At 37.5% G+C, this 72,089-nt stretch overlaps 1 protein-coding gene across 1 annotated transcript; it reads right to left on the bottom strand.

Annotated features, from left to right (window-relative positions):
- Positions 1-31,165: 31,165 nt before the first annotated feature.
- NAF1 (nuclear assembly factor 1 ribonucleoprotein) lies at positions 31,166-52,405 on the bottom strand. Its single transcript, XM_086463989.1, has 9 exons — positions 52,306-52,405; positions 52,071-52,218; positions 49,527-49,665; positions 46,325-46,418; positions 43,108-43,190; positions 41,906-42,066; positions 37,978-38,029; positions 34,335-34,440; positions 31,166-31,841 (listed from the first exon to the last, which is right to left on the bottom strand). Exons 1-9 carry the CDS (start codon positions 52,385-52,387, stop codon positions 31,426-31,428), a joined length of 1,281 nt encoding a protein of 426 aa, XP_086320115.1. The 5' UTR covers positions 52,388-52,405; the 3' UTR covers positions 31,166-31,425.
- Positions 52,406-72,089: the final 19,684 nt, after the last annotated feature.

Genomic DNA, 72,089 nt, shown 5'->3' with positions numbered 1-72,089 from the left:
TGAATGCATTTATCTCAGGGAAACACACAGGACATCGGCAACACACAAATACATTATCTGTTTCCTATAGTAACAAACAGCAGGAAGACATCTTTTCCCAGCAAAACCAGTGTGTGTTCCAAGCAACCAGGACATATAGTCCAATTAAATGATCTTGGAGAATGGAAGATTAGCACTGAAGGAAAAAAAGAAACCAACAAACACACAACAAACAAACAAACAATCCACAACCGAAACAATCATGCTGACCACTTTTTTACTTCCTGACTAGAAGTCAAATCCCAAACTATCTGAACTCAGGTGCTGTTGCTTGCACTTCACAGAGAAGAATCACTCCAAAATTATAGGAAGAGGAGTACAGTTTCTCCAGTGCTGCATTCTGCTCAGGCTTCAACAGGCCATATGTGTTAACAGAAGGCCATTGTGATTAACTGAAAAATGGAAGTTTGTCAAATTGTAGCTAAATCAAAGGGTTTCGGTAGAAAATTCTAGTTAAGGCTAATTTAAAAACTGCATTTACTGCTCTCAGACTAGTTTCTTTCTTGTTATAATTCAGGATTTGAGTCCTGGCTCAGATTTGCTAGCTCTGGAAGTACATGGGGTTTATATATTGCTGTTCTTCCTCTGATAATGAGTTTTCTATGTTTAATCATCTGAGCTATGCTAGAATTTATGTATGAAAACTGAAATTTACATTGATGAATTTGCCCAAATCTTCCTTCAGCTGTTGCCACCCTGCTACAAAACATTTCTGTAAATACATTGAAACATGACAGATATCCAAACAAAATTACTCCATGATCATACGAATACTGTTTGTGAAAATATGGCATTTTAATGATGTACTTACAACACTTCTGTCCATATCTAAACCCGACAGGACAGATATTGTAGTAAACTGTATATCAGCACTGGACAACTGAATTGTTTCTCCAGCTTCAAATTATTTGGGTTGAGAATTTATTTTATAGCATATTCAACAACAACAATTTGTCATACTGACTGTCACAGGTGAGCCCAGATCCAGCCAGCCTCCAGGATGCAGAAGTTGTTTGCCAGTCACTCAGCCCGAAATCCTCCCTTTTTACAGCACTTTCTGATGCAACAAGTTCTAGTCGATATCGTTTGCCTAATGAAATTCAGCAGTTTATTTTCACCTCCTTGAACTTCTTACCACTTGCTACAGGTGGAATGAAGGCTATATCCAAATCACCTTGCGGAGAGAGAAACCTAGGCTACACACCTGCTGTCTACGATGTTCCCACTGCTCAGAACTAGTTACCTGTGGAGATAACAGATGTAAAAACAATGCATATCACTTTGCCTAATCTCCTCAAGGTTTTGCATAACGTCATTACAGTAACAAGACAAAACAGAAGGATTTTTTTTTTCTCAAAAGTATCTAAAATAATATCCAGACAGCACTGCATTTACTACTAAAGTTCTGAGGAAGCACTGTATGCTTAGGAGGACACTGGAGAATATTACGGTGCTGCACGGCAAGTAGAGAGTTTTTCTGGTCCAAGGAAACCATGTTGTTCACTGTCTGTCTGGGACAGACCTTGCAGAAAACTCTTCTGTCAAGACAAGCTATCACAGATTCATGTCAAAAAGTATTTGATTCACTCCAGAAAGAATGAGGAAACACAAATGCAGTACAGACCAGGACCTTGAAATGAAAGAGAACACTAATTGTCTTGTTAGTTGAGATCAATCTCAGATCAGTCCTCCTTAAATTTATCCTGATTTGTACTCAGATGACTTGAGAAGATTGTCACTGGTGAGACTGATCTTTGCCTTTAACTTCATTAGCACCACAGGGTTGTCAAATACTCTTCTCCCGACCTTCCTCCCCACAGGTTTTTGGACTCCAAATTTTTGCAATTTAAAACATGGCTTTCTAGCAAAGTGACACATCTTAACTATCAGGTTTGTGTTGCAGTGGTACACTTCTGGGGAATTTCTACAAAACCGTTACAGGTCGTTCATACCAACACAGCCTGAACTAAGAGAAAACGAGACAAGCAGTTTTCATGTCTTCTTGTAACTATTAGCACTTACTTCCATTTTGTGAGAGCTCAAATGCAGATTTCACACAGAATTTCATCACACGGAATTTCATCACGAACATCACACATGATCTCTCATTTAAAAAAATAAGAAAAAAAAAAAAAAGGAAAGAAAGAAAAAGAGACCTACCAGCCTTGTAGACATTCTAGAAAAAGTTTAAGACATCCACATACTTTCTGACTTCAACTGCTCTTTCTCCTCATAAACAAAGCATGGCCAGAGCTACTCCTTTAGCTAAGAATAGGCTGGAGAAGTTCTGGACCACTGACATTTCTTCTTCCCATAGCAATAGCTTAATTTGTTATTTCTTTCTTGAGATTATCACTCACCTGTGTGGATTCAGATGCCCTTTCTACTACTTCTTCTAAGCCCTACACATTTGGAAAGAATTGTATGTATCTGGCTTTGCTGAGCAGCCATCTTGGCTTCTACAATTGTTGCTTGCTTTCCAAATTTCCTCTTGGGAAGTCAGGCATATTATAACAGTGACAACTGTAGGAAATTTTTCTTTTGCGGCACTTCTCTTCAAAGAAAGTCCACTAAATCCTGCCAGCAATCCCCGTCAAAATTCCATCAACAACTGCATTCTCCATTCCAGCTTCAAGCTAAGTAATCCTTTCATTTTGCCATATTCAGTAACTCAATCCATTATCCCAGCCTCTGTATTACATAATAAGCTCAATTCAGGTAGGGCAATTACTTCTTCCAGTAAAGAAACCATTGCTCCAAAAGCTGTTTGAAAACACAGAGGCTTTTGTAGCTACCTTTCTCTTCACCTATTTTAAGTCCACTGGGAAAATTTGGTGCTCTTGCACTACAGTATTATTTTAATCATGTAAAGGAAACGTTTGACCATTTCTATGTTAACCCCTTTAATCTTTCAAAGATGGTCAGATCTGAGCTTAGATTTCTAAGTGGCAGGACATTGTTATATGAAAAAGTACACTTTTTTCCCTTACATGTTAAGTCAGATGAAATCACGGTTTTCCATTTTCTAGGTGATATTTACGTGTCCATTCTATTCATCGAGGTGTGTCAAATGCTATGCTCTTCATAGCCACTGGCTGCAGCTACCAGCCTGCCCACATGGGAGCAGGAGCCCACTCCTAGACACGTTGGAGAGAGTAAGGACTAAGTAGTTGGACCTCAGTAAAACTGTAAGATCCTGGCCAACAACACGACAGAGAAATAGTAGCAAGAGCTCGCATCTATCTGAGGGACAGATGGAGTTAGAGAAAGTCTTCCTGAGATCAGAGAAGTGCAGGGACAGTCCTTGCTTCACAATTTGAAGGAAAAGGTGCAGAATTTTCTAGCATTGTCCATGAGATTTTCCTATCCTTCTTGCTTCTCCTCTCTCATACAGTCAGTCAGATGAAACCCTCACATGATGTAATTTGGATGCCTTAAAAAGTCAGATTCTCTTTCTCTTTCTTCAAAATTGGGATCTAGAATGTTTCCCTCATCTTTTTATTCAAATGCTCATCATTGTTCTGCTTCCCCCTAAAAAGATTCCTTCATTTTGAAATTAAATCTTACCATAAATTAAAATAACACTGAAAGAAACTTAACTTTTCAAAGACAACTTAAATAAATTACAGTTTCCTCTTCTTTATATGAAATAATGTGTAGCCCTGTATTTTTTATTTGTCCTCAGAGGGCAAATCTCCTCAGAGGGCAAAATTACTAACTATTAGACCTTCGAAGGTAGCTTTCCTCAGGTTTAGGTCATCTGACTTACATCTCTGAAAATTCAGAGTCTACAGTTTTGTGAAGTAAGTGGTGTTCTTTTATTCATAGAATCATAAAGTACCATGTTGGAAGTGACCTCTAGGATCATCTGGTCCAAACTTTCTTGGGAAAAGCACAGTCTAGACAAGATGGCCCAGCACCCTGCCCAGCTGAATCTTAAAAGTGTCCAGTGTTGCTGACTCCACAACTTCCCTGGGGATGTTATTCCAAGGGCTGATTGTTCTTGTGAAATATTTTCCTGTTGTATCTAATCAGAATCTCCCCAAAAGTAACTTGCACCCATTACCCCTCATCTTTTCTGTGTGACTCCTTGCAAAAAAAAGAGTGTCCATCTTTTTTGTAGCCACCCTTTAAATACTGGAACAGGGTGATAAGGTGTCCCCTAAGCCTTCTTTTGTCAGGACTGAACAAACCCAGTTCTCTCAGCCTTTCTCCATATGGCAGGCTTCCCAGCCCTTTGATCATCTTTGTGACTTTTCTCTGGACGTTCTCCAGCCTGTCCACATCTTTTTTGTATAGTGGGAACCAAAACTGAACACAGTATTCCAGGTGTGCCCTGCCAAGAGCTGAGTAGAGTGGGATAAGACTTCATTTAAGCCACTGCAAAACCTGTATATTCCACATATCTATAAACCCATTCTGTTTTATATTTAGAGGTTGAAGAAGGGGAGAAAGAGGATGGGTAAAACTGTGGTTTTTAAACAGATCTCATTAAAATCATAGAATCATAAGGTTGGAATAGACCTCTAAGATCATCAAGTCCAACTGTCGACCTAATACCACCATGCCCATAAACCATGTCTAGAAGCGTGACATCAACATATTTTTTTGAACACCTCCATGGATGGTGACTCCATCACTTCCTGGGCAGCCTGTTCAAATGTTTGACTACTCTTGCGTTAAAGAAATTTTTCCTAATGTCCAATCTAAACCTCCTCTGGTGCAACTTGAGGCCATTTCCTCTTGTCGTATCACTTGTTACTTGGAAGAAGAAACTGACTCCCATCTCAGTATAACCTCCTTTCAGGCAGTTGTAGAGGGCAACAAGGTCTCCCCTCAGCCTCCTCTTCTCCAGACTGAACAACTCCAGTTCCCTCAGCCAGTCTTCCTAAGACCTGTTCTCCAGGCCCTTCACCAGCTTCACTGCCCTTCTCTGGACACGCTCCAGCACCTCAATGTCTTTCTTGTAGTGAGGGGTCCAAAATTGCACACAGTTCAAGGTGCGGCCTCACCAGTGCTGGATACAGGGGCACGATCACTTCCCTGGTTCTGCTGGCCACAGTATTTCTGATACAGGCCAGGATGTTGTTGGCCTTTTTGGCCACCTGGGCGTGTGCCAGCTCATGTTCAGCCAGCTGTAGACCAGCACCCCCAGGTCCTTTTCTGCTGGGCAGCTTCATATAAATGTTGATATATTATTTATCCTTATTATCAAAGTTACTGAAAAATAATTCTATTGCTATAGAATGCAAAAACTGGCATTAAGAAACACTCCAATAAAATAAAAAATACATTATCTCTGAAAAAGTATAGTCCATGCAGTACTTTTGACAAACTTTTGACTGCGACATTGTTCAGTTTCATGGGCCTTGATTACATCTACAGTCACCATCACTAAAATAAGAAACTCCTTAAGCACTGCTGCTGCTATATCTGAACTACATGAACTCTCCAGTGGAAAACTTCCTGTAGGAAGGCAAGATAAAAAGACTCTGTACGTATCAGTATTCAGATAAATAGAACAGAGACTTATTAAGGAAAAGTGAAAATCTTGCAAGTTCCTGAAAGATTACTGAACTGTTAGACAATTTCACTTATTTTGTAACTGTGCTATCTAATTTATTTTTTGTTTTCTGGAAATGCTTCTCTATAACCCAATTGTCATTTTAAAAAAAATGAAATAACATTCTATATCGTTATGATTCATCTAAACCTTTGAAGTTTAAATGTTTTTTCTTACCATGGTAACAAAACTTTGTTATGCTGCTTGAGCTGTGTTGCAGAGCAGAAAATCTGTTTGTCTATAAACTTTTTAGCTAATTAAGTCACTACTCCATGCAGTACAGTAAAAAAAAAATTTAGCATGCATGATGTAATTCAGATTCTTAGGGCTAATGCACTCATTCAAATATCTGATTCATTCTCCAGGCTCTTGAAACATACATTATCTACACAATAACAAAGCTACTTCAAGGACTAATATGTAGCCCATGCCACACCCTGGATGGAGAGCACTGGACATGAGTACTTGTAATTAATAAGACTTCATGCAGTAAACTATACAAGCTGTGATGTAGATGCATATCCACAGTTGACTGCAATAATAAACACTGATTTTCAATCTTCATCCAAGACTCAAATAAACAGGCATTTATGCAACTGAAAAAGCACAGTACATACAGTATCCCAAGACTACCTCATTTCTACAGGGAATATTCTAACAAAACAGGTCATGGAGCATTTTAAAAGTAGAAGTATAGAGGTTTTATCAGACTCTGATTATCAGAGCTATCAAGTGCTGCCATTCTACAATATTTCAATTTTCCCAGCCTGATATTTTAACAGTAGCTTCAAAGGTGAAAAAAAAAAAAAAAAAAAAAAAGGAATTACTAAGATGACAGCTCAATTGTGCAGCAAAACTAAGTCATATTATATAAAGATTTCCAATGAAGAAACTATTTTTATTGCTGAGTTTTTTCCTTTGTATTCTTAACATATGGTTTTCCTTGATGCCAAGAAACAGTCAATAAAAAGAAGCTTTTGTTCTTGAACAGCGCGTTAGCCAAGCCTTAGCAACTGTTCGTCAGTTCATGGATGCAGTGAGAGCAGAATAAGGGGAAAGATTTAGTATGGAAGAACTCTTTATTGCTTACCTGTGTCCAGCTTTAGTCTCATATCTGGCACTAACTCATAGTGCTAAAACTGCCAAAGACTACCCCTAGTGACAAAACTACTAAGAATAGGAAAAAGGACCTCTTCTTTTCTACTCTTTATTTGAGACATCCCTTGAGCTGAGCACTGCCTGATGTCACCATTTCCTAGAACAGTAAAATATGTGAATTTTTTAATCGGATCTATTGTGATGAGCAAGTTCTGTTAAGTAGCTAGATTAAATATAGAACATGAAACTTCCTTGCCAGGTTTTACTGAGCACATACTTCTATTCCACTCAAGAAATTCATAATCAGACCACTGTAGTATAACAGCCACAGACACAGATGAGGAGTGGATTTGATAGTATTTCTCAGTTCTCATCTCCAGGTCTCACTGTTGCCATGACTGAACAGCAAATTGGGACAAAATATGAAAATTAAATTCTCCCTTGCGCAATAGATTTCTCATGTAGGAAGCCTGGATCAGGAGTCATAGGGTACTTCAGCAGGTCCCTAGGGCTGGGCAGTCAGAGGATGGAGAAAATCGGGGTTCCATCCACCTGGAGCTCATCCTAGTGCATCAGAGCATTTTTCGTTTTCCTCACTGTTCTTTGACATGAAAGATTCGTTTTGTGTCTCACAGAAATGTACATTATGATTATTTTTCCATCACAATTTTTTTTTAAAACACATACACCTGCTTTTGACAAAATCTGCTGACCAATAAAACCACCAAAAGTTATTTGGGTTGCAAGAAGGAAGCACATGTTTAAATTAATTTAATTTGACACTGAAACAGGTGTTGGTTGTAGCATCAAAACCAGGTAATTTTTAATGGCTGTGTCATAACTTATAGCCATTGGAAGTGTATGTGGAAATTTTTTGACAAGTTGTTCTGCTCTATGTGATACCATAAATCACAACGGAAGCTAAGAATAGGCATTTCAGGTTTAAAAGCATCTTGATTTAATCATACAACCTGAAATCTTAATTAGCTCTTTATAAAGCAGATACTCCATGATTTGCATTATTCCCCACACAAAAAACCCAACTTTGTCACTATGGATATAAATTTTTTTCTTTTTATTTCTTTTTTTTTAAGTAACTGACAGGATCCCAAATGAAGTGACCTGTGGTCACAAGAAATTACTCTGCCTCCTTCCTGTAGAGGAATTATTTCTGTGTTTCTTATTTGTTAACAGTGGAGTGATTTTATTCTATGGGTACAATTTAAGTAATAATGGACTTGTTCTACCTAAGAGGACTAGGAACATTAACTTCAGACTTATCAAGTATCAACTTAGCTTGCTATAACAAACTCCTTGATTACTAGAAATACTGAGGTTGTCTGATATCTTTTCAGTTCATTTGAAACAGCTAGTTTATACTAAAATAATGCTGGTTTAGGTTACTTAGGATCTCAGGTGATATGTTAAAGGTATCCTAATACTCTTCTACATATAACAATAAAAACTGGTATTTAAATCAGTGTTTCTTCAGTTTATGAATTTTTGTATGATTCCGGCTATGGGATGGTCAATGCCTGAAAGTTCAGACTCAGTTTTCATATTTCCAATAGAAAGAGTTATTTCAGGTTACACCAAGGAGATTAAGAAGCCAGTTCAAAGCCTCCAAAGAGAAATCTACTTACATTGATCTTAAATATCTTTAGATCAGGCCTGTGATTTAGGTATGTGCTGAGGCTCCAAAGAGTGTGTCCTTTTTAAGAAGCTTCTCATTTTAGTTCCATGAGGACCAGAGGGATATAACATGCACAACATTATGAATCACTCCAGTTTCAGTTAACCTTTTTAAATAAGTATGTTTTTTCTATCACGAAGATACAGGCTAAAGATATGACCGTGTCCATCCTAAATGGAAGTTTCAAAAAGACATTACAAGAGAATCTCCAGCTGCTGAAATTATTTCACTATGAATTTAGCTTTAGCAAATTATTTAATTTTTTTTTAATGTGAAGTTATGATTCTTCCTGAAAACACTTTATATTTGCAAGGAACTGATTTCTGTTCAGACATTGGCTCAGAAAAGTTTTATAAAGAACAAGGAGGTGTCAGCTGAGCACCATGCAGAGTCTTAAAGGGAACAGCAGGAAAGACACCTCAGTATGGACTCACTCTCTTAGCAACCTTTTATTTTACTACTAAAACATCTTTCAAGCACAGGAACACATGATAATGCTACATCATTCCGGTTACACTGCCAGTGTAGCTACCAATATGCACTGCAGTGGATTTTGAAAACACAGATGATGACAGATCTTGTCCTCCTATGGCAAACACATAGCTTGTGTACAATCATCTCACTTTTGTTCTGTTTCAAGGCTCTAGACTAAAAAAAAGAAAGAACTTGCTTAGGTTGTGTTTCATAACAACTTCAGTATGCATATAAGTCACTCAACCACATCATTGCTAACTATAAGGGCTATAAAATCAAACATTTCCCTTATATACAATGAGCCTCCTCCATCTCACCTCCCCAGCCTGTAGTCCTCCATCCCAGCACTCCAGTTGTGGGACTCATTTCACCAAGTCTCACTAATACCAACGGTGTCATAGCTCTCGGAACTGCTCAGTGCTTCCAATTCATCCTGTTTGTCTCTCATACTGCATGTGTTGGTGTACAAGAATTTCAGATGTGCTCCCGAACCTCCCATGCTCCCAGGAATGCACTCATATTGAAAGCATTCAGGTCTATTCCTTTAAATAAAGGAAAAAAAAAAAAAAAAAGACTAAGTTTTGCTGGCATTTAAGCCTCTCACAGTCATCTTCAGTCTTGCTGCTTACCTGTAGTCACCTGAGAACAAAAAATGGATCCTTAGGAAAGGCTGTGGAATAACCAATGAAAACAAAAGTTCTCACATCTTTCCTTATGGAAAGCATTTTTTCTTCTACATGATTTCTCCAATTGCTCTTAAACTGTAAATTATATAACTGTTAACTATTTTTTTAATAGTGTTGAACTGCCCTCTTCAGCTGGATCAGAGTTAAAACATGTAGGGAAGATTTTATATCATGATTCATAGCCTGTTTCTAACTGCTCCTGAAATCATGGTCATTCTTGCTGGATCTCAAACTGTCCAAAATAACCCAGTGTGACTTTTAGGAGCAGCAGGTTAGAATATTGAAACCATGTTTATAGAAAGATTGAAATCTTTTTGCAAAACTTTCAAGCATTTGGCTTTTCCATTTAAGTAATAAAAGGGAAACTGTTTGAGGACCAACAAAGGTTTGGTTTTCACCATTTCCTTTTTGATCCTGTGAGATTACAGGGTTAAGAAAGCAGTCAGAACAACCTTTAAAACACATTCACCTGCAAAAATAAGAACAGTAAAACAGAAGTCTACCTGACACCTTCCAAGAGCAAATTCTTCTCCAAGAACTGAGGATTGGAGTTTGACTTATTTATGCTGTAGATAAAAGATCAAGTGTCTCAAACCGAAGCAGGTTTTTTTCTTCTGGCTCAACATAATATAGTGTATTAGAATTATTGTTCCTACTCACTTGGATTTAGTATCATTCACAATGTCAGGTAAATTGTGATCTACTCTTCTACATGCTGTATAAATACCAAATAAATGTCAGTTCCAGTGATGAAGATTATACAATTTCCAAGACAAACAGTAAAAGTTTACACAGGATTGCGTAAAGGTGGGGTGCAATGACTAAATTGTACTAAGACAACCTCAACTGCTTTGATCAGTACTAATGACTAGTTAAGAAATCACACATTCCCTGATGAAAAAAGAGAAAAATTTAATAATGTAGACTTAAAACACTGTCATATTTGCCAGAGATTTGCCAGATGCCAATGAATGATGTATTCGGAAACCCAGAAAACACCATTTTCTGCCCATAAGAAAGTGCTTGTAAAAATCTAAGTGAACTTTTCAGAAAAATGAAACAAAACAAAACAAAAACAACCAATCAAGTCTTGAATTTATGGGTTTGAGCTATATCTTGCAAACACTAATCTCTAACTGCTGAACCAACACCTGCACAGCAACAGCAGGAGGAGAAATACTGGCACTTGAGACTCCTGTCAGCAAGTGCAGAGGAGTCGGGTAGCTTGGCAACAGTGATACAAGTAATCTTTAAAATTTCATCCATTTAATTCCTCAGGGAGAGGACTCTTAGCGAGTTGAGGTTGCTGCTAAAAGTGATAGTACAGTACCCACAGTCACTGATCAATCTAAAAATGTAATAAAGATTCAGAATGATTGAAAGTGGTACAGAACGTCCAAACAAAAGGTTGCTGCTTTTTATTTTAAGATTACTTAGATTTGCAGGTCAGCACTGAATACTTGTTACCTAGAAGACCCCAGGAGACATTAATTTCTACAGCATTGTATTGCTGAAGAATAGCCTTAGTTCAGGGCAGGCTTTAATTCCCTATTATTTCCTTGAAACATTGCAATCTCAGTAGAATGATAAAAATAATAAAGAAACCAAACCAAAACAAAACAAACACAAAACAACAACTGCAAATAAACTGTACCTATTCTATCCTTAGAGAGTTTGGGATTTTTGTTGTGGCTGTTGCAGTCCTATAAACATCATCTTCTTTCCACTTGGGAATCCAGGTGATATAAAAGAGAAATTGCCTAACAAATTAGAAGCCATGAAAGGACTCACAAATCTAAGCACTACAGAACAAGCCCTGTTGCTGTAAAACAGGATGATGGCATGTTCCAAAATGAGGTAATGCTTTCTGAATTACAAAAGAAAAGCAGAAAAGTAAACAAAAAAAACCAAAAAACAAACAAACAAAAAGTTATTGAGTCTTGCCAATAAAGCTATTTGGACTTATCTCCACCTCGAAACAAGTAATAAGTTGGTCTCTATAAAAACAAGTAAAGGCCATCCAGTGCTGACAGTTTCAGCTCCAAGCACTGAACACATCATCTTGGTGCTCATAGAATATTGGTAAATTCATACATAAGCAACCAAGCAATAGCATCTTAACAAATACAAAGGCTATTGACCAGACACGGAAGAAGGTAATTTCAGGAACATGATAAAAGTCACGGCAATAGCACCGCACAGAAAAGAGCAGACACATTTATAAAGCATTTAGCTAACTGACCCTCTGCCACTACAACTACATCTTGAGGCTATTCAAGGCTGCGGAAGAATTCAGCTCAAACAGGTATGGGACAGCGTTCTGTTCCTGTGTTATCATCCTCACAAAGCCACAGTGAGCTCCTGAAGAGAAAAGGCACACTATTGTTCCACAGATTTTCTTCACAGTCTTCTAACTGATCTTGTAGAGGATCCTTCTTTTGCCAGATCTTCCTCATGGTCTACATGGCAGTCATCATGGAATGTTTCTCATGCTAAATCTGACCTCTTCTATATGGTAAAGACACTCAGGAAGAAGAATTAAGCTATTTATTTTGGAAAATAAGCACAACATATGACATGGTAGTTACAGTCTAAAGGGGCAGAAAAGCAGCTGTATATTTGGCCTAAGTTAGATGACTAGTGATTCTCTTGGCATGGACTAAAGAGAGTATAAGGTTCTGGAATAATTCACATCTGTGGATGTTTGCATCTGGCTCTTCACAGGTACTTCATTTCCTCCCTCTTGCGTTTTCACAGCTGTGAAGTAGTCTTCCTGTGTCTTCTCCATACCTCAATGCTTGTAATTTCTTATTGACCATAGTAAGAGTGCATTCTGTTACCCAGTTTGCTGGCATAAAATTGTTTTATGGGGAAAAAAGGCAGTTTATTCCACTCACTTTTAGATGAAGCTAGTACCTATTACATACTTCTACAGCTAAAACCTAACACAGGAAAAAAAAGCAAATAATGCTTCGTATCTTCCTTAAAATTATCCATCAGAATAGAAGGACAGAGAGAGATTATTTTCAGCAACAAGGCATCAGTACAATAACTGTTGATCTTTCTACAACAGGACATCCAAATACATGGCAATGACCATCTATTTAGGCCCTTGGAGGTAGCACGGTAAAAGTGATATGCACAAAGATTCAGTTCATAACCTTATAGATGAGCTTGCATAGCAGGGGGTTATTTGCATAGCAAGCATGGTTAAAAAAAAAAAAAAAAAAAAAAAAAAAGACACAGAAGTCATGGATTAAGCAGCTGAGAGAACAAAAGCGAACATCACTGAATCAGACCTGGTAAAAAGGAGGGGGGAGGAATTACCTCAGCAGGTTTAAAAACTTTTCTTGGAAAAAATATATTATTAACTTTTTTCCAAGCCCTTTATGGTTTAAACTTCTTTGTTTCCTAAATGATCTCATCAAAGCCACCTGCTCTGGCAAAGTCCCAAGACTTGATCACTGTAATAAGAGTCATTTCACAGGCATCCTAAACCATAAAATTCTACAATATTTATGATTCGTCTTTAAAATTATTTCTCTAATAAATTCTCAATGTATCACTGTTGGCTGGAAAGTAGCCGAGATTATTATGCACAGGATTATGTTTAATTTTTAGCTGTACAGCTTCATCGAACACTTACAAGGTGTGCAGCTCCTCTTCTGCAAATACCCAGGAATGGCTTATTTAGTGTCTGCCAGCTTCTCTCTATTTTTTAAAATTATTCTAACATCTCTTTGCACCTGTGCAAGGTGCCAAATTCATTTTTCTTACCTTTTACTGTTCTTCTGTTAACTACAGCACATCACCATATTACAATAATTCTCTGCTTTTCAGAAATATCCCTGTCTTCTCAGGTAAGGCCTCTACTCACCCACACCCCCCACTCCTTTAAGATCTTTCTTCAGCAGCCATCTGCTGTGCTTTGTCCCTTTGACCTTTTGCTTGGTTTACATCTACAGATGTCTTCCACGGATAAGAGGGTTTTTCTGTGGAGGGTTTTTCCTTAACATTGGTTTAGCTTTATCTGACAAAGATCTCCGAGATCACCAATCTATGCATCTCACTGCTGTAAATTACACCATTTCCAAACCGATTAAGCAAGATATTATTCCTTTACTGTCACTTCATTTACAAAGGTGAATAAGTCTAAATATGCTCATTTTTCAAATAAATTTTACTTTGACTAAGAATAAAGCCTTGATATATTTTTCAAAACCATCAGAGTACTGACCATTCTTGACAAAAACCAAGTTGATAATTTATGTCTTGCAGTCATGCCAGAGGAGCGTTGACTGCACTCATAGTTAGCTATCATTTGCCTTCACAAAAGAGTAAGTAACAGTAGAGGAAATAAAGGAGCAGAAATGCTTTTTATAAACAGACACTTACATACAGTACATAATGCATCTTCTTAGAGCATTATCATAAGATAATAAGGTAACAAGCGAAAGTCTTCAATATTGAATGGAAACTCAAAAAGTATTTAAGCTAGCTAGAACAAGTAGCTTATTTCCTTTGCTTTCCTCTAGATATCAATATCCACTTCCCAGTCAGATGGTTAGGTTCTCCTTCAAAGATACTTGCTTTTGTATTTAATCACTGAATACAAAAGGAACATTAAATGTCAATATATAGTTTGAAAAATGTATTTTTCTTTAATCCAGTATTTCTTTTCCTCCTGTCACTTGAAGTTACGTAGTCTCTGGTCTTTTCTGTATCAAGCATTAGAGTCAACACTTTTTCTACTACGCCTAGTACATTTTCTTCTATATTAGTCCCTGTAGTTCAAGTAGAGTGCTAATATGCACACACAGTTCCTTTGTAGTAGAAAGCAAAATTACATATTGAGTCAGGCATACTACTTAGCATAATCTTATTACTAAACAAGGTAATAATAAAAATAACAACATAATATTTCTTCCACACTGAGGAATAATAATAATAACAATGCATGCAATCTTGTTTCCCAGAAGGTCATATCTACAATCCATGATGTAGCCTCTGTGTTTAGAAATCCCCAAAGCTGTCACTCCAGACCCACATATGAAGATAAAAAAACCTGGTCTGTTTTCACTACTTCTTACTTCTACACCTGACTCTCATGGCTCTTTGTGGCTTCTGTAGCTGTAACTCTACAGACATTAATGCTTTCCTGCTTTACTCCTTGCTGTATGCAAGACGAGCACAAGCATTCATACACTTATGCACGAGTCAAACTTCAGTAAAGTCAAGACATCTAGCAGAAGAAATTAGTTAGCCTGCTTAAATTGGTATTGCCCCTAAGAATCTATGGGCCAAATCTCATCCTAGAAGAGCGCCCAAGGGTTTGGAGGTTTTTCGTATGATTTTGGTTGGGCTTTTTTAACTAGATCTATGTTGCTGTTTAGACCAAAATCTTGCCTATGGGTATTTTCAAGCTTAACTATACTTGCGCAGAGCCTGATTCTGCTGTTAGTCCTTCTCCGGGTAACTTTGTTCACCAGCTTCTACCAAGCGCCAAGAGACTCCACAAAGCAGGATATACAAAGTTCAGATAAGTACACAGCAATTATTTACTTGTGAATACACACACGAGACGCCTAGGTGTAACGAGCAGTATCTAGATGTTAATATGCTCTCCACTCTTGTGGCAGTCATCACTCAGCGGAAAACAACTGATCTCTATTGCTCCTCAGAATGGGATAATCCTCAACCTTACTGACTCTTCAACTTCTAATTCCCTTACAGTTTAATACCTTTTCTTATCAATGTTCCTTCTCTTTAATTGTTTCAGGATTAAAATAACTCACATTTTAATAATTTTCAGAACAGAGCTAAGACATCACGTTACTCTTCAGCACCAAAATAGACCTTCAACCACAAACTGCTGGAGCCCCAGCCGGGAGTTGGGGTATCTGTTATTCAGATGATCTCACACCCTTACACATTCTACTTCTTCCACCTAGGATGAAATGAGTATTTGTTACAAAGTTAACTCAAGTAATTGTCATCCACTTCTGAGCATCAAACTTAATTTAATCTCAGCACAAGCAGACAGTGCATACCACCTCCAAATTAGTCGCATAGGCCTCAGTGATGCTGCAGCTGCCTCTTGCAGTATGGAAGAACTCTTGCTTTCCATGTCACCGAGTACCAGTGCAGGCAAGAAAGAGGACAGCAGCCACTCATAGGGGAAAATTTGCACAAATCCAGCACACACAAAGCATGTCAAACTGATGGGCAGAACATTTCAGAAAAATTACAAAAATTCCCTTAGCCAGAATTTTCCAACTAATCCACATTGAAAATCTTTGTATAAACTTCCAGGGGACTTCCAGTGGAGCCAGGCACCTTTGTCACATGGCTGCGTTAGGGTCTGCCACCTCCTCTGTCCCATCCTTGGCCACACAATGAACTCAGAGTGGCAAACATTGTTCCCAGAGCTTCCAAGCTCTCTTTTAGAATACTGCCCCAAGAATTTTGCTAATTGATGCTTTTTCAACAGATGTTTCTATTTTGACAGGTCAATATCTTGAGATACACAATAGTAATCTTCAATTTTAAACACCCACTTTAAATGGAAGGGGTTTGAACATTTAAAAAAAAATAAATGAAAATAAACTCAACAGATGTTTCCTTTATCTAAAACACAAACTTTGGCATCCTTGTAAATCAGAAAGATGTTTGTGCGCATGTTCATATATGCATGTGAATACGACTACGTACTATCTAACATAAATATTCTAGTCAGAAGTCAGATCTTTAAACATTCTTAAGGGACAACCAGGCAACAGTTTCCAGATATAAAGGCAAAGTATATCTCAAGTATATAAGAGATGAATGGTGAAATGGTACAAAAAAAAAAAAAAAAAAAAGCATTTGAAGCTGTAAAACTGCACACACTGAATTCTGCTGGCCGAGGATGTTGCATACACTAGGGACTTCATATTGTTCCCCTCCCTACCCAAGACCACAAATCAGATCCTTGTGCCATCTCTTTCTATTTCAGAAACTATGCATATGCAGCCTATTTTCTTCTACGATATTCTCTCCCCTACTTTATGATTCATCTGTGAGATGGTTATATCCAAGACATTATATAGTTTCTTTTTTTGAGGAGATAAGAGTATGGTTATGCAGACACTAAAGGATCCTTTCAAATTCTCATGTGATTACAGACTTACACCTGTGCATAAGTTTTCGCAGGATCTGCACTAAAGGCTAAATCTTTACTGTTGACTCATTGCACTTGAAAAATTTTGCTCCATCAGCACAGTCTGGAAAGAGTAATTTGACTCTGCTATTTCAAAGTACAACTTTGAAAACATAGCTGGGTCTACCCTAGGAGTACTTCCTGGCATCGTATTCTGATATTCCCAAACTGGCAACATACTGAAGTTTTCAGCAGTTTCTTCTTCTCTATCTGTTCCAGTATACCTATGGTTGTTATGAGTAATCTATAAATAAAAACCTAGATTTTAGGAGCAGGAAAATGAAAGGAGAAATTTGGCAAGAGGCAGCAAGAAGTCTCCTGCTCTCTTTAAAACTACTACCAGAGCTTCAACGTACTTTAACAACCATCCACAATCCAACTAACTGAGAAGACCCATTAACAACATCCTGCTTCACCTTGGTTCATACGGCCAAAAAAGCACAACATATTTAAATCCTGGCACTTTAAATGACCTATCTCAGGCAGTATTAGTATTATATCAGTGGTGGTATTATGCTCGAAGTTGAAGGGAAGAAGTAGGATATTGGAAGGGCAGGAATAAGAGGAGGCATCGATTGGCAAATTTATATGGACTTCCTACAAAGACAATTAAGGATACAAATTTTTCTAACACTACACGTCCAATTCTTTATCCATGGAAATCTGCATTGACATCAACTTTGCTACATAAGACCAAAGGTGAGATCTCCTAGGGAGCTTGTCATTTTGCCATCAAGAGATGATCTTGCCCATCCCTATGCTCCTGGCCTGTACTCCTGATCTCTTCTTGCGTTCACGGGAACACAAAGTAGTAAACCGGACTACTGACCTTATCAATCTAAACACAAATACAAACACCAGTCTACTTACCAAAACCCAGCTTAGACCTTATTTCAACTTGATAGTTTTTTTCATTACAGGAAAACCGTGGCACACATTGAGCTGCTACAATATTTAAACTGGACTGCAGTTACAAGTACTTTTTTTCAACACATTGCATTACTTTGGTGAGGCTATGTAGGCTTTTCACTTTCTGAAGGGTTATTCTGTCTGATTGTGCACTGAAAGACATGGCATCCTAATTATTCTGCCCACTAAAAAGCAAATAGTGGAGATAAGGCAAACATAAATGAGATGGTTTGCTAGCAAAACAAGCCCTGTAATATATGAAAAATGGAAGGGCACTTTTTTTAATAATAAACCATCTGACCAATTTTCCATGCATCATTTTCCAGCTCAAGTGTGTTCTGAAGCGTTTATTCATAATAATCATATAATGACAGTGGTTCTAATTTTTACCCTTGAGAGATGAAGGTGATCTGTAACCACTATATTTAAAGGCTATAAGTGATACTTGTCTGTCATTATGCTCTAACATACCACTTTGCTTTCTGTTTAGACACATACCAAAATTGCTCAGGATTAAGCCTTAAAAGCTAGGTCTTATTATATACTTGGACAACTTGTGAGTATAAATACAAACTTTAAAACCTCAGTGTTGACTAATGGTTATTGTCCTTGTGTCTGACTAACTAGCTCTTTTTTGTAATCTATTCAAAGCCCATTTCTATTTTCTTGTCTTCTGTACAAGACATAAGCTATTGCACACAAAATATTTGCACTGTAGCACTATTTATTAGCTTATACAAATAAAAATTCAGAAGGTACAACCAAATAAAGATTACTCACTGGTATGTTTTGTCATTCGATTTTTTTTCATAATATAGTCAAAGCAGTACAAGTATCTGATCTCTCTGAGACATGCTCAAATTCCTTAGGCCTTGTTCAGAAAACCTGTACACAAACTCTGTTAATTCTTTTGGATAGGATGCGAATAGAGACCTCTCTCTTCTGTTTGTACCTCATATTCTGTTATTTCAGAAAATTACTTCATAGAATCATAGAATCATTTAGTTTGGAAAAGACTTTTAAGATCATCAAGTCCAACATTAACCTAGCACTGCCAAGTCCACCACTAAACCATGTCACTCAGCACCACATGTACACATCTTTTAAATACCTCCAGGGATGGTGACTCCACCACTTGCCTGGGCAGCCTGTTCCAATGCTTGACAATCCTTTCAGTGAAGAAATTTTTTCCTAATATCCAATCTAAACCTCCTCTGGCCCAACTTGGGGCCATTTCCTCTTGTCCTATCATTTGTTACTTGGGAGAAGAGACCAAAGAATCTCAATGTCTTTCTTGTAGTGAGGGGCCCAAAACTGCACACAGTACTCGAGGTGCAGCCTCACCAGTGCCGAGTACAGGGAGACAATCACTTCCCTACTCCTGCTGGCCACACTATTTCTGATACAATACAAATTCTGATTTTCATACCAATGGAGTGAAGGAAGGACTTCTTTAAAGAAAAAAAAAAAAATCAAGTTTGATTATGTTTCTGATGCATACAAGGCAAATTCCAATATTTATTAAGGGATGCAAAATTTCATCGTAAGTAATGAACATCAAGAAAAATGTTTCTTTGTTTTGGGATAAAAGCAGTTCTCTTTCCATGTTGAAATTTTTAAGTGCACTTATTTATGTGTTATAAAGTATACATTTTACTTGCTGTCTTTGGCTTCTGCACGATGTTGTAAGTGAAAATAAGAAAATACTTGTCAAGTGGTGTTTTTAATCATCAAGATTACCTGATCAAGAGGTACTGTAATTACACCTGGAAGTTATCCAATTGCTTCTTGAGTTTAAAAAACCTACCCTCTTTTATAATCACAACTTTAATGGAATTTGAAATGCAATAATACATGCCAACAGAATTGAATATAGGAAACAAGTTGTAACAGGGAAATTAAATTAATCACTTTAAAGGTGTAGCAGTAAAGTTAAAGCTCCAGATTATTTTTTTTTTTTAATCATTGACAGTTTGGCAGTGCTAATAATCTGAAAAAAAAAATATTACTACAATGAAATTGTAGTTTCATCTTAAAGATGTATGGATGTTGAAAACTTCCAAAACAATATAGAAGACCCTCCTCTTTCATAGATTCACCGAATGGCATGGTTTGGAAGGGACCTTTAGAGGTCCATCTAGTCCAGCCCCCTGCAGTGAGCAGGGACATCTTCAACTAGATCAGGTTGCTCAGAGCCCTGTCCATCGTGACCTTGAATGTTTCTAGGGATGAGGTATCTACAGCCACTCTGGGCTGCCTGTTCCAGTGTTTCACCAACCTCATCATAAAAAATTTCTTCCTTATATTTAGGATTAACCTACCTTCTTTTAGTTTAAAACCATTACCCCTTGTCCTATTGCTACAGGCCCTGCTAAAAATTCTGTCGCCGTCTTATAGGCCCCCGTTAAGTACTGAAAGGCTGCAAATAGGTCTCCCTGGAGCCTTCTCTACTCCAGGCTGAAGAACTCCAACTCTCTCAGTCTGTTCTCACAGTGGAGGTGCTCCAGCCCCTTGATCATTTTCTTGGCCCTCCCCTGGACCCACTCCAACAGGTCCTTGTCATTCAAGACAGTACAGTAAGCTACATTATCATTCAGATCTCCTCAAGATCTCTTCTCTTAGTATTAGTTTTGCTCTTCAGATGAGTCAGAAAACTGATTTCAATGTAAGATGAGCACTGTTATTCTCAGAAGAAACAGACAGGAAAATAGCAGCGAGGACATGGCCAGCTTTTCAGTGCATTTTTACATCCACTGAACTGCTCATGAAACCACATCCTGAAAACTAAATAAATAAAATGTAAAGGCAGCCAGGTACAGCTACCATATGACAGCAAAGCCCTGATCTGATGACTTACCACATGGAGCAGAACAGTGAAGGACTGCAGAAAGCGACTTGAGAGGAGTGTGGGTCCCTCCACTCAGTCATCTGCACAGCAAAAACAGAGGGCACAACCATGGGTAAAGTGAAGAAAATTTTAACAGATTCTCCCCCAAAAAAATATGCTTTCTTTGTCTCAAGGGATAATTTAAATTAACATTTTACTTGATACAAAGCAACGGAATAAAAGAGTTAAGCTGCTCAGTTGCTTTGATTGAGCAGCCTTGCAGTAACCAGTTAAGCAGCACTAACTCAGTAATTTGTAATTTTCTGTCTACTGCCGAAACCTAGCATGAGATAGGCTAAGTTATATTAGTTCAGAATAATTAACAAATATTTCTTTGTACATATATACCCACATACATCATTACTAAGGATAATTTAATATTTTTATTTTAAGTGCATATATTCTAGATGATTATTATATTATATATACATGCACACATTTCTTTATATTGATACTAAAACTGTTTACTGGAAATAAAACATTAGATGATACTTAAGACCAACCCTATAAAAAAAAAAATTCTTCCTTGATAAAAAGTGGATTTGCTTCCCAGGATTACTTTTGAAAATTAGAATCTAAGCAAGACATAAAGCACAGCTTTAAAGATTTTCTATGTCTCCTCTTTTATTACATTATAAGCCAGTTCAGAGTCAGTCATGATTATTCTTTGTTTATTCACTTATGTTCTCTATTCTGAGACAGAAGCAGAACATCACAACTTAACTGGATTAGTGATTGACCATCTGTAGGAACTCAGTTAGTTTTGTAGGGTATTGGCTCTGAAGAAAAAAGGCTTGAGATTAAGAAATAGTGTGGATAGGCCCAGAAATTTGACAGAGAAACAAATAATGCTTTCTGGTTATGGCTGCAAAGTTAGGAAACAGTTTAAAAGAAAGGCATCTGCATCTCTATAAGTAAGCATCTAATGTTGATGTTTCCAAAACGGCCTTTTTTCCAGCATTTAAACCCCCAAGTTAGTGATGAATTATTCCACTCAAAAATCCTTAGATGCCTGTTAAAAGAGTTTGTTTAAGCTTTTTCCTCCCCAAACAGGTTAGAGCTCTTATTTTCAAGTCCCTCTGTGCCTTATTAGATGCATTTGCAACAGTTTTACCTTTAGATTTACTTGGTTTTAATCACAAATTATGAAGAAATTCACCTTTAAAGAGTATCATTATCACTGGACAGTGAAACATTCAAAATTCAGGAATGCCAAGATTAAGCATATCTTTACAGGTATACACTTTTTCACCTACAGATAGAAAAGAAATAAGCTGGGGTTTAAATAGCTTTTGGATTAAAGACTCAGAAGTCCTGCTCATAAGATCTTGAAAAGCAATACTATGCAGTGGCAATATTGGATCTATAAACAAAATACATCATGCAAGGACTTCTTATCAACAAAACACTCAGTACTTGGATCTTGATAAAAAGGCAAAACAGATTAGTCTGGAATTTTCAAAATTTTCCTACATGTTAAAGTTTCATTTGCACCAGTATTCAATGCAAGTAACATTATTTTACTCATATTATAAAAATAACTAGGAAAACATCAGATTCTTCTAGCATTTTAAATTATTTTGAGGTCAATCTTCTCTTTTAAAGAAATTTTAGATTAACATTTCCATAAAGTACTACAGGAAAAGAAAATCATGGGATTGGACACATTTCCCACCAATCTTTCAGGAAGATACAAATCTAAATCCCTTATACTTTAAACATGCTGAGCTAATTTGCTTTCTCAGGCCTGAGACACAGTGAGTGTTCAAGAAGGTATAAGCAGTAGCCCAATTTCTACCTTCTAGTCCTTTGCCTCATGCACACCTCACATTCAACAATTTTCTTAACACTACAGAGTAAGTGACAAGTAAATGTCAAGGAATGCCCAAATCAGAAATATAAATTAGCTTAGTCAAACAAAAGCAAAGTCTAAAAAAGATATTAAAGACACTTAATTTTAAAGACACCTGTGGAACTCTGAAGAGAGATTGTTTAGTTTTCATTTTGCTTATTCATAGAATCCATGAAGATGTTCTTATTTTCAGTGTCTATCACAGGTAGGCTGTAGTGTCCAACTTAAGTTACATTAGTTACATTAAATTGCTACAATACATCTTTGTCTTCCTATTTGTCTGTAGCTGCTTGAAATGACACAAAATAGATTTTCTTATTGACACTGTACAGTTCTCATTTATATGTATCCTGCTATAAATTAAATTCAAAGTAAACCTTTTTTAAGATTATACTTTACTAACCAAATTATGTGCAGAAAAAAAAAATAAATCACTGAGTAAGAGCATTTTACCCTTGTTTCTGTGCTATCCTTAAGTCACACAAATGTGTAAAGATGGGTCTTTAAAAGTTTCTGGTTTAGATTCATAAGCATAGGAAAAGAGAAACCTAGTATCCGACCCTGAGTTCTCTCTGAAATGCAAATTTAATTCCACTCAAGATCCAAACTTTAATGTTTTCCAGACATTCATACTAGCCAGATTGATTCTGCCTGAAATCGCTTTTTAAATGGAATCTCCAAATCAGTCACAGGGCACAGGAGATACTGACCTAAATTGTAACAAAGTAGAATCATCTCTTCTCTAAAAGGACACTTTCCCTATGGTTAGTTATAATAAAGTCTTCCAATGTGTTATATATTCCACCAAAATGAGTTTGAACTTAATAGGAAATATTTTGCATAAGAATCCAAAACTTGATAAATGCCACAGCTTTTTGCTGGTTTTCACCTCCTGCTTCCCCAATAGAAGAAATGGTTGACTTGCTCAGGAGATTGAGGGTTATTTTAGAATGATCTGAATGTCCTATACTGTCGCAACAGATGCCTCAGTTTACGGGGGTATGATAATCCCCTTCCTGTTAAGGTCACCAAGTCTTTCTTCTTTCACTGCATTGGAAAAGTAAAACAAATAACAAACAGAATTCTCTACTCACAGACAAAAGAGCATCATGACCTACATAACTTACCCAAGGCTGTACTCTAGAGCACAGTAATCGTTTCCATCTCAAACTCTGGTATCACCACTTCATCACTTTATGCTGGACGGTTGGAAATCTTTAATGCCTGAGAATTTCAGGGTCAGAACTGTACTGAGAGCAAAAATCAGGTATACAATAAATAGAAAGAGAACATAATGGGTATACATACTGGATACACTGCAAGGGAAAAACCAAACAGCCAGTCACCAAAAGCAGAATATCAATGCAAGTGGTATTGCACCTCTTTCTGATATAAGAGAGGAAGAGATAAATGTTGTGGAGTGTCAAGAAGTAGGAAAAAACTGTAACATATCCATGTGCTCTCTACCAAGACCAAAGATCAACTCCATCACTATGTAGCAAAGTAAAGCTGTGGAGATTGTGGACTGTAGGGCATAATAAATAAATGTAAAACTATCTGTGAAAATAATTGCATCATGTTGAAGAGTATAACCAAGAAACTAAATGCTGACTATGATTTCTGAGAAAAAGGTTCACAAAAATGTCTCCTTTTTGCACTTTTAATAAAGTTTGCTCAGATATAAGGGGGCATACTGTTATACAGGGCAACCTAGGAATGGTGGGATTAAGGGTGTGGAGATCCAAAAGAAAGATTAAACGGGTCTTTAAAGTTTAGGTATACTTTTCACTTGTAAATTGAATACAGTAGAAAGCCTACTTTTGGTCAAACATTCAGCTAAAGGATTTGACTGAAAACTCACAGAATACAGGCTCTTTGGTTATATGTTGAAGAAAATATTTCGTTTTTTCAGACCTCACATGCATGCAATCCTCACAAACTTACATATTAAAAAAAAATGAGTAAAGATTATTAAATGAATATAGGTAGTAACTTTTCTTCTCTTTAAAGACAATAGTATCTGTATCGCTTCTTCCAAAAGACAGACCTCCATGACAACTTAGTATGTGATTAGGTAGCAGTTCATTCTTGATGATTAGGAAATTCCTAGATTTTGGTTCCTACTTTCTGCAGCAGGAAACTTTTAGAGTGAAAACTTTCTAACATAATGCAAACAGTGGCCTTTAAGACTTAATATAAAGAAATGCAGGTACTTCATAACTATCGGTACTCCCATATTAGTTTCAGTACTTGGTGAAGCAAGTTATTTTATGCCCATGTACTCACAGGTAGGCACAGAAAAGCCAGAGAGAGAAAATTCTGCTTCCAAGTTCAAAGGCAGAGTATGTGCCAGTTGCTCACTGCTGTCTCTATGTATAGGTGGCTGACTTCGTGCTAATAAATGGCAGGCATTATGCATAATTTCCATCTATTTTAGACCTCAGAAGTCACGCAGAAAATCCTAATAAAGCATTTTTGCAAATCATTAGCTAAAAAATTAAGAGCATCAGATTCCCAGGAAACCCAACAACAATATCCTTCCATAATTACCACAGACTTAATTTACAGCAAATGAAGACTACCCCACTTTCAACAACACTGAGTAAACTTTCCAGTGATTGAGATAAAGAAAGAACATTATTTGTGCTTTCCAAAGTTACATATTTGCCCTGAAAGGTAAGCTGTTCTGTAAAAGCCTGGTGCTATGCCTACAATAATACTTTTATTTGCTTTGTCATCCTTGGCAGCATTTTCCATATTTTCCCCTGTCACCATAGCAAATTCTATTACCAGTTGTTCTGTGCAGATTCAGCAATCCTTTAAGTCAGACTACGTGCATCACCAAATTAACTAGACAGGAATAACTGACTATACCTTTGACTTGCAATGAAATAGAAAACAGAATCTGGAAATAGCTAAATATAACGTACAAAACCCCCGCTTATTTCTAGTTTTCATCTGTGTGGCACTAATATGCATCCTGGCATGAGTGCCCAGGGGTTTCAAAAGGTGTCCACTAAGGCAAAAATCCCTTCTTTAAAGTACATTTGCTAAAAATAATTCTCAGGGGGGTTTTGGTTTGTGATTTGTTGGGTTTTTAAAAAACTTTTTTGGGTACTGTTATTCATCACATCATTTTCAAAATAAATTGTACAATACAAAATGTTTTACCCCCTAAGGAAAAATGACAGCAAGTGAGACTTTCATTGGTATTAGTTCTCAAACAACTAATAAAGGAACAATTCTTCAAATCAGCTTACATCCAGTGAAATGAAAGCACTCATTATCTTCCACAGCAAGTCCAACTTTTAGCACAGCATGGATATTTTAGATACAAAAATCTGTAGGATAATGAAAGAGCACAATATCACAAATTAAAAGCTAGGCTTCCTGCACACCAGTAATTCATATTAGACTATTCATGTCTTTTAGCATCTAGAGACAAAAAGTCTCTGGTGAGAAGACAGAACTCCAGAAGAATGACAGCAGTGACAAGAATAGCTTCAGTTGAGGGAGCTCTCACGAGACCGTCTGGTCCACCTCTCCACTCAAAGTGAGACTAACTCGGACATTACATCACACAGGCCCTTGCCCAAAGTCAACTTCTGAATCCCCCCAAGACTGCAGATTCCACCATCTGTCAGAGCAACCTGTGGCAACGTGAGCTTCCCCCTCTCCCCACAGCACTTGTCAGAAATTTCCTTCAAGAAAGTTGTTTGCCCTTTTGCTATTCATCTCCAGGGAATGTTCTGTCCCTCCTCACAGCTGACTCATGTTCAAACTGGAGTTATAAGACAGGAAAAGTACTAATGTTGTTTATTTACAAATTTAAGAGGCATGTTGTCAAGTATGCAATTACAAGTTTCATTTTTCCATGTTACCATAGTTACAGTCATTTATACAGTACAATAGTTCACTGCATGCATACCTCTATTTATAAACCTCAACCTTTTGAGAAATTATAGCAAATTTTCCCACTAAGCCTCTGCTTTTCCTTGAGTCTCTCCCCTCCCTTGCTTTTCACTCATCCCATACCTTAAGCTTTCTCTGGAAAGCAGTCCATGAAGAAACATTAAACCCCACGAAGGAATGACTGAAAACAAAGAAATAACTAAAAAGTGACAGGACACTCTTGCAGCTTTCAAGGTTGCATCTGAAAACAGATATTATGTGAGTCATAGAGAAATATTGGCCTACCAGAAAAATACTACTTTACTGAAGACTTGCACCTGACCCATCACAGCCCCAGAGCTTAGCAATCCCTGCTACTTTTGGCACAGATGGAGGGCTGGTGGGAGTCACCTCTGAAAATTCTGTCCTGGACTCAAAACTCTTCTTGATGTTTACATTGTTTTACCCACCTTTTGAGAGGAAAGAATAACTACAAACTAAGAAATACTCTCTTCTTTGGAGGCTTTTACAGACTTCCCAACTATAACTCATTGAATGAAAGCGAACTACTGTAAAGTTGTAACCTCCCAACAATTTAGTAAAACTCAAATGCTAACAATTAGTAAAAAAAGTGAGAGACAGTTAAATACTCTATAAACGTGTCATCATAGTATTTCTACACCAAATAAATTTATTTGGAAAAGTCAGTATTTCAGACATAAGAAGTGGATTAGGTTGGTTAATTGAAGGAGCATAAACGAATTTACAGGTGAAGCTACTCCGCAGGGAAGATAAGGCATGATGGTATGTTTTCTCCAGTCCAATTCATCTTAGATCACTCTACAGTGTAATTTCAAATTTCTTGCATTCCAACAGGGTGACTACTCAGCAGAATTGTGACATGATACCTGTATATACGGAAGGTCAAATTCTGGAATTAAAGGGGGTTTGTTTCTTTTTTTTGTTTGTTGGGGTTTTTTGTTGTTGTTGTTGTTTGGTTGGGTTTTTTGGTTTTTTTTTGTTTTTTGTTTTTTTTTTTTAAACACAGGGACTAATGCAAAGTGCGTTCAGCAAGGGTTGTAGAAGCTGCAATTCACCACCTCTTCTGTCACAGCTGAGTAATTCATTGCACAAATCTGCTTCACAAATTTTTGGGTTGTTTTGGCTTTTTTTGGAGGTGGGGGGGAAGACAAGGAAGTTGGATAGTTTTGTTCGTCTTTACACATAACATATCAGATATATTCCAATGATTTTGTGCAATAAAATATTGCCTTCATCACCTTGTCTGGTACCAGTGTATTAATCTAGCAACCTGCCAACTGCTGAGATATAGGTCACAGTGGCTTAAGCAGTATCTACAAAAAATAATGTTTATTGTAGTACATGCTAAACATTAAAATTACATCTACATTAGCAAGTAGAGTGGACCTGCTAGAGCAGATCTGTAGAGAAAGTGTTGGTGCTGAGGACCTAATGTCTGCACGATTCACATTTCATGGCTTCTATTTTCTGGCTGGCTAGCTTTTTTAATTTGCAGTACCTCTAGAGAGGGTGCACCACACATCAAATTATTTGATTAAAAAGCTCAGTCTGCTCCTAAGTAGCACTGATCAAGAATTGAGCTGGTGCGCACTACTATTCAATTTCCAGCAGAGGAGAAAAAGGAAGCTGTCTTAAAGTGCATAATTTGCCAAGGATCTGTCCCCATTGTGTCTAGGACTGAACTGGTGTCCCAGACACAAGAGTACAGTTCAGCAGATGAGTTACTGTAACCTTATTACAGCATATTGCTCTAACACTTTAATGTAGTAATGTGTTTAATGTAACACAGTAACATAGATTTTTATAAAACAGCTTGACATAAAAATAGATGGGGCCAAACAAAACCAGCTATTCTTGCCACTGAAATTGTCAGGACGGTTTTCTCAAGCTTTGCAGTTAAGGCTTTAGAGACCTATGGACAAAGACAGGATGTTTTTCAGAAAGTTAAAGATACCTCTGTAGTATTTCCACAACACTTATTTTTCTGTTAAGTGTACCCAGTTTCATTTTCCTTTCCAAACAGCTGAACTTGCAAACACATCTCAGGTTCCAATTTCCCCAAACTACTGCAAATTTATACTGCTTTCTCAACAGCAAGTATCCAGCACACTACATCAGGGTCTGACAGTATCTGTGCAATACTATTAGCTATAAACAGCTATATAAGGAAATTTAATAATCAATGATTACAAACTCTGTAATCATACCTAGCTCTCTAATAATTTTATAATGAAGAGCTGGAGTCAATTCCACGCAAAGTTCTGCAAGTGTGACCTGTACTCACTAAATCTAGAACACCTGCAAAGTTCGTTTTAACATAAAAAACAGGCAAGTGCACAAAAAACCAGTATCGCATTTAACTACCAAGCATCAATAAAATAGCTTAGACCCTAATGAATTTGTCAAACTACATTCTGTAACCTAATTTTATATTTGATTTTCGTTATATGCAAAATGTTCTTATGGGAAAAGAGGATACACCTTAGCGTAAGTGAAATCTTAACAGCCTAGTCAAAGAACTATTGTTAGTCCAGATCCAGTTATTACAGAAAAGCTAACATAGCTATACATCGAAAAAGCTCTCCAACAGGTCATCGTTAATATTGTTGCACTTACACTCCTGTTAGTTCACTCCTTTCCCTGGTGTTATGCTTACCCCTCAACCGCCCCTTTGGATCCCAAGGTCACTGGCATGCGTTTGTGCCAGTGACACACGGCAAGTCATCAGCATCCCAAGTCCGAGTATGACATTGACTGTTTCTTTCTCCTTAATCTATAATCAACTTGGGATCACTTTCATGTTCAATGACACACTTGTAACATCTTGCTCTTTCTTAATCTGTCTGCATTTCACAGTGACATCCAATTTTACCGTATATGGTGCATTTTACATGTGTTAAGACACTTTCTCTGTTAGGCTCAGAGCAGGTTTTGTCTAGAGCCAGGATTTCAGCTGACCACTGGGGAGTAGGTTGCAACTCAGAGGTCTCAACTGCTAGCCCGTGCCCCATCTCTTGCCATCATAGGTACTCTGTGCTGCATCCTGTGCTGCCACTTGAGGCTTCTGTTACCATGTCAGGTCTCTATTCCTCTATGCTCTTATTGTATTAAAGCCATAAATACCCCATTCTACACAGAATAACTACTTGCCACTGTCATCTATGTAAAATCCTGTGTATACTACAGAAGAAAAAAGAACACATAAAAAATGAATCATACCCACTTGGTCATTAACAAATTGCCATTATAGCTAAACCAAGCAAAAAGCAGGCTCCAGGTGAGTCAAGGGAAGCTCAGACGAAGTCAACCTGCTAAGTCATAGGGCTGTATTGAGCCTACTGTGACCCATCACTAGCAATGGTAATAGCTGAGCTAGTTTAGGTAGCCAGAAATTCACCCCCTTCTCCTTTACCCCAAAACATAAGCATTTGCCACAGACTTGAATTCAACATACTTTTCACTACAAAAAAAAGAATCTCCAAGAACAAGAGTTAAACATTAACATCTGGAATGCTATTGTTCTGAAACAGTTTGTTGCCACTGTACAGTACCTGTTTGCCATAAAATCTGAGATCTGTGCAACCCCCTTAGTTGCACACCTATGGAACAGTTCTAGATATATTAGAGAATAGAATTAAGCATATTACAGAAAACTTCAGAAGTCTGAAATTAAACTCTAATTCACTGTAGCAGCACCTTGAGAAGACAGTCGCTCCCCCTGTGCATTAAATTTTGGCTTCATTCTTAAGTTGTTTGGAATTAGAGTAGAAGTCTAAGCAACACCTGCAGAGAATAGAAATACATACTGCACATTTTACCAGTTCTGTTCAATGGTTAAGATTGTATTGTTGAATAATAATTCAAAAATCATTACAACTAGTAATGATGCTTCAGTGGAAAAACCTTTAAGATGTTAAGATGTCTGTACCAGTTTTTTGGGTTTTTTCCCCTCTTTTTAAAGTCTTCATGCAGTGACACGGTTTCCGTCCTAGTTAGCCAGAGCCACTTCCATGGAGACTAAGGAAGTGCAATTGCAGGACTGTCCCTTTGGACAGGTGGAGGTTGTCCCAGGCTCTTTGGCTGACAATTCCACCCTCCTCCTAGAACAAGCTGGAACAGTTGAACCACCTCATGATTTCGGAAGAGACAATTTTGACTGTAGAGACAATCAAACAGCAATCTAGTACTATCTGCATTTTGGATACAAATTTAAACAATGGAGTTCTGAAGTGGCACACTTTCTCTCCCCGATAGGTCTGATGACTTCTTCCTAGAAAGGCTGACTACATACTGTATGTATATGTGGGCACTTCTGCACTAGGAGCAACGACAATCTGGAGGAGTTATGCTCGTTTTTAATTTCCCCAGACCATGCAGTTTTACATCCTAAATTAACTGCAAAACATCTAATCAATAAGTTGATCTTCTGTAGCTATTGTAGGACATTAAATCTGACAGAGCAATTCAGCTGCTGGTCCAAATTCTGATCTAGCTACTCCAGCTATGTAGACCACCCAGCTCCAGTCTTTTTGTTAATATGAAATTAATGAAATAAAAGTTGGGTAACAGGGGTTTATATATTTATATATATTCGTAGCAAACCTAGCTTAAAATTTAGGTGTCAGATTTTTAGTTTCCATGCAAGTAGATTTTAAAATTTGCAGAAACTGAGAAAAATGGTTTAGCATAGCAATATACAAGTACTCTAAAATTATTAAAGTACCATCTATGCAACATATCCTCATCACTATCAGACAGTAGTTACATAAACTCTTAAATTTATTAGAAAATAAATTTCCACCACTACATACCAGTCTCCAAAAAGTTTTTATTTATCATCCCAAACTAGTAGGCATTATAAAAATAAACCATTATTTAACATTCAGTTATTTTTATCATACAGTTTTCTTTTTTGAAATAGAAAACATTTATAAAAAAAAAGTTTTCTATGGATGTCCCACAGAGCATCAAACTCCACATTTGTTCTACTGTTGCAGAAAAATGAAGCATCTCCAAAATAAGGGAATAGAGTCTCAGCAGCATGTTCTTCCTTGCTTTAAACTGCAGTGATCTTTGTCCACATTTATGGAAACCTAGTAAGGCCTAAACTGAGAAGGATGGCTATCTGGAGGAGGTGGAGGCGGCGGTGGCGGAGGTAAAAATGGGTATGCTGAGCTGTACATGTTCGGGCCTGTCCAAATCATATTCAGATTAGAAGGCAGAAGGTTGAACTGATGCATGTCATTAACAGAACCAAAAACTGGAGGAGGAAAGGGATACTGTTGCATCATTGAATTTTCTTTTCTATGAGGTTGTGGAAACACTGGAGATTCCTGATGTATTCTGTTGTCCGAAGAGTATAGCTGTGGCGGTCTTACTTGTGGTCTCAAAAAACCTGGAGGGCCTGATGGAGAAGGAAATGGATCCCTGGAGAAACCCCTGCCACAGTATCCCCTTGAATAGCTTGAACCAGGCTGTTGCACTGACTGATGAAGTCCTTTATTCTCACCTGGAAAAAAAATAAATCAACACACATGCACAGTTTTAATATTATTTTGGAAAGATTACATTTAGTCCTCACAAATCTTTCAAGCTGAAGTCAAGGAAATTTGAAAAGCAATGTTATCAACAAATAATAAAAGTAAATAATACATAAACAACAAAATAATACTGGCAAGTCTACCGTTTAGTAACTCATCTTGATTAGGGTAATACAGAAAGGATGATCCTGAGGGTTGCAAATTCAGTCATTAAAAAAGAAATTTCACTTTCTTTCCCTCCAGGCATTTTCATTTGTATTAATGAATCACAGGAACACTCAAACTGAGTATTTTGGAAGCTTTGGTTTAAAACAAGATTTAAAAGCAATGCATTTTAAAAGTGAAGATAAATCAACACTGCATTACACTAAAGTGGTATACAGCTGTCAGACCTGAGTTGGTATCACACCACAGACACAGGACACAAGAAATTATTCAAACTCAAATTAATAAAATAACTTACTCTTATCAGAAAAAAGGCAGTCTGTACATTTAGCCTATTAACTTTCAGCATTCATCTTTCTAAAGATAGTATTTCCCTGTACAAGTGACTGTAAGCATATACTTAGGGTTCATAACAAAGGTACTGCCACGTTATATAAATATCATAAAAGTATTAATGGGATAAGAGCTATAAAATTAAGAGCATCAAAATGTTAGAAATGTTCCAAAGAGCTGCTAAGATATTCAAAAGCTGTATAATTTAAACTGAAACATGAGCTCTAAAGGATTTTAGGGCTAGAAGCAAAAAGGTATTTGGGGACATAACACTGCATAAAATCACTGAATTTTAAGAACCTATGCGGACCTAATCCTTGGCACTAGACTACACAGAAACATTTTCACCTTCGAAAAGCTAAGTCAGGAAATGTAGTTAAGATACCAAAATCCTTCCTCATTTCATGGAGGATTGGGACTTAACACTCCTTCAGTACACGCAGGCCTCAAGCACTGAGGTGAAAGCACTTGAGCAAGTATTTTTATTCTTTCTTCTCCTATAGAAGACTGTAACAATAAGTCAATTTTAGTATACTGAGTTTTATGAAGGTGCAACCAAGCAAAACTCCAGCTGAGACTGTTTCTGCCTCAATTTGCCAGATACCTTTGTTGTTGAATTCCATATCCAAAGCACACAATGTCAATTTATATGATGTTATTTACAAAAAAGCACAACCTGTACTCCCTTGACAAATTGAGACAGTTCCTCCTGTTGTCTTCTCAGTTATGGAACATAGTTCAGTAACAGCCTCAGCAAGCCCTACACAAAGGCAGGTCTGCAATAAGCTGGCAGAATAAGGATATGGTGGAAAACATGCCATATGCTAGATAAGCAGAAACCAGGAGAGAAAATAACCATCACCAACGAAGGGGAAATATGGCACGATTCACATCCTTCCCTTAAGGGAAAACTCTCAAAACCATAAGGCAAAAGCCAGTCCAAGAAAAAGCGCAGCTGTACACAGAGTAGAAGGGTTAACAGGACACTTACTGACTTCCCAGATCAAGAGAAAAGGGGTTCAGTGGGGCACAATGTCTAGCAGCTTTACAAAGGAAGAGCAGCAAACTCACGGAAGGAGTTAGTTTAAGAGAATCCAGCTAAAGCAACCTGATATGTAAGCAGCAGAGGGAAAGGAAGAGGAGAGGGGACAGGAATCAGTAGTCTTTAAAGGGAGTGGTACAAAAAAGCATGAAGAGAAGTAGACCCAGTGAGAACAGAGAAAGAGGGATGCAAACACAGATAGGAAAATTTGGTTATTGCAATTAGAGCACAGCTGCAAGCATACACCTGGAACAGATCTGTCAACAGCAGTAGAAAGGAAGGCGAAGGTGGCTACGTATGTTATGAAAAACTATACATAGCCTATTAAACTACTATAAGTTTGTTTATCTAATGACTGTGTAGGTAAACAAAGAGGTTCTCAGTGAGCTACATAAGTAACAGTTGTTTTAAAGGAGTATTTATACACAGGAAGAGCTTCCTTTTCAGATAGAGGAATAAATTCCCCATCTAAGTCTTGTGTCTTCTCCCTGACTGTCAAAAAAATGGGTTTCCAAAAATTGCACATGGCATTCCTCCATCTTCTCCCTGCACTCAAAGCTTAAGCTGCACTTGGGTCACAATAACCCCTGCAATAAGCAAGCTCTGGACTCCAAAAGGTGGCATCTGTTCTATATTCTCACTGTGTGTCAGATGACATAGTTGTAAAAGCCTTTGAATCTGACAAATGTCCTGCTCTTATACTATTTCCCTTCCAGAGTTTAATCGTAAACCCCTTCATTTTCCTTTTAAAAAAAAAAAACCACCCAAAACAACAGGAATGTAGCCAAAAATTCACAAATATAAATTTGAAAAACACAGAAATACTCATTAACTGTATGAAAGCTCAGTCATTAAGATAGATATCATTGTGTATTTCAAACTGTTTAAGAGACAAAAGCATTCTCCCATAGCATTCACTCACTTGCTGCATTTGTTTCTGATTTCAGTTTCTTCCTTCCTTCACTTTGAGGCTTCTTTTTCTTCTGTTTTGCCTCCCTTTCTTTTTCATCATCACTGAAATCCAAGGCCTGGTTTAAAAAAAAAAAAAAGAACAAAGCCATATAAAGACCGCAGAGAACTTCAGTTCTAGCAACAAAACGTTATTTAGATAGCAATCCATACAGTCTATTCTGCAGTCAGAAGATTATTAAAACTGCACTTTCTTCTTCTGCATTCAAAGAGCCATCATATGTTCAGCTGGCTTCTCAATACAATAAAAAAAAAAACCACTCCACAAATTTTTCATAAGGCAATTATACAGTATTCTATTATTCCTTCTAATTTTCCTAAACCCAGCAACATTCAAGTACTGAACGCAAAATTTTGATTGCCTAGATGTTAGTTAAGGAAAAAACTGGGAACCTCTGAGGGAGCTGGCCAAGAAAGTGCCAAGAAAAAGCTTTCAAAAGGCAAACTGCAGACTACATGAATTAAAACATGGATTTTAAAAATAAGCTAAAATTAATTAAAAAAATACTTAGCACAGTTAAACTACATTAAAAAATATCTCTAGTCTAAAACTGTCACTAAATTGGAATTTTCTGTAGTATATTTAATGACACTGTTCCTGTTAAACTTGCAAGAGCAATGTTATTCCAAAGGAATTTACAGCTTTGGAGAATTTCGTGATTTACAACAGATTCATTTTCACTGCATCATTTTGTTCAAGTTACACAGGGTTTTGCTACCTTTTGAATCCTAGCTTACATTTGAAGTGAGGAAAAGTTATTAGTGACAGGAAAGAAATGTCAGCATAATTAATTCCCTGAAAAACAGCTCACTCATTCAACTTAAAGGGGTAGGGTTTGCTCCCCTTCCCAATTCCAAAAGGAATTTTTTTTTTGCCCCTTACTGATGTATCTCTACAGTATATACAGAGCACAGATCTCAAAAACACTGCACTTAAACAGCGCTAAAAAAGCCATATAAAAGTTAATTCCGAATACAACTATTTCCTCTTCTACATAACTGGATGACCTTCTTACTCCAAAAAAAAGCCACAAGGAATACAAGACGATATATACCACAAAGTAAAATCTTTCACCAACTCCTGCTTTTCCTAAGGACTTCACTATGCCATGGTTCACTAGAGAAGAAATAACAGGTATCTTCTATCGCTAGCTAATTTCCACGTCACATCCCATAAAAATCGCCTCACAGAGAAAACGCAGTTACCTGCTCCTGCTAGCCTTGCAGCATACAGATCACACCTTGTCATCCTATGACCTCAAAGACAAGGCTGAGAGAGACTGTATTACTGAGCCTACAGTTACACTGGCCTCATTACAAGCCTGTCAGAAAAGGAAGGTTTACCATCTACCTTAAAGTAGCAAGCCTAAAAGGCCTAACATGGATTAATTTAACATACATACAAAAAAAAAAAGCTTCACAGTATCACAAAAAGAACTGACTCCAGTAATTGCACACAGTTTACCATGGAAGCTGGTCAGGAAAGTTATAGAATCAGCTGCCAGCTGAGGGGTCTAAAAGAGTCTGTCTGTAAAGAGACAATTTCAAGCATCAGTAGCACATTGCAAATTTGATCTGCACCCTTGTGAAGAGCTATTACCTTCACAGTAAAAGCCACTTTCTATCAGCTCAACAGCTGTCACAGTTTGGATATCTTAGTGTAAACTCTAACTGCTAGAACTATCCAAAGATTATTCTAACTAAGGATTACAAGGTGTTAGATGTGGTATTTTCTCCAAAACATAGCACACAGTCATACCACAAAGTCAGATCAGCCATGTAAACAGAGGTGTCATAGAAAGCAACCAAGTTTGCCCATCCTTGTCATCTCTGATTTCATTAAGCTTCCTTCCTTCCTACAGTGAAGTACAGGAAACCTAAAGTTCCCCCTGTACTTTCAGATTCTAACCTGAATGTAACAGTATCATAATTAAAATAAAGAAAAAACATTAAAAGAATCCACCAACTTTGGAAAAAACAATGAATCTATATCTGCAGAAGATTTGACTGTTTCACTGTATTTAGCCAAATGTAAATGTTAGGTTCCTACAAATTCAAACCACACATTTACAAGCTTAGCTCCTGAACAGCTTTAAAAATATGACTAAGAAACAACAAAAAAAGTGAGCACACCATTAGCCAATAAGCACATTTTGTACCATCATGTGCTTTGGGCTTGTCTGGTTTGGAGAACAGGAGGCTGAGGGGTGACCTCATTGTTCTCTACAGCTTCCTGAAGAGGGGAAGCAGAAGGAGGTGTTGATTTCCCTAGTATCCAGTGATAGGATGCATGGGAATGGTTCAAAGCTGTGCCAGGGGAGGTTCAGACTGGACATGAGGAAGCATTTCTTTACCAAGAGGATGCTCAACCACTGGAACAGGCTTCCTAGAGAGGTGGTCGATACCCAAAGCCTGTCAGTGTTTAAGAGGCATTTGGACAATGCCCTTAATAATATGATTTAGCTTATGGTTAGCCCTGAATTGGTCAGGCAGTTGCACTAGATGATCATTGTAGGTCCCTTCCAACTAAAATAGTCTAAATTTTTTGAACACTAAAAAAAAACAACCCACAAAAACACCTTTCCTATTTAACTATAGAGTAAGAAGAACATACTACATAGCATAGAACTATGCTAACCATGCAAGCTTTTGGAGGATTCAAAACAAGCAGATAGATCTCTTTAGGATACTATGGTAGACACAAGGCTTCTAGGAATTTCAGCTATTTTGGATACAATGCACTTAAAGTAGAAATTGCAAGGAAAAGTGACTCAAGCGTTGAGCTAGAAAAATCTCATGGAAACACCTCAATGAAACTACCACCCTTCCGATTCTTACCGAGGAAGAGAGTAAGTAATGAAAAGTATAGTTAGAGCAGACTTAAGGAGCACTGGACAGGAAGCCTGGATGCCACTGAAGAAATCCTTACAGATCCTACCATAAATGATGTCAATGGACGTGAGAGCTCTCAATTCAGCACAATCCTGTATGGCTGCCTTTGTATGAAAGAAGTTCATCTGCTCTCATGAAACTAGTGTTTTACAATAGGAAACAGCAGTGAAATCTTAGTAAGAAGCCATTCAAAGAATGCAACAGAGGTGGTGTCAAGTTAATCTAACGGAGCAGAAGACAGCTTAAACACTCAAGCAGTACAGTTTGCAGAGTACTAGCAGGCCTTTAAAGACAAAAAATTGCTTGTGGCAAGGTGAAAGACAAAGACGCAGTGAAATAACAGCAAGGACAAAAATTCCCTAGCAGAAGAAAAATATAAGACAAGGTAAAAGCACTGCTTCTCAAAGTTGAACATTCAGGTTATCAAGCACGTTCTTAAAGGACTACAGGAACTGAAGAAATACATTTTCCCAACTGAAAAAACCCCAAACAAAACAAGTAGAAAAAGACAGCCAGTACTCTCTACACTGACTGTGAGTCCTCTCCAAGAAAAGCATGACCTTCTTTTCAATGAAGAAAAGAGGTACAACCAACTTACCTGCATAAAAAAAAATAAACTTGCTAATTAGTTACTCAGCACAGAAATTTTTCTACATATATCTTGTGTAATCAAAAACAATAAACAAAAAGACCCCTATAGTTACTTCAGGTGGTGGTTCTTGGTCATTCATCCAAGATGCATCCGAACCTTTTTCCCTAAAAGAAAAAAAAAAAAACAAACCACAAATTAGACAATAACGATAAAGGAAGATGATATAAGGAGGCTATAAAACATCTTTAACGTTTGAGTCATGTAGTAGCAACATATTCCAGATTAGAAATAATTTGGAAGAACTGTACTGTAGCAAATAGGGTAACACTTTCTCCAAGGTATCCGATCTCCTACACCAGGAGCTGCCCATTTTGAAAGAGGCATTTGTTTTTCAATGCTGCTTCTAAGTGAATAGTGATATATGTGTCAACTTAGGCCTTCACTACATGTGTCACCTGAAAAAGCCTCCTACTTTGAGTGAAGATTAAACATTCCACACAGTTAATATTAAACTTTGATCAATATTCTCTCAACACATCCTTTTGATTCTAAATTGCTTTGAACCTGAATTGAGGTAGTTCACTGCAACTTTCTTATGCTGAGTAACTGCTGACTGCAGTCACAAGCTTTCTTATTCTTCTGGTTTCGGAACACATCTCCAGTTAAAAAGGACAATGAACTAGTCCAGCAGGACACAGGCTTTTAGTAGAACTATAGCAAAGTGAATTTGGAACCAAACAAACCTCTAAGTTTGGCTTACTGTCTATTAAGATAGTGTTAGCTAGATAATTAGGTTTCATCTTCTATTTTGTTGTAATATAGAATTAAAAAGCAAGGTAAAAGACATTTAAGGAAGCCAAAACTCAATTGTCTTGCCCGACAAGCGCCAAAACTAATTTAAAGTGGTATCATTTATTTCACCCACCACTAAGAACTTCACTAAAAATCAAGTAATTTCTTTGATTAGCAACAAATAGGTGGAAAAAAATTAAATTATGCTGTTAAAAGTCTGTGGAAGGTTTTTCCACACCGTACACAAATTTAATAAGCTTGGTCTGGAATATCAGAACACAATCCTTATCTATGCAGACAAACTACATAAAACACAATATAAAATATGCAATACTGAAAAGTCTTACTTTCAAAATGGAACCATACATTTAAAAATATTCCTGTATTCAGTGTGAAATGCCTTCAACTAGTGCTCTAATAACCAAGGAGGTTTTTTATGTATTCATCAAGTCAGCAACAATCAAGGAGCAACAGCTACATCAAAGTGCAGAAGTATCAGCTCTAGGTAGTCTGGACTTAAATTAAGAGGCCCTTAGTCAAAGACTGCCCATGAGAACACTGGCAAGTCATCTGGAGGTACTTTGTGCATTTACCCCTAACCATAAAACTGAAGCTCAATCTCTACATACCACTAGAAAACCATAAACTCACGCCACCTTTGTGATTATGAGCAAATCATAGTAATCACGGTAAGTTTAAGTAGAAGAAAAATTTACAGGGAGGAAAGGAAGATAAGGGCTTTATTAAGAGTAATTTCTCAGCTGCAGAAAACTCTCTACATATGCAAAGATGAAAAGTAACACTTTTTTGGTCTTGTTATGAACCAACTTCTTTGTTTCTCCCTCTCATCCTGTTATTTAGGGGCAACGCACGCCTGCCAGAAATACAAGAGCACGCAAGAAACTCCAAGACCTACTTGTCATTAGGCAATATGTAGTACTACTGACAGCAAAATTTAAACCTTGTTAAGTTTTTCAGGCAGCTTATCTCACTCTCCTAAGGCAGCCTTCCCTGTTTCCGCAACACACAAAACAGTTTTCATGCACTGAGATACTTAATAAACTTCTGTAAAGAACAAGATAGTAATTAATTGATTTCTGAACTCAGACACTGCAAGATCTGGAAGTCTAAAAAATGTGACTCAGAGGAATCATGAAAATACATGAGCTTCTTTAGAATTACTTTGTGTTTCAGGCAATACAACACAGATCTATTTTTAGCATCAAATTATTTTGCATTCAAGAAGTTTTATACTACACTGTCATTTATTTTGCTATGAAGTGTAAGGCTTATTCATAGCACTGCAACTTTGAACAATGCAGATTATACATACCAGATTTCAGAAAAAGTTTCAAGCTTAAGGTTTCTTTCAGATCTCCACCCTGATTCCTTTCCTTTTCAAAGTGCCATCACAGTTTTGAGTAGCAATTCTAGAACCTTAAGCCTATAATACTCCACAAGCTTGTCTGCACACAGTCAAACTAACAAGAAGCAGAAAATAAAAATAATTCATCATCGAATTTGCAGTCTGCTAAGGTCCAAAAGCCTTCTTGTGAAACACTGACAGAAGCTCAACTTTTCTACTATCCATGCCATCTTTGTTTCTTTATACAGATACTACAGCACAGGTCAGAAATCAGAATTCTTTATCCTTTTTCAACATCACCTACTTTGTGAAAAGGCAGCTTCAACAAACAGTAACTATTGTCTGACAAAATCTTAAGAAACCTTACTGACAGAACTCAGAAATAAAATATTGTTTCACTGAAATGTATCTTAAGTCACATTATTCAGAAGTTATGGTGTGCATCAAATTACACAGGTGTCCACACAGCTCATTTTAATGCAGGGCAAGACACAATGTCTGATGCACTGTTCAGCCGGACTGACAAGTCATGAAAGTGTGAAACATCTTAATTGGTGTTCAATTTTGTACCATATATGATAGTAAAGTACTATCAAAAGATATATAGCTCCCAAAACTACTTGCAAATCATGTAACGAACTAAAACACGAGTCTCGCATCTCAGATGCTACATCAGTAACTGTGTGCCATACTCAGCAAGCAGATGATTAAAGTCTGTGCAGCTACTGCGCTAAGCAATAAAGTTTAATGGCACAAATCAAAGACCAGCTGGCATCAAAATGCTGCAGAAAAACAAGCAAGCAAGCAGCAGAGTGAGCAAATGATCTATTTTGGTCTTCACTGAAAGGAAAAAATACTCTTGTTGCTTCCACAGAAATGGGGGGGTTGGGGGGCAGGAAGAATCCTGCAGGCCTGGCCATACACACATGACTGAAGAAAAAAATTATTCAGTACAAATACTGGCAGAGTTGCAATTAATGCAAATGCCAATATTCTTGGCTATAGTCAGAAAAAAATTCGCAAGTTAGATGAGAACTAATCCTAATAGAGACTGTCACTTGTATGACAAAGGATTTTTTAACCTATAGTTACTTCAGACAATTATTCATCAATAATTACAATACTGTCTAGCAGTCATTTATTATGCTTTATTTCTTATTCTGCATTGAGTACACTTCCTTTTAAATGGCAACAAGTCTTATTCCTACATGCTACTTTTATCAGGCAGAATGGGATGCACAAACACTACTTAAGTTTCTAAACATCATACTACATCACCACTCAAATCCCTCCCCTCTCCAGGTTTACAGCAGGTAATTTTCATATAGAATCGTTATTTTCCAACTGTACAACAGATTTATTGATAATTAAATTTCAGTTCTGGCCTTATAACGTGAAATAAAAATAGTAAATTAATTCTGGACAAGTTTGTATTTAAGCAAGTTTATTATAAGTTATGAAACTAAACAAGAATCTGAAGAACAACAAAATCCGGAAAGTTCAGCTTGCAAAACCATTGCATGTGTATGAGAGGGTGTGGGTGAGGGAAATATCAATTAATTTTTTCCTGGTTATGATATCTTAGGTAACACAGCACCATGAAAAGAAAGCAAGCTTAATATATTAAACTGAATAAGAAATTACTAAACTTTAGTAATTATAACACTTCAGAGGCTTGTAGTTTACAGCTACTCTGTATTGTTCTGAAAGGCAAAACAGTACGACCTTGTTATTACAAGACAGTTGAGAATATCTAAAAAAAGATAAAAGTTTTAGTGTTAAGCTTAGTCCTAGAGTTTCTCATTCAAGGCTAAACTTAATCCAGTACTTTTAGCTATATTTAAATACATTATAACCAGATTAGAAAAGAAATCAGACTCACTGTTTCAGTTTCTCTGCAAATATGTACTTGGTGAAGTCCTCCACTGATGGAGCAAAATACATGCTATCTTGCACATTAATACCTTTTGCTTTGATATGCTCAGAGCTGTTAAATCTCAACACATAAAAGGGATGTAAAACAGGACCAAATATCTCAAATATCTGAAACACAAACAAAATGAAAACGTTTAAATAAACCACCAAGAGTAGATAGTTTCATTGCAGACAACTATGAAGCTTTAAGATGCTTTGTGTTTAAGAAGTTTGATATATTTTCAAAATGCAGCATCAAATAAAGTTACCTTCATGCTTTAGTTTTATTACCACATTTTGTTTGACAGTATTATTTCCCCAGCTACTGTTTAAGTGGAAAAATTCTCACGTGTTGATGTTTCCTTCGCCGACCCAACTGCACTGCTTTCACTGTCCTCTTCCTCTATTTTAGCAATCTTTCGTTTTGTCAAATATCTATTCCCCTTCTGCATTACACTATCAAATCTCTCATACCACGAACAATCTTCTCAAAGTTCATCTTCACAAGAGGTCTTTATGTCAGTTCCCCTACCCTGCTGCCCAATTCCACTGAAAGCAGAGAATTCTCAGATGTTGTACAGAACATCTGAAATTTCAGGCTGATTTTTTTTGTTTCACTTGCATTTAGCATTCAAAGATATTATAGTACTAACCATTTTACATGATTGCTTTCCTTCCCCAGAAAACATACAAAATTTAGTGCAACACCCCTCTCGGCAAACACCCTTCATTATACTTGCATAAGGGACACACTGGCTTTAAACTGGAACAGCAGAGCATAGATATGTAAACATTCCCCATTTTTCCCGAAACTTTATTCTACTTTCTCCAATCTTTGCCCCAAACTCCTGGCAATAAAAACACAGCCTGTTACTCAAGTCATTATACATCCAAAAGCAACCTCTCCCTCTCCACAAGCACTCTCATAAAATAGTGGAAACTCATCCTATATTATAATTCTGTAAGAATGCAATGAACTCCAGGTTAGGAATTCTTGAGTTTAAAAAAATAAAAATAGATGACCATAGCAAGAGTCAAAAGCACAAAGAAAAACTACCTATCAAGGAAACATTATCTTTCATTTACTTGACCTCAACACTACTTGTTGGAATATAAAAGAGTACTTTGAATTTTGTATTAGAACAACAGGGTTTTATGCTTTACACACACCTTTCCCACTGCTTGCCGATCTTCTTTAAAAATTATGCTTTCCTCATTTACTGGAGGTAGGCCTCTCAGTGATTCAATTATTACTAAATTGGGGGGAAAAAAAAATAAATCAATGTTTCAACAGCAGCATGCAGTTAATTGCAGAGATACTTAAACCACATCGTTATTTGTCTACTAAAGTTCATGGAGCTTCACCCGAAAATTCTTGCACACACACAAATCCACCTGCAATTGTACACCGCTTCTCCAGTGATATTCGAGTGGTAAGATTTATATTTGATAATAGAATTATGGTTCTCTGGGGTGGAGAAAGAAAGTAGACCAGATGATAGGTACAAATGAGAAGTCTCAGATACACACATGTGAGGTACCTGTTGTGAGAATGTTTCTTAATTAAGTGCATAGCACCAATTATCTGTTTTTTTGAGTGCAGATACACATGCTTATTCTGGCTTGTTAGTATTCCAAATGAAACACTCAAAAATTCTGAAGGTAATCTTTTCTACCTCTAAAACAACAGAACGCTCAATTAAGCATTCTAAATGCCTCTTCATCAGCAAATAGTCAGTCAAGCACTTAGTGTCACTCAGGCTCCGACAAAAACTAACAAGATTATCAGTGCTAAACTTACATAACAGGATTTAAAGCAATAAACATCTCATCAAGCTAAAAGTCAAACTTTGCTGCTATTTCAATCTGCAAACACCTTGAGACATGCCAAGCAAGCCTGTGACAATGCTAGAGGCTTAATACTTCACTGAATTTCAAAAGCATTAGGGAAATCAGCTTATTTTGTGCCTACCTATAAGATAAAACATACAGTGAAAGAACCCAATGTCTTGCTTAACCCTCATGAGAAATACACCTTAGACAAAAAAAACCAACACCCACCCAACAAAAACACAACAAAAACACACAACCAACAAAAACCCCAAAACAAAACACAGACACACAAAAAATAAAATGCTCTGAACTTGACTGATCACTCATGGTGCCCAGTCTTTTAGTAGGCTAAGGAAAATATTCTGAAAAGCTAAGTCATGCCAGTCCCATGAAACCCAGAAGAAACATTATCACCTACAGCCTGTTTGACTTAATGGCTGCCCCTACTCCAAACCACTCAAGATCCTCAGCTTCTACTCTTCCAGGACCCTAAGTGCAGTCCCAGGGCAGGTTTCTCATATACACCAAAGCTGTTTACTTTCCAGGCTACAACTCAAACAGTGAATTTTTCTCTTCTCTTTAAGTACCTCAGAGCAAAATACAGCAAAAGTTCTGTTAAGTTCTGATACACTGAGCAGTTCACAGAAAGCACTGTCATCTTGCTCTTAGCTACTGTAAAGCATGAACTTACACTATTCTAACCTTAAATTCACCTCATAGTATGAAACAGACAACTTACAGGTATCACATACTGCAGATTGATCAAATTGGAAGCTTGCTACAAAGAACAGCACAGATTTCTAGTACAAAGGGACAGAAAGCATTCAGAATACCGACTGCTATGCCAAAATAATTATCGTTTCCAAATGAGACCTCAACTCCCCTCATACTAGATACAAACCTGGTAAACACAGGTATCAATTTAGTTCAAAAATCAAAAACTAACATACAATTAGCTGGCAGAGTCCCTAATATGGCCACAAATTAACTGAAATTGAGGCCACTCAGACACCTGTTTCCAGAACAGAAAAGAAAGGAAAACATGTAGAAAGAGGAAGTCATAAAGCAAGGTAGTAAAAGCAGAAAAATAAAACAGATATCTTGGGGTTTGTTCCATTATAACAGCTTTATTTCATGTAGGATTATTAGTCTGTTTTCTAACTTTCACAACCAATCTAAATTCAACACTTCATACATTTCACCTACATAAAGTAGGATGCAGACTGAAGAATTCACCTACCAGTCAACTGACAGGATTTGAAAAGGTTATACTCACCAAGGAGGGTTAGAAATTAAGCAGTTTTGAAAACTGAAGTCTTCAAAACCAGCTTTGTTTAAACATTCACATAAGATGAAAAATAAGAATACTAGCAAACTATGATTCAACTGTTTTTCTTATTTTCAAACTACCATTTTAGCTGAAAACAGCCTTCTTGAAGTCCCCATTATTACACAGTAAGCAAGAAAGGGCAAAGTAGAATGAAAGGACAATGACCACATTACTACCTTCCACACTCTCAAGCCAGCTTCCTGTACATGAATGAAATTAAAACTAACTCCAAACCAACAACAACAACAAAAATACTGTAAAAGAACTGCCTGTATTACCTGGAGTCTTTCACAATAAAAGAAAATTTAATAGTAAAGGCAATTTGCTGTAATTATTTTGTACCCCCCCCCCCCCCAACATAAATACTTTAACTTCAACATTGACCTTAACTTCTAATTTTCATATGCAAATTGCTTTGAAAGCAATTCAAGCAGAATGGAACACTTGAAATAAGCTTAAATGCAAACATACTATGGAGGTTTTATTAATATCACCCTTCGAAACTTTGATTTTGTATATCAGAAACCAAGGTCTCAGGTAGATCTGAAAAGATGCCTAAATGCATATTGCCTGCAGTTAAGCTTACATCCATTGTGCCTCAACCCCATTAAGCTTACCCTCCAGCACCTATAAGTCATATTAAGTCTGCTGTCCTATGACTTCTGCCACTGGCAGCTTGCATTTGGTCAAGGTACCAGAAGTGGGACGAATAAAAAAAAAAAAAATAAAAAATAAAAAGAAGATCCTGCACTGCTAAAGAGCTAAAGAAACAAGAATTTTTCCTATCCTCATATATTAACAAGCAAGCACCTGGGACTGCTTATACACCTCCTGTGCTTCCACAGGTAATTCAAATACAGCATGTACAACTGGAAGATTTTCTTAAAATACTGTAAATGTTCAGTCTTATTGTTGCCAGAATAAATATAAATATCATAATAACCAGGGAAAAAGGCTTTTCTATGAAAAAAATTAGAACATGAAAGTCACACCGAAACACATGCATAACAGTTGTAGTATCTTAGTCTTTAGAAGATGTAAGCCAACTAAAAGGGAATTCAACAAATGTCATTTGTTAGTCAGAGTTCTCATTCAGCAACCCACTACACCCTGAAATAAAATGCTGCAGTACTGACACTTAGAGGGAACAGTTACGTACATAATTAATGCAGAGATATAAAGAAATTATTTTAATTAAAAACAAAGCAAACATATCTTGCCTACCCAGCTGCTCAATAATGCTGGACACTGTCCCAAAGAGCTTTAATTCAACCTCATCAGGCAGAATCACTGATAAGTCTTCAACAGGAGGCAGTTCCTGAAAACACCAAATCAATTTTCAGAATATAATCTCATCACACTAAAACATTCATCACTTTGTTGATGCATAAATTTGACAGTCAGAAAAACCTCCTAGCATTTTGAAGATTTAATTAAAAAAAAAAAAATCTAGTTTGATTTGTGTCTTCCAGAACAATTCTAAATGAACTCACTTTGGGGGAATGTGACTTTTGAAGACACCTTTCCTACTGAGACGCTGCTCTATGCACATCCATTGTAACTAAAGTATAAGCCAATTTCATTCAAATGGAGAAAACCAACAACCGATAGACATTTTGTTCATTCTTTTGAACCTTCAAGTTAGATAAATTAAGTTCAATGTAAAACACAATAATTAATCAGTGATAATAAAAAAAAAAAATCAGACAAGTTGTAATCACATTCAATGCATGACAGAAGAAAAACATACACAGCAAGAGATCAAATACTGTGTAATACACCAGATATGTAACCTCGGATTCAACAAAACAGTGTCTGTCATTTAAGCCATGACTCGGACCATTATGGAAATGTAAAGATCACAACCACCTACACAAAGAAAATTACTTTTTAGCAAAAAGTTGTATTTGGTACAAAAGGATAATCAGTGAACATTTAAAAAATGCCCAACTTCAGATATACAAATGATTACAGTACAAACAATATTCAAATTAGACTTTTTCCTCAAATGTAAGCATGAAAATCTGTTATCACTGAACTTATTTACCTCCAATTTACTCATGAACTAAGATTTCTATGTATATACTATATTGTGGTGAATTCAATATGGACTGTGTGTAATATAAGGTAAGGGCAATCACAGTAAGAATCATCATCAAATTCAACATCATCTGAATTTGGAGGTAGAGTCCAAGTCTCAGCACTGAACTGCACTTTTAAAGGCCATCACCAGAAATAAAATCCCTCTCCAATAGAAGAATCTTATCCTGCCTTATCAAAATTTCACCTGACAATCGTCACTCTTATCAAAAGTGCTTGGCAAAGGCTTCTAGAGCAGACTAAAGACCAAACAGAGGCCAAGACTTTCCAGACCGTATAACACTGCATTAAAGCCAAGATGTGAATTCAGATAGAAACACCACACCCTTCTAGAGGACAGTAAGTTTTCCAACATTAAACCAACTTCACTGCTAAGACTTAACCAAGTCATGGATGCCAGAGCAATTCAAAGGCCAAAGATCAGAAGGGAGAAACCTAAATTTTGATCATAAATCTCAAACTGGTGAACTGTACCACTTGTCATACTATATACAATATCTGCCAATCTAAACTTCAAAGCAGAAGATTTCTAAAACAGTTCCACTAACGCTCCTTCCTGCGTGCAGGTTTTTTCCCCTAAGCACATATTCCACTTAAATACTTTCTTTAACCTTTTCTTTTATCTTTGACCCACGCTTTAGCAAGTTAGCTACCATTGGGGACTTTTACGTACAAGATTCATCAGCATGTATCATTTTTAAAAGATACACTTTAATTTTCAAATTATATTCCCTCGAATTTACATAAGAATCTACAACATTTTTTACACAGACTAATTCTATTACAGTAGAATGGCTTAGTACAAGACACAGTAAATAATGTAGTTGCTAGAACTTCACTGCTTATTAACTATCAGCTATAGCTTTGCTGAACCAATGAAATTAATCAGACCAGTACTTAAAAGGAAGACAATGTTTCATAAACACTGGCACTTGAAGCTAGTAAGCTGACAACACAAAAGAGCAGATCAACAAAGCATTTTCAGACAAATAGGAGTTTTATTTAAAGAAATAAGATAAAAGGTAAATAAAACTTGATAAGTACATCTACTGAGAAAGGACATTTGTTCAAAAGTCCAGTCCTGTAAAAAAAAAAGTTGTCATAGAAGCACTTATAATGGTTCTACTGTTAATCTTACTTCAAAACAAAGTGCATGTAAGCAGGAATTGCTCTCATGTTTACTCCTTCAGAACACAATGTTATGTGTGTTCCTCAATCTTTGACTAATTTCAGGGTTAAAACAATATCCTAAGAGCTTTTCTTTACTCCAAGTGTCCCTAGAGCTACAGTTTAAGAACAAACAACATACTCCCATCTCCTGTTGGTGCTACTACTAATGTATGTCAATGCCTCAGCCTCTCCAACCAGCCAGCTAGCACTTCATCTACAGAGAGCACTGAAGCAAAGGTAAATGTATCCAAATGTATCTGCTCTTCAGAGGTACTTTTTTCCTCTACCTGTCTAGTAATTTCTTGTACCCTTCACCATTCCAGAAAGCATTTTTTATGAAGGGGATAGATCTATAGAATAACAGATAAATATATACTGTTAATGTAAATTGACATTACACTGTTACACTATCCTTTTATTTGTAATTCATTACAAATGATGAATAGCTAATCATGTTGACAGAGTATTACTAAAACTCATCCCGTTAAACCTCTCAATTTTGAGATAATGAGGAATAATGGCAGCAATACTCAATGCGTGTTATTTATGAGAACCAAAACCAAAAGATAGTATCTTGACGCAAATAAATGTTCTGATCTGCAATACATAAAACAGGGTGTAACAAAAACTGCAGAATAAAATAAATACAAACCACTTCTACGACCACTCTAATAGTTTTGCTTAAGTGAGCAGAGGCAGTGCAATCTGAATCTCTGGGAGGCTCAATACAGGAGGCTTTGAAATTTTTACCTCAAGGCTACACGTATTTAGAATATGCCTGTAAGACACAGCAGACCTTCAAGTCCCTCACACAGAAAAAGGATGATTAAAGCCTGCATACACAAACAACAAAAGTGTACTAAAACATCCAGAATGTTAACCAGAAATTTATTTGTTTTCATTAATTACAACGGTGATTTTATACAAATATGAACCTAGAATGAGCTGTGAACCACACACTTCAGAGTGGTCTCAACATCAGTATGTTATTTGTCAGTACAAATAACACTTAAGTTATTAACACTGCTGTACCTGAACCAGTGTAAAAACACACATTCAATCACTAAGTATTGCAATGACTTAAAAATACATTAAGTTAAAATATCTTAAGTTGGGTTACTAGAAAAAAGTTTAAAAGATAACACACTGTACTTACATCAATAGGCAATTCATCTTTTGTTTTAACACAGTAAGATCTGTTATCCTTCTCATTTGGACGATCATCTTCATCAGACACCACTGAAGGAGAACACGAAGAGGAGGATGTAGTTGATGAACTATCTGAATCCGTATCACTGAATAAAACCAACATGGGAGTTAGAATATAGACTCCTACATCACAGATAAAAAGAGTAGTTAGATTATACATTACTCAAATACTTTTGTTTACCAGATAAGTTTTTCTTAAATGTACACAACTGGATACAGTAGGGCCGCAAACTTTCCTGAACCTACAAGCCACTGGACAAGATCATTAAAAAAAAAAAAAAAAACAACAACACTCAAAAGCGGTAGCTTTGGCAGTTCAGAGCAAATGCTAACAGCTACCACGGCTTGCTCGGGTTCCCACTGTTTCACTGTCAAATGGTACATATGTCAGCATCACCTCTAAGTTCACCAAGTCCAGTTTCCCCCGCTAGCTACTCCATGCAAAAGTCCAGCACCAGCATAACTCCGTCAGACATATGCGACAGCCACAGTTTGGGACCTATGCTTCATTGGTTTGCAAGTGAGATGAGACATTAGAGTCACAGCATGATCACTTCAGTATAGTACTTAGGTAAATACAGCCAAATTATGACCATAACATCTATGCACAATCAGCATATTTCCATTTTATGCACCACTTAAATTCCCAGTATTCAACATCACTTTACAGAACTGAGCACACAAAAAAATTTCCAAGCTAATACATTAAACTACCTTGTACAGCTCACAGCCGCTCTTCTTGTACAACCCCAACATTAGCATAATGCTAAGCGAAAGTCATGAAAATACTTATTCCAAGCAATGCATCTTGCACTATAAAGAAAAAAAAAACCCACCTAATTTCTGCAGATAAAAAGCATTAATTTCATAATTCACAGTCTGTCCAAATTCCCTAGAACGTGTTTACACAGATTAGTAACTTAATATTTCTCTCTGGCACACGCTTAAGAGTTTTTTCTCTTAGATTCTTAATATTTCAAGTAAAGAGCACTGTACAAAACCAGCCCTTATTCATGTCAACACTTTCTACCTAGCAAAAGTCTAAGTTCTTCAAGAGCTGGTGAAAGAAAAAAAAAAAACCACCACATGGAGTAACTGAACCTGGTGACTGAAAAAAAATGACGTTACAAACCTTATACAAAAATGCAGCAAGACAAGCAAACTTCTGTAAAATTGTGCCTATCCTTTCTTACCTGATCTTGCCATTAGCACAGCAGCAGTCAGGAACAAAGTGATAAACAAAATATAAAACGGATGGCTTTCAATTATCTATTGCTGCATTTTTTTTTTCCAACAAATGCTGAGAGGAAAGACAACAAATAAGAGCACCTGTCCAAGTAAATCTTTTGAAAAAGCCAAATATTAACTTCTTTGAACAAAAACAACACAGTAGAAAGACAAAAATGAATTAGACTACCAGACACCAATCAGTGAAGGGAGGCGGGGGGGGGGGGGGGGAGTTTGAGATATATGTAGACAGTTAAGTAAGTTAGAGCTATCAAAAGTTCTTCCTTAATATTCATCTGACCACCAGCACGATGGATTTTTGGAAGCAAAAAAAAGACTTCAGGTGAAGCCCCCACCACAGGTCAGGAATTTTGCTCTCTATCACTTCATGATGCTCTAGGAAAACTTTGAACTGAGCAAACAAAGTATTTCTAAAGTCAAGCTTTAACCCATTAACTGTTTAATGAAGCTCAGTATCTTCTTTTTAAGAGGAGATCCTTAGGCTTCATTTCAGCCTCTCCTAGTTAGAAGGAGCACATACCCATCTTGCTGCAATGGTCCAAAAAGAAAAACACAAAACTCACTGAAACTGACAAAGTGTCCAGGCTTCTCATACTTAAACAGATTGAACATCTAACCGAAGTTACCTTTCACCAACTATACTGAACACCAAAACAGAGATGCAAGTAGAAGATGGAACCTTTCATAAAAAACATACAAGTTGAGAATAAGCTTTTCCACCAAGATGCCAACCTTCGGAGGACAAGTTAAGATCTGCTGACTCTTTACCCTGAATCCTACATTTAGTTTTTTTCAGCAACAACACCGTACATGCTCTGTCACAAGTGATGTAGGTGCACTCTGTGAGGACCATGTCAACAAGACATTCAAACAGTCATGGTGTCCCAATCAACCATGATGCTCTACAGGCCACCACCACCAAACTCACATTTTCATTAAATCCTACACCCTTACACTCGTTGCTTTGGAGGCTTACTAATTCAACAATAAAATTCCTAATGAAATATAACTGAAAATGTCATGTTTAATCGGAAAGAGAAAGCTACAGAAGCTGAAATAGTGGGGCAGGGGGGCAAGGGGGGAACTCGGGACACCTTGCTCGCAGAGCTGAGACACAGGGCAGCCGGGCAGAGGCGCGGTCCGACACTCGCCGCCGCGTAAGAGGCCTCAGATGGGAAAGGGGGACCCGCGGAGAGCGACGCGCCCCTCTCGCTCCGCGGCCCAGCCCCGAGGCTAAACCCACCTGTCGGAGTCCGACGAGGAGGCGGTGGCAGGCGGCCCCCGAGGACCCGCACGCGGTGGCGAGCAGCGCGCTCCCTCGGCTGGGGGCGGCGGGGACTGGTCTTCCCCACCGCCCTCCCGGGGGTTCCAGAGGTTCGTCGTCCCGTCCGTCCTAGCCACCGGCTCCTCGCCCACAGGCCCCTCCGTGCTGGCCGCTGGCTCCTCGCCCGCCGCCCCCTCCGTGCTGGCCGCCGGCTCCCCGTCCGGCGTCGGGCGGGCGGCGCCGGGCTCAAAGGCCAGGCTCTCCATCTGCGCCACCACCTCCATCTGCGCTTCCATGTCCGCACTAGCAGCACGCGGCCCTCCGCCCCACCCCCAGCCACACGCTACTTCCGGCTACCCCGACGAACTGGGGTTGTCTGGGTCCGGTGAGGGGTGGGGCGCATGCGTGAGCTACAGAGCGCGCCCCGGGAGGGGCAGGCCCTGCGGTGACGCGACGCAGTGGGCCGGCGCGAGGGGCGAGGGGCGGGGGCGCGGGCGCGGGCGGGGGAGGCAGAGGCTGCTGCTGCTGAGGGTGGCGGGGCACCGGCGGGGGTAGCGGTTGATACTTTACTGTGGGTCGGGCTGGGACTTGGCGAAAGTGAGCCCTTCCACTGGGCCCTGGCGGGCTGTGACGGTACTTACTGTTGCTGTCGTTCTTAAAGTCTTGTTTCCTGCAGCCTGAGTGCTGCGGAGGCGGTGGTGGGGCTCGGGGCGGTGGAACGCCGACGCTTTGTGTTCCTGAGGCTTGCCCGAAAGGCAAAGCCAGAGGCCGTTGCTGGTCCTGCCAGGGGCCTCTTGGGATGGGTTAGTTTGGGTATTTTATAAGTATGCTGCCCACACACAGCAGATTCGTTTAATTAAAACTACAAAAAAAGCCCTCAAAACAATTAAGCTATTTAATATCAAATTTCTGTGGTAGTACCTAACTCTACTGTAGTAACCCTATAATAATACCTAACTCCGCAAAATCCAGCCACATCCTGAAGGTCACGAAAGCATTCACCACAACATAGCTGTCCATCCGTGCTCTAGGTTCACCATAAATACCTGCTGGTTTAGAGCTTGATGTTTTTTTGGTGGCTGTCCAATGCCTCAGACAACTCTCGGGGGGAGCCTGTTGGTGTCTCAGTCTTTTCTTTTGGCATCCAAGGATCTGGCATACATAGTGTCCTCTCCTGTAGGACAGAACAGAGGAATTCCCCCTGCCCTGCCCCAACCTCTTGTCTATTTGGGGACTTAAAGCTCTTCCCCATGACAATAACTTAGAGGAGAAAAGACACATCTTCTCTCAAACACAATTTATCCGTGGGAAAACACCAAAGGTGTGTGAAAGACAAGCAGTGTCAGGAGGTCACTATGACCGTGACAAGTCCCTCTAACCCGGACTCCAAACTGCAGCCTGACAGCTGCGCTCTTGTGTCAGCGCTATGCATTCCTGACTATCACAGAGCTCCACCACACTGTCCTTTGGACTGGTTTCCAAATTAAGAGCTAAGGCTATCTTCACTCCCAGGCAAGAGGCTGAGCGGCAAAGTACAGTATAGGTCTGAGAAGGAACCCTGTAAATAAATACATGTGGGTTTTGTGCTGTCTTAAGTGGGGAGCCTGTATAGGCTCTATATGTAGAGAGCAGGAGTAAGCCCTCACTGGGCAGTTACTCAGAGCACCCAGGTTAGGAGCCATCTTCTCTCCAATGACAGTACTGGGATCCTGAAATGAGGGTATGTGGGGTGCATGATCTGAGTATTACTGCCTTGTACTGCAAGCTCTTTGACAAAAGAGATCTTTAGAAATTTGTGTAATTAAATGTCAACAACAATTAGATGTCGATTGGGTGCAGATTAATTATTAAGCAATCATAAAAATGGTTTCTATTGACTCTCACTGGCAAATATATTTTCATCCCTAATGAAGGGACAGACATGAGATATATATCTGATTAAAGAGTAAGTAGGGGCGAAATCCTACTAAAACACTATGCTGCAAAATCAGGCTTCATTTTAAAACTGAGCAAGGAGAGTTTATTATTTGTTTGAGGGGGGTTTAATTTATTTATTTGTTTTTCAGAACTGGGACCTGAGATGTATCTGAAATGGACTGTAATACAAGAGCTGTGAGTTTCTGTGAGATGGTTGATGAGCGTGACTGGAGGGGAATAGTTTTCCCAAAGCAGACAAAGCCTTTATATCAGCCAAATCCTTTCCTAACAAAAGGTAAAAAAAACTGATGTCATAATGTAAAACTGAATTAGTTGAATGATGAGGAAATGAAAATTAATTTTATTTGCTAATTACAAACCTCATAAATGTAAAAGCATATTTAAGTCTCTGCCTTGCACTTATGTAAGTAAAATTCTTCAACTGTCTCATGAATCATGTGTTTCCTGCCTTTTAAAGGATTTTAGTAAGTGTTTTGTAGCTGTACTCTGGCACCTAGATTGTGTTTTGACAGTTTCCTCTGTATTTGTGCAGAACTGGCAGCATCTTTCAAAGCAGAAGATACTTCATTTCATCTGAACAGTGCAGCTTAGCCTTTACCAGGTAAGACAGCATTTCTTTTAGAATGAGGGTAGTGAAAGGCGTGATGCATAGTAAACATCATCATCCATTCAGCCAGGGCATTTTTAAGTAATCTGCAAAGCAGCAGCGCAAGCACGAAGATGTTCTGGGAAAAGTAATTTCATAGATGAACGTTTGAATCACAGTAATTCTAACATTCGTTTTCAAGGTCTGAGCAGTGAAGAAATGTCACTGCTGGGACTGGAATCCAACGTCATCTGTCAAGGCAGGGCTAAAAGTGATTGCAGGCCTGTTTTCTGCCTGCAATTTCTTTGATGAAGCTCTCTGGAAGTGTTGTTTTCCACATTAATTTTTTCTATTCCTGCTGCTAAGACAGGTGTGTGTAATTATTCCCATCATACTTTTAAAGCTAAAATGACACCATTCAAACTATTATTACAATGTTTTATTGAATTTCCTTAGATACAATTGAGGAATCTTTTAAAAAACAGAGTTTCATCCTGATACCTCTCCTGAACTTGAAGGTGGAAATTCGCTTGGAGATTACAGTGTGCTGCTCTTCATGTCTTTAGAGGAAAAGGCCTGAATAAGAAAGGAAGTCATGTTTCCTAATATATTTGAAATATGAAAACAAATATTATTTTTACATTTATAATTTATACATGTTATGCTTTCATATTCTAGTGACTATACACAGTGATATCAGAGATTATGGACAGTATAAGAACAGTGCACTTCAATTAATAGAAGGAACACAGTAACTTTGAAAAGTATGCTTCTGAAAACATTTTCCTCAAGATTCTTCTGTCAGTTAAGAGTTATTTTTAATGTAAGATAATGAGCAAGAAGAAGAACACCCTGGAAATATTGTTTTAAGGTATATAAAAACAGAATCTGAAAGTGAGCTGTTACAGTGTCCTGGTGGTTTCAATTGCCATGCTCTCTTCCCGTGCAACTTAGCTTTCACCCAACTGTAACATTCCTAACTGAGGCTGCAGACAGTGTGTAGTGACAAAGTGCTCCTCAAGGCTCTATATGTGTTCTGCAGGTACCATGAAGTGATAAAGCTTCTGGGAAATCGGTTTACACATTCAGAGATATAGTATTGAATAGATTAACAAAAATGCTTTTTTTTCTTCTTATGTAATGTCCTGCAGTGGGGTCAGAGAAAGCCTTCAGAAGATCCTTTCTTCTCCTGATGACAATCTTCTCTTTTTTTTGGGCCAAGAAGTGATGGGGGTTCCATTACTGTTGATTTAGCCTTTCAGAACAGCATTTACTACTACTTCATATGATGTGGGTACAGTTATAGAGCTGGTCAACTCCTCAGCTCAGGTCTGCACCAGTCCTTCTGTAAATAGAGAGAGAGAAGAAAGGGAGAGAGAATGTGTGAATTTGATGAGTACTGGAAAAAGCATTTTAAACACATAAAACTGCAATTACAGGAGGCCTTTTTGCCAGCATAGTGATATAAAAAAAATCACATCCTTATGTGCCTTTGCTGTGCCTCAAGTTTCTAGTGTAGGCTTGCTCCAAGTGACCCAGAACAAAAGGATGGCACTTCACATCACTGCTCACATTACTCCACTTTTTAAATTGATGAAGGAAAGAAGATTTCTGTTATAGTCCCCCAAATTGCTTTCATTGTGACTTACAAAAATAGATAAGTACATGAGCTGAGGGTGTCTTCTAAAATGATCAGCAATGTTAGAATGCTGACATCTGAATTGTCACTCTAACATCTGAGAATAATTGCTCCAGGGAGTTGAACAACTTACTTTAAAACTTTCTTTGAATGGTTGGTTCCTTTGCAGGCTCAAAAAAAAATCCCTTCAGAAAACCAATTTTTTACTGTTACAAGAAGTAGCCCTAAGCTGCATGTCAATGTCACTCATTGAATAGAAACGGAATAGAAAGAAACTGACTTATTACATCCCTTACCAAACAAGGTCAGGAAAAAATGGCAATTACCAGCACTTCTGTTGTATTAGACAATCCTTGGTGACACATCCATATGAATATGCCTGTATGCCAATTTGTAGTGAAGGCATTGTCCAGGGATGCTTGGATGCTCATACAGTAGGTGGGGTATTCATTGTACCTGGTGGTGATGACTCTGATTCTCCCATACCATTATACATTCATTTTGTTCCTTATATTTAGTCCAGTTTTAAGGGGAAACTGTGGGCTTAAATTTGCAACAGTTTTGAAACTACTGCTCCTATCTCAGAGCCTTTTTTTTTCACTCCTCAACAGAACTATTGGAGGTTAAGCTATTCATGATCAGGAGCCGTAGTGGGAGGGAGAGGAAATGAGATCAACAGAATTTTCTGTATCACTATTGCTAGTCATATTTCGTTCCACCCAGATGAATCAATATTGTAGCTTGCACAGCTGAGATATCTAGTTCTGAAACAAGGTTAAAATAGCTACAGTACAGAATGTTTTACTCATTTCAAAGCTTGAAATTATTGAACAGAGTGAAATTACACAAATTCCTTAGTTCTTTCTTTGTATAAAGGGTTGGGCAGTTTGTAACTAGATGAAAAGAAACTATATGACTTCTAAGCATAAAAGACTTTTTCTCAGAAATATATTTTTAAATATGGAAAAATATACAACCTTATCTTATAGTCCCATATTCTTTTTACTTTATTCTTCCAAATATATCCAGTAGTTTTCTGATGACTGAGTTGCCCACAGCCAATTTCATTAATAGCAATCCAAATCCCTTCACTGGTGGACAGACTGGTTCACGTTCAGTTATTCTAAGAGTTTGTACAATTTGTTTATCACCTCTTTAGTTAGAGTCTATTATACTCTTTTTTTCTAGTTCATTTCAGTCCAATACTTTAAATTATACCACTATAACCATCATTTGGTTAGTTGCCAAACCAACTGCATCCAAGCTGCATATAAAAATGTGATTTATTCTGATATGTGTAAATAGCTCAGAAATGACAAAATATCTGCATAGCTGAAGTCAGCATATTGGAGTTTGTAGGGTAGTCACATTCAGAGAGAGTAACATGCTCTTTAAAATTGAGTGTGGCTTCCCTATAATGACCTCAATATAAGAAAAAGAACAAGTTTTAGTAAACTGATTATCATAAATTCTTGTGGTCCAGGCATGTCTCGCACAAGCGTGTGTGAAGTTTTTGTGGCCATCGAAGCACTTTACCGACTCTCTCAGGAACCTGGAAGACCTTTCTTTCCATCCCGACACATCCTCTCAACCAATCCATCTCATTTTGGCTGCACAGCTTAGCATTCTTTCCATGCTTGCAATAATGTTTTGGGTAGACAGGCACTCATTAAAGTGTCAATATATGACAGGCATTACGCATGAAATCCATGAAGAAATTAAAGAATGTGATTTTTAATCCACTTATGAACTAATTGAATCTAAAAGATCTTTCTCCCTGTATTCAGATGTTTTGCTGTAGATTTCTGCACACTTGACATCTCAGACTGTATATCTAACATCATAGTTTCGTAACTTCAATGCAGCATAAACTGGCACTGCCATTGAAATAGATGGTTTTGCCCTTCTCCTGGTTCTCATTTTCTGTCCTCTTCCTTGTGCCAGCACTAGTGTTCACACAGACATGACTGAGTCAGGGTAGGGAAATCCAGTGAAAATTAAACCACCACCACCCTTCCCCAGGTTAGTTTTTAGCCAGGTCAGTCCCAGATCCCACATTTCACTGTGTAGCCCTACAAATGCTATAATCAGCATAAATGGGCTGTGGATGTGAAATGTCAAGACCCAAAAGCTAAGGTATTTCAGACAATATACAAGCTCCTAGCACTGAAAGTTTTACCTCCTCCCAGTCATGAGGAAGAACTAGTTGGTTGGTTGTTGGTTTTGGTTTTGGTTTTGGTTTTTTTTCCAAAAGGTCAATGTTAAGAAATGGAATAACAAAAAGGCTATGAAAAATTCTAAAAAGTCCCTTTGAAACAAAAACTGATTTGTATGGGGAAAATGATAAAAAGGAGTTTCTTTGAAGTATCAGAAGAAAGCGGTCTAACCTAAGATCACAAGCAGGTTCAGGAGACCAGCAGGTGAGATAGTTGCATGTTTTGATTCATTGTGGAATAGCTTTCGTGAAATCATTATGTCCTCAAGAATTTTATGTGTACTCATTTGGCCTTCACATTTCTTTTGGTACTCAGGGAGTTCCTTCCACAAAATACACTGGGTTTTTTCCATCTGTTTGGCTGGAACATGATTATCTTTCCATTGCATTCAGCCTTAACCATAGGAAACCAATGTACATTTGACCTTTGGCTCAATTATAGTTCTCTGTACCTAAAAAACCCCACAAACAAACAAACAAAAAACCAACACCAAAACCTTACAAAAAATTAAAATATCTCAGAAAGCGGAAGTTTTTCTGCCTAGCAGAAATGGCTACTGAAAGCATGTTGCCTTAGCGCTCAAATCTTATTACTAATTCCTCACAGATGGGTAAGATCTGCATCACACTGTCTCTCATCAGAGCTGCAAGTAAATTGCAAACCTCACAAGTAAAACTTGTATCTGTAGAAATTAGTCTTTTTGGAAACCCACCTGATGAAATATGGAATTCTTTCCTGAGAGAAATTATGGTGCCTATGAGCTCAATGTCTTCAGACAAAACTGGAAATCTTGTAGATGGACTCTTCTTATAATGTCACCATTAAGACACACATGGAAACAAACACAGTTAAGAGCACTTACTCAATGATTATTCTGAAATAATAGTCATCAGAAGGCCAACAAGCAAGCACGTTTTGCATCACATACACAAGTTGCACCCAATATACCACAATGACCTAAAAAGTGGAAAGAGAAACTAGAATGAATTACACAGTACTTGCTAAAATTCCTTGACTCTGCTTTCCCTCCCTTCTCCTATCCAGAGAATTTGTGTTTCACACTGCCCCTCTGTCTGTCCCAGGAGTTTTATATGCTTTCTGATCTCTTATCACGCCATGTTCCTTTTCTTTCTTGTTTGTTTGACTTAATCCTTCCTCTTTTTTCAGTAGTAATTTGTTGTTGTAGATACAAGGCTCTTTGAGAACCAAGGAACTGAGATGAGGAAGATACATGGCTCGTCAAATCCAGTCTCCTGCAATCTCAGACAATCATGTGATTCATGTTTGTCTAGAAGGACTAGAAAAGCATCCACTCTCCGCATCACAAAATGGAAAAGACTTCTTTTTTTTTTTGATGAACTGTACAATAGATGAAAAGCAGTACTACTACAGTGCCTCAGAAAGTAAAACAGACCTTATGAAATGATCAAAACCTTTCTCCCTATAGCACTAAGTGGGCATTTGTTACTTAAATGTTTTGAGCAGGCAAAGGGAGAGGTACAGTGCAAATGGGATCAACTGTGCCAATATCCAGTCTCCTCTTATTTAAACCAGTAAAAGTAATCTGTATTATTTTAATCCCGAACCATGTGTCCTGAAACTCTGTGAAAGCTTACAAATTCTGATCTCTGATCTATTTGATGATTCATTTTTAAAAGTGAATTTTGAGTATGTGGAAGAGCTGAACTGCTTAACCTGCCTGTGACACTTCTCAGCCTGAAGCATTAGATGGACAATATATGAAAATTTTGGTTTACCTATTGTCACAAGCAATCTGAAAAACAATGAGGTGGCACAATTTGCTGTCTGTTACACTAATGAGGAAAGATATGGGTGACTGTGAAGAGTTGCAAAAGATCATTGACAGACTGAGTGGCTGGGTTGTAAAAAGGCAGGAAAATTTTAGAATCAAAATTTGTAAAATCATACATATGAGACAAAACAGACCTAACTTTACAGATGCTATAATAGATTCTGACCTATTTACTACTAATCTTGAAAGACACCTTAGGATTATAACAAATAGGTCCATGAAACCATTAGCTGAACACCCAGTAAGAATCTGAAAAGGAAATAGAAAAGAGAAAGACAAAGACAGAAGGAGAAAGAAAAAGAGAAAAAAAGTAAACCGAGAACAAAACAGAAAAAAGTGTTATGCTGCAGAATAAATCAACTGTGCTCTTCATCTTGAATACCCTATGCAAAAGGGAAATTATTTCCATAGAGAAAAACACTGGACTTGTGATACTAGAACATCAAACACTGGAACAAGGCAGTGCCCATGGTAGCAAGGGGAAATCTGGCTACTGGTAGAAGTTGAAAGAGAAGCAGTAATTGTGAATGAGAAGGTAATAGAGGAGCATTAGTTTTTAGACTGTGACATTGTGATGTATGTGACATTGACATATGAAGCCCTAATTTGTGGACGAACTAACTCTAAGCTACCTAATAACCTATTTGGGAAAAGATAATACACAAGAGCAGAGAAGAGCAGTATTAGGGTATTTAGGGGGGCAATGATCAAGCAGTAGAATATTTTAGTGGTTCACATAGCTATAGTAATGTCAAATTTAAAAAATCAAAGCCAGCCAGAAGACAGTAAATTTGAAGTATGAAAGTAAAGCAGAAATTTTGCAACTATGTCATTTGAGTCCTTATCTCTTTTTTTTATATTTTAAAATCTGTTTCTATTGCACTTACTTTTAGTAACTTGTACACAAATAAGAAAAACAAATACAAAGATGCTTGAAGGCCAATTACTGAGACATAAAGAACGCACACTTTCTTTAATTTATCACTTTATTGCCACATGCATGTAATGTTCACTCCGTTCCATCTTTATCATCTGTTGTTACATGATAGAGTAAAACTACTCTGTGCTTTGTATTTATTTGTATATTTGTATTATGTATTTCATAAACCATGTGTTTTGGGACCAGTGTCCTTCATGAAGCTGTCCAGGATCCGGAATAATATCAACAAAACACCATGTTGCAGAAGAGTTTGTTTAGGTCATGCAGTGATTATTCAGACTGATATTCCTACATCCTTCTTAATTATAAAATAAGAATACCAAAAATAGAAATAGCTAGGTATTTTTGTTAGGAAATTTTTTTTGTTGTTCTGTAAAAAGTACATTGTGATGTTAGTCATGAATCCAAAATAAAGAAAATATCAAATAGATTACTGTAATACCAGTGAATTCAAAACTGGAAATTTGGCATTTCATCAAATTGCTGATAATTCCAGATGGTACAGTCCTATCTGAAGCATGTTCAGAAGACAAGTTCACCAATTACAGTTACTTGTTCCAAATTAAAATGTTTTCACAGATAATGTGTTGCATTTCCTGGGCTCTATTTAGTTAACATGTTTCCTGGATATTTCTGTTTGAGAGATACAAAAAACTGGCTGAGAAATCTTTACAACTACAGTACTTCTCAGTGTCTGATGAATCAAAATGTATACTTTGGTCACATATTCACTGAGATTTAGCTGAAAATAAAAGGCCAAGTTACAAGGAAGTTAGTCAAGCAAGCTTGGCAGTAACCAGTTGCAATTTCTAGTCTGCTGGCAGCCCAGGATGGAGATGTCTTTGGAATCAGTTGTGGACTGGAGATCCAGTTATCTCTTGTCCAGCTACAGGAGATCCAAATCCTTCTACGTGTTTCACACTGGCATGGGAAGATGCAGTGGTCTTAATGGTTGATTTATTTTTCAACAGAAAGCTCATACTTAGGCTAAGCATAAATACTTGGAATTTTCACACAAAGAGGTGAGTAAAATGTTAGGCTCACTGATATCTGTAGGAATTTTTTCATGTATTACAGTGAGCAAACTCACCTATTTTTTTCTGTCTAAGTTCAATATTGCTTTCAATACTACCTCACCGAGAATGGATTAGAGAGTGAACATTAATATATACTTCTAATATTTTACATCCTGAATCCTCAAATAATGTAATTGACATCTTGATCTCTGTAAATAGACTTCTTGATCTCTGCCATCAGAAGTGTTCGTATCAAAGGCACCTACTCAACCCCATACCTGGTTTTTTTTGGTCTTTCAGGAGATTTGCAGGGGCAGGCCCCTCAGCAGCAGGGGACTTGGTGAGTTTGGCCAGACATGTCTCAGAATTGGGAGGTAGGTGGGGTGGGCATCCTCAGGTCACTGCTTCTGGAGTGGAAGGCCTGGATATGGGTGGATTTTTTTGTGTGTGTCTTGAGAGGCATCCGTCTCTTCAGGATCTGCAGCAGAGCTATGCTTTGTCCGCTAAATTTGGGAATTTCCTATCCCTCTGTGAAATCGTGTGCAAATTCCTGGGTTTCAGCTTACCAGCATCAAGAATTTTTTTTTTTTTAATGTTCTTTTTTGTACTTGCTTATGTTTAAAGGCCACATTTCTGAACTCTTACCTCAAGAAGTTTCCCCTGTGCAGTTAGGATGCCACACTGGCTTTGGGGAACTGAGCATCATACTAAACAGCATTATACTGTGTGCAGTTTTGGGCCCCTCACTATGAGAAGGACATTGAGGTGCTGGAGCGTGTCCAGAGAGGGGCAGCAAAGCTGCTGAAGGGTCTGGAGAACAGATCTTACGAGGAGCAGCTGAGGGAACTGGGGTTGTTTAGTCTGGAGAAGAGGAGGCTGAGGGGAGACCTTGTCTCTCTCTACAACCACCTGAAAGGAGGTCGTAGTGAGGAGGGTGTCGGTCTCTTCTCCCAAGTGACTAATGATAGGACAAGAGGAAATGGCCTCAAGTTGCGCCAGTGGACGTTTAGATTGGATAGTAGGAAAAAATTCTTTACTGAAAGTGTGGTCAAACATTGGAACAGGCTGCCTAGGGAAGTGGTGGAGTCACCATCCCTGGAGGTGTTCAAAAAACATGTTGATGGACACACTTCTGGACATGGTGCTGTTGGGTTGATGGTTGGACTTGATGATCTTAGAAGTCTCTTCCAACCTTATGATTCTATGATCTCATTTGAAGTGAGTTTGGCAAATTATTCCTTGTTTCTTTGTTGCAACCACAAATAGACACACACTTTGTTAACTTGCATGTAATGTCTAATCTAAGGCATTTGTCTTGCCCTAAGATTTCCCTTTTGCACCGATTTAGCTATTCATTTACAAAGAGAGATGTATACAATTGCCTAAAGCAATATGGAAAGTGGAAAGTTAAGGACATTTAAGAGAGATGCAGCTCTGCTCATCTTTTATGAGTATGAAAAAGGGGTAACATCTCAATTCCTACAATAGTCATCAGAAGAAACTTGTGATTTTATTTTGTATGTCAGCCAATATTCATAAGTTAAGCCTCGCCACTTCCGTGTTTTCATATTCTAATTTTCCACAGTGCAAGAGAAAATAGTGCCCCAAAAGTTCTGAGAGAATTCTGAGATAATCATCCATTGCTGTTGGTACAATTTTGACATATTGTCCCCCATCCTTCCTCTCATTCCTAGAAACAGCATGCTAGTTTATGTTCAGTTGCCACAATATATGATTTTAAGCCTTGCACTTTGCTTCTTACTGTGAAATTTCAAACACTTGAGGCTATAAACAGGCCTTGCTGATGGATCTGTGTCCTGAGAGAATCACATTGCTCAAGTTGAAAAATCTTCTGTTAACATTTTTAACACTGCCCTGGGCACAGGCAGTCTGAATCATTTACTTGTGGTCGAATGAGAGAAAAGAAGAAATGAGTGACATTTTATATACCAGAGAAATTATTCATGAGTAGAAGGACTCATGGAAAGCCCTTGAGAAAAGAACTGATCTTTGGCCTTGTGAAAGAGAGTATCTGCTTTCATTAAACAAACAGATCCTTGAAAACATAAATTTATACAACTAGAATTCTAAGAATTGATGACACTGATATTTCATGACAGCAACAGACCCTAGACATAATGGATTGCTGAATTACATATACATAGATACGGAGTCACATTTAGGTAAAGCCTGGTATTTATGGAAAGCATTATATCCAATAATATGGTATGATATAGTCTGATTGTACTATCAGTTCATAATATAGTGTGTTACAGTCTCATATTGCAACCCATGAGCCAAATCAGATCCTGATGATAACATAATGGGAGATGCTGGTTCAGCAGCCAAAATGGGGTTGAACAGTTATCATGTAGGTAGCCACTGCAATGGGCCTGCCTTTTTATGACATGAAAACACGACGAGTTACCAAAACATGAAATGGCTGCACCAGAAGCATGTCAGAGAAGAGCACAGAAAATTTTTGCCCATTCTGATATTCTGACTGCCTTGTCCATGTTGTGGAGCTCAATCAATCAGGAGTAGTGACTTGAAGTTTCGTCTCCCTTTGAAATCACGGTATAATGCTTACTACCTTGCTTCACCTTCTTATACCAGCAAGAAGAGAAACATGGTAGTTAAGTGAAAATATCTGCAAAAAGACCAAGTCCCAGTCCTCTCCAACTACATGCTCCTGGAGGGAAGCTGTTGCCTCCACTGGTATGGCAGGATTCATATTATTCAGCTGGTCCTATTTCTGGTTTAACAAAGAAAATTCAAATAAGCTGGTAGGAGGCTGCCTGAGATACTGGGAAAAGACAAAGAACTGTGGAGTGCCATGGATTTCAGGATTTGGCATTTTGGGATGGGGCTCTTGCTTTATATCAGAAATATTGCATAGACTTCAGCTAAGGTAAAACCCTTTTTAGAGAACTGTTTGTTATACTTGAGCAACAGTTTAGTATATGCAATCATCCCTTTTTCTTTTCCATAGCCTCAGAAATACTTGAGGGCAGAACATGGTTTTTCCCCTTATATAATTTTTTTAAAATAACTAGTTTTAATTGCTTTTAATAAATGTAGGTGGATGAGAGACTTTGAAACTCCCTGAGGTTGTGTCCAATGGTAATAATGACAGAAAGCTATGTTCCATTATGGCCTAAATTGAAAGAATGCTGTTCCAAATTTCTATTTCTTCTAAGGTGTTATAGAATTAATACCAGATTAGTATTAAACTTTTTTTTTTTTTTTTTTACAGATAATTAAATACTGAGCTAAAGCTGCTGTGGTTTTTTTTTGTGTTGACACCTTTGAACTTGTTTAGAAAACATTGTTTCCTGTTAAGCAGTAGTCAGAGAAGCCATATATTCATTAGTTTTGAGGTTTCTATGTGAAAACATCTGTATTTTTTCTTGTCCCATTTCTCACTGTACCAGTGAACCTTCCTGTCAGTGCTGCAGGAATCTTTATGACAAAAATTCTGCACACAGAGACTGGACAAAAAAAAAAAAAACCCTAAGTTTGAGCCACTTAGTCTTTGAATAGAAGTGATCATCATTCTAAAGCTCTGCTAGAAAGGAAAAATGGGCACCTTGTTACACAAATTTAAATGTTCTACACACAAGCTAAGTGTTCTTTCTTATAAGCAGCAGCTGAAAGTTTGCAGTCTGTTATAAAAAGTGAACACAAGCTGCCTATGTGATTACAGCACTTCAGACTGAGGTACGTTTCTATTAATTCAAGACTGAATGCCTGTCATTAGGTTTCCACATTCGAACTATGGCTTTTGTTCCTGCAAAAGTCCTTTTAAGTGAGAGAGAGAAGTACAAAACAAGGAAATTCGTTACACGTTTCAGATAGGGGCATGCTGAAATATCAGTATGTTATTTGCCCAGCTACACTTCTCATTCCTTTTTGAGAGAAGACAATGGTAGGCAAAAGCTGTTCTTCCTCAAAAGTCGGATTTTTAGATTCTTACATGGATCTGTTTTCATCATTTTCTCCTACGCCGTCCACAGAAGGTGTAGCACAGAGTGAGCACAGATCAGTCAGCAGTGCATTACAAATAGCAGTGAACTGTGTACCTCATTATCCATGGATGATCAGCAGCATCCCATAGAGGTCTTTATGCAAGATCAACACGGCAGTCATCAAACTTAAAGCATTTTGAAGGATTAACGGAGACAAATGTTCCTTTCCCAGACAGACTTAAGCTTTACAGAACATTTTCTATTATTCAGGTCACATACCTCATTTAAAGTGATACCTATTAAGTAGGATTTGGAGACTGTTGATTATCTTTGAATAAAAAGTAATAAAGATTCTTGATTTTTAGGTTTGGGGAACTCAGAAGACAGATTAAAAGGTATTTTTTAATTGTTAAAGATGACTCCCGCATTGCAGATGCTGTAAGAACTAGTGTGACACATTGTCCAAGACTTGAAATGTTAGAATTCACAGCAGATCTCTCTGACAGGATGCAGTATTGCTCAGATGTAAGATCTTAAAACCTGGAAGAGTTTCCCCAGAGAGACTTTTGGAGAAACTACTCTATATGCAACACTTCTGCTTTATTTAGAGAAAAAGCATTAAATTGCTTGACACTTATGATTTGTATGACCACAATTCCATGGATATGTTATTAGTCCTTCCAGAGGCATCCTTACTGTAAAATAAGGAGCATATATAAAAAAAAACCAAACCAAGAACTATCAATCATTTTAAGCACTACACAAAGATTTAATGCTTCCAAATGTTGCACTGATACTCAACTTGGGAAAAATCCACATCTTTGATAAAGGCAGGAAGGGGAAAGAGGAACTTTTCTGAACAGTAAATTATGTTATGTTGCTTCCTACAACAAGCTGTGTCTACAGGGCTCTTTGGAACCCTCAGAAACATTTTTTTTCTTGCACATTTTCTACCAATAATGCTACGATTTGTTGTTGTGTTGTATATGCCATGTTCTTCTCGCTGTTCTTTATACCATGAGCATAAGAACCAGAAGAGGGGTATTTCTAGGGAAACATGATGACAGAGATATCAGTTTAAATAAGTGACAATTGCTTCCAGTTCTGGAACTTGGACTTTGTCAGAAATACAGTTGAATGTGTCTTAATATCTATTCTAGTGCTAAGTAACAGCAAGAAACAAAACAAGCACAGCTCAGAAAGTTCTTCTCTGTACGGAGATTACTATTACTATGCCAAAATCTGGTACTTTAACCATATGCACTTTCCTAGTCTATTGTTGCATGAAATTTAAATATTCTTAGACCAACTCTAAAAGGTGAATTCCCTTTGAATATGTTACTGTAGGGTAAGGCATAAGAGATTCCATAATCTTGAAAAATTCTTGTTTGCTGTGGCCACACATCAGAACACCAACAATGTTTAGGGACGTCAGATAGTTAAAAACACCCAATCAAAATAAAGTAATAGGAATCATCAGTACATCAGTCAAATTACTGGTTTTATACAGCTGTATATCGCACATATTAAAAACAGTTCTACCTTCAACCGGTTAGAAGAGCATACCACCTTGCCCTAAAGGCATTTTTCAAAACTGACTAATTAGATACACTGTGCCATATTAAGCATGAACCCCAAACTTCCAGAACTGTTTGTGAGGCTAAACTGTCTTAAAAGCAACAGCTTGCTCACAGGGTAAAAAAGAATCTGGATGCTCTTACATTCTGCTGTCTGTGTGCTGGTTACATCAAAGCAGCACAGAGTTTAGCAACCATGAAAGACTGAGGTATACTTCCAAATTTATTCATGTTTTATATTAGTTTGGCATAATTAAAATAACATAAAACAAAATTAAATCAATTGTCTGCTTCAATTCCTATCTGGGAGCTCTCTATTGTCAAGCAAGGTACACAGGAACATATTTTTTTACATGAAATAAGATTTCTTTGTGCAACCTTGTCTCCTGAAAATTCGATTTACTTCACTTTCAGAAATTTTTCTCTTATTAAAATAAGCAGCACAATTGAGACACTATCAAAATATTGATTATATACCCTTTTAAGAAACAAAGGGACCACTTTTAGTAAAGTCTTCGCACAAAATACAATCTGAAATAAGAGATTTGCAAATGCTATGTTTTTAATAAACATTACAGTCACCTGAGCTTTCTTTCGAAAAGGAGCGGAGAGTGAAAGAGAAGGCAGAAGCTTGTAGAATAAGAAAATTCAAGTAAAATTTCAGAACAATTAAAAATTATTTTTAAAAGGTTTTTTTTCTCAAAGAAAAACTGCATTTTTCTAATTATTAAAATTATTTAAGAAGGGGAAAGCAGAAAAAAATGAAGAGTTGTTCAATGCAGTAAGTACTCAACATAATAAGAATCTTTATTAGCATTAGTTTTACCAATAAATAATTAATTTCTTCTGGCAAAGAAGGCTCTCCAAAGATATTCCCTGACCTTTCCCCATCTCAGTGAACAAATTGTGATAGTACTTATTTTAAATGGAAAAATGTTTTTACGCTAGTGTGTTGTCATCATTTAGGACTTTAAATATTCCTGCTTCTGTTCGTAAATTCCACCAACTACAGCAGCCAAACTCAGAGGTTAGCAATCAGTAGCAGCTTGGCAGTGATGAAACCAGCTGGATTCAGGGAATTTATTGACATTGCAGTCAATAACTTCTCATAAATGTCATGTTAAATAATCACATTAAACAATAACATGAATAAATGACAATGAATGAAAATATTCTCGATAAAATACTTTTTAAATTAAATCTAAAGCTCCAAATAAGTATTATCAAAAACACCATAGCCAGAGTCTCACATTTATAAAAGCATATCAAAAGGAAGCTTTAAAGAGTTAAACTTCAAGAGAGAACTTTGATTCTGGCAATTTAATTTAAATTTAGCATATTTTTTCCTGAAAACTGATGAAATCTGTTTGCCTCATTTCAGTTGATGGTATTGTAGCATCCTAAAGCTAAATGAATGAAGCAAGGCTGAGATCAAAAGTAGCTCTTGTATAGGAAAACACTAATTGTTGTATTGCAGACTTCCCTCATTTATTTGCATTTATAAAATTTGGGAAGAAATCACCGAGAGTCCCTGTTTATTACCTGTTGCCTGGAATTACAATGTCAGATAGCATTTTTCTGACTTGTTTTATCCCCTGACATACAACACAGCTTCTGAGCCAAAGAGATGCGGGTGATGCCATAGCCTGAATCCACACTGGGCTTCAGAACGGCAAGCACGACAATTAACAGAGCACCGCACGACCCTCCTACCCAAGAAATGCAGTGCCCACCAGCGCATGCATCACAAGTTTGACCTGGCAGGGCTGCCACGGCTCACCTGCAGCCCAAGCAGCCAGCACACAAGCTGTACAGCCTTGGGCGATGCGGCCAGTTATCCCAGACTGGAAAGTTTTCAGCAACATAGTCTGAACTACTGGTGTAGGTCAAATTTGGCTTGAAACAAGTTGCTGAAGATCTGGACATCCCCCAAAAACAAGCTTCCCTAGGTAGGACCCATGTAGGGTTAGCCCCATGTCCCCGCTAATGCATTTGCAGTTGGTCACAGCCTCATTAAAGACAGATTGAGGGCAGGGGAAATTAAATGTTTATAAAAATAAATGCAACTGCTCCCCTTTTATATTCATTGTGTTTTAAGCCATTCTGATACCAAAATCAGTTATTTTGAGAAAAAAAATTATTGAGTGGGGGAATTATGTAGCTTTTATTCACAAAATCATTCAAATTGTGCAGCTTTTAATTTTCCACAAGTCTGCAAAGCTAGATATGTGGCCAGTGTTAAACTGTTATCTGTGAAGATACAATAACCATAACCTTCAGAATTTATTAGAACTGGCATGTCTTGGTGCTGGGTATTGCTCAGGCATCTGGAAGGCCTTATTTCAACACACTAACTGTGCTAGTGTATCTTGGATATATGTAATTACACACCTATAAGTAAAATGAGGACCATTGCATAGTTACCACCACAATCACTGATGAAATAGAGGCAAACTCATGCTGCGGATGGTTTGGCTTGAAGCCCTGGATATCTTAGGAAGATTTAGATGTCATTAAGAAAAATCCCTTGTTTTCAGAATTATTATTTCCCTGCTGAGAAAACATCCTCCAGTCTGCAAAACCAGGACATTAACTTAGCACAAAAAAAACCCAATCTTATGACATTAAGTTCCACTAGGATGCTAGCAACTCTAATGAGAAACCAAATGTGCAAAGATGTTTATTGATGGGAAGGGAACAGGCTTAGAGAACAACAACTTTTTTTTCTAAAGCAAGTTATCATGAGGTTCATATAATTCCACAAACACGTACTGTTTAATGAGATATTTAGGTCACACTAGAGTAAAAGATAACCTGGAGGGTTCCTGGCAATTATCATTGAGAATTATTTTTCTTGATATTACACAAGAATGAGATTTGAACTACAGACTCTTCGCAAGAGAATAAAAGAACCTTATGCATTTGTGTCAAGGCTGCCTGCTCCCCTCCAGAGATAACCTGGCTTAGCCAGGCTGACATGTATTACTCTGGACCTGCTCTCCTTTGGGCCCTTTTGACCTCTCTGAAAAAAGGAAAAAAATTGCCTCAGAGTCGTGAGTATCCTTTGTCTAACTCCAGTTTTGGACTGATGTATGTTGCACCTCAACCATCTCTGAAGTTAGCCTACAGACATGACAGAAAAGGCTGCGTGTGCTGCATCTTTTAATTTTGCTGTACTGTTATAACCAGCTATTTCGAACAGTGAAGAAAGCAGGCAGTACTGAGATTTATTGTAGCATTTACTTTGAATTGGAAGTTTTCAATAATAGGAGGAATCATCAAATAGTTAAATTAGCTAAATTCTTGAAGAATATTTTAGTCCTATTTTTTCCATTCATAGCACAGGAACACACAAAGGATACTACCACCCAAGTAGTCTGTATTCAGACTGCCTTGGCTTGTTTAATGGGTTCTTTGGCTGCACTGGTTACAGTCCCAGCTGGGGTGATCAGGCAAAACACAGCCTCTGAACACATAAAATCCTTATCCTTTTTTCTGAAATATCTGGTACTTAGTCTCAATCCTAATACAGAAGGCTTTTTCCTACAGGATTATCAGGAGATTTTTACATGCTCAGGGATTTGATTTCTATAGTCTTCAGCTCTCATACCACTTACCTACCTTCTGCTGCATGCTGAAAAATAATCTTGTCAAGATGTTTCCTTATGTATGAAACAGTCAAGGTTTAGAAAGCACATGTTTTTCAAGCACTGTCTTCCAGTATAAAAGGCAGTTAGGCACCTCAGTGAGATGCATGCCCGTCAGACTGACTTGAAAACTCTATTCTTCAAACAGGAAATAATTTAGGACAATAATCATTTCAGATACGAAATGTAATCAAGGAGAGGGCAGCCAAGATGAATGCAATCTATTTATGATGGAGGCAGGTGAGACAGTTATATTATCTCCATAAATTCAGCTTTTCTATTTTCTAGGAGTTATTCAGGCTTTCAGAGAAGTCATAACAAAGTAGGAAGGAATCCCTGTGGTAGCACTGGGGTTTGGGGTATGGGGTTTTTTTTTCATACTAAATTATTGTGAGAGTGCTTTCCTACCCTCTCATACCCAAATACTAGAACATTCATGAATTTAAAAATGTCAGATTTTGAATTTACCATTTGAGTAGTCTAACCAATTGGAATTTATGTTAAATTATAATTAAGGAAAACAAAATGTATGCATTGTTAGATGAAACTTCTCTTTAAAACCTGATCGACTATTTGCTACTTCCCATGTAGCAGTCACGAGCTATTACGCCAAAAACAGCATCACAAAAGGATTCCATGTTACTCAGTCTGCAATGAA

Source organism: Leptosomus discolor, chromosome 4 (assembly GCF_034619465.1).
Source record: "Leptosomus discolor isolate bLepDis1 chromosome 4, bLepDis1.hap2, whole genome shotgun sequence".
NCBI classification, from domain to species: domain Eukaryota; kingdom Metazoa; phylum Chordata; class Aves; order Leptosomiformes; family Leptosomidae; genus Leptosomus; species Leptosomus discolor.
This window is presented reverse-complemented; position numbering and strand designations above follow the sequence as displayed.

What these genes read in the sequence shown, in the direction of transcription:
- NAF1 (XM_086463989.1), bottom strand. Translation starts at nt 52,387, where the DNA reads ATGGAAGCGCAGATGGAGGTGGTGGCGCAGATGGAGAGCCTGGCCTTT. An exon ending in TCCTCGTCGGACTCCGACAG is followed by an intron (nt 49,666 to 52,070) that starts GTGGGTTTAGCC and finishes GGTTTTATTCAG; the next exon opens with TGATACGGATTCAGATAGTT. An exon ending in ACCAAGAACCACCACCTGAA is followed by an intron (nt 34,441 to 37,977) that starts GTAACTATAGGG and finishes TTTTTAAACCAG; the next exon opens with GCCTTGGATTTCAGTGATGA.